The 72089-nt window shown below is 34.2% G+C and overlaps 1 protein-coding gene across 1 annotated transcript; it reads right to left on the bottom strand.

Moving 5' to 3' along the window:
• Nucleotides 1-25058: 25058 nt before the first annotated feature.
• LOC138700965 (uncharacterized) lies at nucleotides 25059-44716 on the bottom strand. The gene is made up of 10 exons (XM_069827418.1): nucleotides 44587-44716; nucleotides 41508-41560; nucleotides 37905-37932; nucleotides 34513-34538; nucleotides 32815-32854; nucleotides 31304-31359; nucleotides 28218-28260; nucleotides 26678-26712; nucleotides 25348-25385; nucleotides 25059-25256 (listed from the first exon to the last, which is right to left on the bottom strand). Exons 1-9 carry the CDS (start codon nucleotides 44642-44644, stop codon nucleotides 25371-25373), a joined length of 354 nt encoding a protein of 117 aa, XP_069683519.1. The 5' UTR covers nucleotides 44645-44716; the 3' UTR covers nucleotides 25059-25256; nucleotides 25348-25370.
• Between the last annotated feature and the right edge of the window lie 27373 nt (nucleotides 44717-72089).

Here is a 72089-nt window from a genome sequence, read left to right as displayed (position 1 = left end):
TTTACTTAATTTTTGCAAATATCTAAAAACAATAATTAACATTGCAATTTAGGTGAAATTGCAGTGGTAAGTTTCCAATTTATAATCATTACTATGTTAAACGTCTCTAAAAATAATATGTTAAAAGCCTAAAGCAGTAAAATGAATGTCGCGCTTAAGCGGTAAGAAGAGGGAAATTGCTATGTGTGTTAGGTTGGGAATACTGAATGTGGTATTTCACACTTACCGCGTATTGGTTCTGTGCGGAAAACAAGCAAATACGCACGATCTCGCACAAACATATATTACTTCTTTCTGCGAGGCGCGTGAAATGTATATTATTATTATTATTATTATTATTATTATTATTATTATTATTATTATTATTATTATTATTATTATTATCTTCTTTTTCTGCCTGACAAGTGTTAGGTCACAAGCCCTGTTACGGTCTCACATAAAATTTTCATGCCGTCTCTTAGCAGGACGACCCACAGATCTTTCGGCATGTGGTACATAATCATAAATTACCTTTGGAAGTCTACTATTACTCATTCTTTCCAAATGATGTTTCCAATTAGACCGATATTGAACAATGTAATCTAAAGCTGTTTGAGTTTTTAGTTCCTTTAACATTTCACAATTTCTTTTCAGATCCCATTTAGTATAGCCCGCTGTTCTTCGCATTTCACAGCCGTTATTCTGCTTTTATCTGCTTTCCTCAGTGTCCATGCTTCGATGCCATAGCTGAGCATCGGTCGTGCCAAAGTGTTGTAGAGACGTATGCGGGCATGTTTCTGAACCAAGGATGGTTTCATCACACTATTTATAATGCCCATAGCTCTTGTGTATTTATTAATTTTCTGTGATATGTCCAATTCTTCAAAAATAGAAAGATTGTAACCTAAATATGGGAAACTATTACATATTTCTAATATTTTATTATCCAGACAAATTTTACTTTGTATTGGGTATTTCCCAGAGAATGCCATAATTTTTGTTTTGTATGTGGCTGCTACTTGCTGCAAATTATATATTGACCATTGAAGGTCGTCTTCTGAAAGTGCTAATAATAGCAAATTGTCTGCAAAGAGAATTTAATCCAATTTAAGGTGCCTGTTAATTTGTATATATCCATGGCGAGTTTGCTTCCACTCTTTAATTATTCGGTTCATATAACTAATAAAGAGAATGGGTGATAATCCACATCCTTGCCTTACACCAGTATTGATGGGTGTCCAAGATGGTAGCTTACCATCTTGTTTAATTGCTATTTTATTTTGGTTCTATATGTTACGAATATTGTGCATAAACTGTTGTGGAACATTGTCGTCTACTAAAATTTGTAATAACCTTGATCTGTCTACTTTATCAAAGGCCTTCTTGAAATCCACAAAAGCCATATATTTGTCAATATTAAATTATTATTATTATTATTATTATTATTATTATTATTATTATTATTAAGGTGAACCTTACCCTTTAAATCAGAATATTGGGCGTGACACGTGGTTTTGAAAAGCCACGCACAACCTTGGGGGGGGGGGAAATGAGGAATTTAATATTTCTTTCATACTCAGAAAATAAAATTTCTCCACCCTTGCGAGTGGAAATTTCTATTGTTCACAACTGACTCGGAATAACACTATTTCGATACAGACATTGCGAAGGTAAAGCCGCCACTGATACTATCGTTCTTCTGTCATGCTGCTGGTAGTGGAAGGGGATGAGGGAAGCAATATTGCATCTTACAGAGTTCGAGGCTCGCAACTGAGGTTTGCATTAAAAGTCACTAAATGGACACGCCTGGTATAAAGTACAGGGACATCATTTTATTTTTACTAACATTTTTAATATTAACCTGGCTATATCTTTGGATTAAAGGTCTGGAATCGGAAACACCGCTTGCTCCCCGTTCCAAGGCTGGAGTTCGATGATACTGGCATAAAATACAAATCACTTTACTAGGTATAGGAGGGAAGAAAAGTAGTTCATCCATTTATGTAAACTAGGAAATATCGCAATTTGAGTTTGATAATTTTCATTAGGATTTTGTTTAATAAAAATACAGTACTGTATTAATACTTAGTGGTTTTACTCACAAATTGAGCTATCCATTCGGACGTATTTATTATGCAGTGTATATTGTATACTGTGTACAGCACATTAGCGTACAGTATAGAGAATGAAGTTAAATTGAAAAATAATCATAATATGGATATTTAAATACATTTTTGAAAATGGTGGCCGTTCATTTCGATACAGGCTGCAGTTCTTTTGTGCATATTATCGCACTATAGACTATTGTACCTAATTCCAATTACCAGTTTCGTCTTTCGTACTAGTAACTCATGTTCAAGTAATTCTGAACCTACTCCATAAAAGAGTACCTTACATACTGTAAATTCAGTCTTCACTTCTGCCCGATCCGAAAAGATACTGTCCGTCCAAGTGGTTAATAGCAGGGTCGTAGAAAGAGGGGAAATGAAGTGGCAGTTAATTACTTAACGAGGCCCTTTTATTTAAGTTATTTTAAACAGTTGTATAATATTACGTAAACATCCAATTCCTAACAGAAATTAATGTTTTCGGAAAAGAGCTGAGACAGCCTAGCCACTAGCCTTTACAGAGAAGCGAGCAGAAGCGGGTGGAGGAAACCGGGATGCCACGTAAGCAAACGGACGACAGTACCTGTGCGAGAATATGATTCAATATTGAAAGCTCTTTCGTCACTGGAAAACGCGAATATATTTCTGGAACGCACTCTACTCACTAATTCAGTACTGCATACGCGGTCTCGGTTCTGTGTGGAGGACGATTGGAGTTTACTAGTAGAGGGGTGGGAGTGAAGTACATTCAAAAACTCAGGTACAATAAAAATTCAAGTAAAAATAAAATGATGTCCCTGTATATCCACCGCATTTGCAACCCGGTCAACACCGGGACTCGAACCAGACCTAGCAGTAAGCCACTGGAGAGTATAGGCTTTTCGCTGTTTATCTCAGATGTTTTGACACATTGTTCGCAAATCATATAAACAGACTTGAAACAAAGAGATTATAACCCGGTACACAGACCTACTGCAACGGTGGAACGTGATAGCGTGCCGGGTGGTCGGTTGTGTCATAGCCGTAAGCAACGGTCATAGCCCTCTTTAGTCATGGCCGGCCCTGGTAAATGTGGCAACGCCGCAGCCCGGCCTATCAGCTCAGCTCTCATTGTAAGGCGCTCACCTCGCTTGAGAATTTGCGCCTATATCTCCATTGCTATCATGTCTGTGATAACATAAACTTTTAAGAACCTTGACAGACACATGTAGTGGTCTGTTATAGTTCCGAGCCGCTTAAGTGACTACGATAAGAAAATAAAAGCAGAAGGATAAATTGTAATCAGTTTCTGGTTTCCTACAGATCCCAAACTGCGCAGTAAAAGTATTCGTTGGGTTCCATGGGCGGACTGGTCACCAACCAACAGATCTGTGGTATGAAAGGAACATTTTCAGGAAAAGTAACTTGAGCTTTGTTGATAAATACACCGACAAGGACGAAAAGACGAATTTTCGTAAACGGGATCATCCAATTCCGAATGTTTTTCCAAATTTTCCTCCACATCTAAGCGGTGTCAGTGGCACCAAATAGAAAACTCCGTAACAGAGGAGAGAAGAAATTGACATTCGCCTTAAAACCGAAAGGAGAGAGGCAGACAAAGAAAACCGTGTGTAGTATTTTCGTATTTATTTGGAAAATGTATGAAAGAAACTATCTAAAAAAGACGGGTCACTATTTAAAAACGAATCTTGTTGAACAGTGTATGAACAAGGCGCAACTAATGCTCTTAAAATGACTCTTAGTATTAGAATAAACAGGGACTTTAGTGTGGAAATGCATATGAATGCTGGACGTCTACCGAATGAAGTTTTTATATGGACAGCCTCTAACTTGCTAATAGCTGTAGAAATTCTTTGCTCGCAGAATGAAGTCAGCTTCCATCTCTAATAGATTTTTGCGATTGTTGCGTTTCACCAGATACCAATAACAAAAGCACTCTTGTATCTGAAATTACTGCCTCGCTAAAAACGATGAGAACTGTGACGAAAGCAGCTTAAAAAGTTTCATGTGTTATGTATTGAGTTTGATCTAATATTTACGAAAAACCTAAGTACGATATAAATTAAATTATGTTTTACTAGCCGTACCCGTGCGCTCCGCTGCACCTGTTAGAAATAAATATAAAGTAATTACATAATTAAAATAGGACGTTTGATCCAGGGAACAACTTTTACAACAGCGCAAGATAATCTGCTTCGCTCATTACCCAATTCTTTTTGCGTTGCATTTATTGCATATATATTTTATGTATTTTAACACGATTCAATTGAGCATAGTTAAAATTTGAATTATAAAATAATGGATTGCTAAGCTAACGTACTATTACTGCATACTAAATCAATACACTCTCGTTGTTCGTTAATTCTCTGAGATTAAAATGGGTGTATATAAATATTATTTTAAGATATACTGAAAACGAATATACAGAATAGCCTATCAAGTTTTCTGTGCATAGGAAGCTATTTTAATCTTACCTGTCCTCGATTTACTCAGACGTTGCTGTAATAACTTTACAGCATTATGTCCATCTAGAGAAACTACACTTTCCAATGGTGAAATAATAATTAATTATACAAATCGGTTAATTTAGCTTCTGATATTACTTCATACAAACACAGAAACATTGTCTGTAGGCTATGTTTAATAGCTTTCGATTGTTGATGTCCAAGGCCCCTGTTTCGATCGTTGTTGTCCAAGGCCCCTTATAGACGAAGTCATTTGTTCTTAATTCATTGCACCGTCTTAGATGGCGTTATTTTAATTTTAAAACTCATTTATCTCATTAAATATCAGTCCTATCAAAATTTTGTAAAGAATAAAACTTATCGGAAATCATTTTTAAAGAAACTTTTGTTATCTAACATTTTTCACAAAAATCAATAATAAGCGAGATATTTCGATTTATTTAATTCAGGCCCCCTTATAACACCCTTTTAAATAAAGTATTTTGAATGCCATATAGCCTAAAATCTAAGTTACAACGAACTTAATTTATATTCCAATTTTCATATAAATCGGTTCAGCCATTATCGCGTGAAAAGATAACAAACATACAGACAGACATACAAACAAAAATTTCAAAAATGCGATTTTCGGTTTCAGGATGGTTAATTATATATGTTAGGACCAATTATATTTGGAAAATCGAAAATTACCAGAAAAATTTCGGCTACAGATTTATTATTAGTATAGATTTAACGACGCTCGCAACTGCCGAGGTTATATCAGCGTCACCAATGTGCCAAAATTTTGCCCCGCAGGAGTTCTTTTACATGCCAGTAAGTCTAGTGACATGAGCCTGTCGAGTACTTAAATGCCATCGACCTGGGCCGGGATCGATCTCGCAACCTCGGGCATAGAAGGCCAGCGCTATACCGACTGCGCCACTCAGGGCGACAGTACGCTGTATCCTCAATAATTATAAACTTTTTTTAAAATTTATATCCAGAATGCCAAGTGTTAGGATATGATTTGACTGAACTTCATCTTGTCATTCCCGCACCCTCGATAGCCTTTCCTCGTTGTTGAAAGTGTCCCCTTCTTCAATATCTGAGAATAGACATGTTCTTGAAACATGTTAGGCAGTATTCAGAGAGTGAACATATTGTGAAGATTCTCAAATTCAAGTAAAAGGAACTGTAGACTACAAAAATGGACGATTGTTTGGGATTGCTGCAAATAAAACACATTATCTCGCGAAAAGTGTTGTACCGGGAACTTTTTTAATTAGTGCCGCATTTTGGTAATTTTAAAAAGGTGAAAAGTAATAAGACTTGCTGCAGTTAAACAACTTACAGAGCCAGGTTCGGCAGAAATAGGCCTATGTAAAGATATCTTACAACAAATACAGGGACATCATTTTATTTTTACTTCAATTTTTATTGTACCTGAGTTTTTAAATGTACTTGACTCCCACTCCTTTCACTAATGTCCTTGCTAACGCCAGTCACACAAACTTTCGGCCGCTGTTGCTAGCAGTAAAGTAAACAGTAGAAAGTACAGTGTGTTTCAGAAATATGTTACGTTTTCCATAGAAGAAAGAGCTTATATTATTGAAGTTTATTTTCACACAGGTATGGTGTGTAGCATAACTGAATTTATCTGTGTGGACTGGGCACAAGTGAAGATTAGAGTTACCGAAAGTACGGCACCCTATAATATGATGCGGTACTTTACAGAATTATTTAAACAAGAGTTTTGTTTTACTATTTGTAGGTATGAGGGACGATGATGGAAACTGGAATTACAATATAACCGAATGTGAACAACAGTTTTTCTTTTTTTTTTTTTTTCACAATTTCCTGATTATATCATTACGGAATATTTTCGTTGAAATGTCATTAATCTGGTAGATAAATTTAGAGCAACAGAGTGTACAGAAAGGAAGAAAAGTGTAAGATGGCCAACAAAGGTGACAGAAGATGTTGTAGAAGATGCTAGAGAAAGGATGCAGCGAGGTCCTAATAAGTCGGTCAAGAAGTTAGCTGTAGAAATTGGGGTTTCTTATGGAAGTGCTCACAAAATTCTCAGGAATAAATTAGGTTAGTAATACGCTGAATAAAGTAGACATTACATAATGTATATAACCGCCTGAAGACTTGAGTTTGTGAAAAAAAAAATTATTACTATTGTACTGTTTTTTGATAAAATGCTATAAAAGTAATGATCAAACTGAAAATCGTAATAATGTATTTCCCTGTAACATAAATGGATACACTACTTTTCTCTCCTCCTATAGCTAGTAAAATGATTTGTTTACATATTGCACTAGCAACACCAAACTCCTGTAATGGAAGGGGGGGGGCAACAGTGTTTCCGAGTATAGCCAGGTTAATGTTAAAAATGTTAGTAAAAATAAAGTGATGTCCCTGTACATGAGCATCGTGTGTCGTAACTGATAATAATAGGGGTGACTCGCATAATGTTTAGTGAACTCACTAAAGATTCAGGAACTCATTACTTCTCCTTTGAAATAAAAAACGATGTAGCCTACTGCTTTTTTCGTATTTAACAGCTATGCAGCAGGATGGGACGGCAACTAACGTGTTGTCCGACGTTGCCACGTAGTGTGGGCCGGGCCATGACTAGAGAGGGCTATGAATTTAGTCATATGTATGTATGTATTCACACTGCAGTGGGTATATACCCGGTGGCATGGTAACTAATTACACTCAATAATGACAATAATAAACTTATTATTAAAAATACAATTAATAATAATACTAATAATTAATACTAAAAATAATTAATAATAATAATAATAACAATAGGGAATATACTAAATTAAATGAAACGATCACTTAAAATAACATTTGAAATAAATCTAATTTTTATCTTAAAACTAAGATCGAACTAAAACCCACGAGTATGATATATTCATATCTGCACAAGTAGCTTTCAAATTACACTCATTTCGCTGTCAACTCACTCACTGCAAAGGAACTACGACACATTTCACTGATTCTATCCTGATTTCACTAACACTTCAAAAACATTTCACTGTTCAAATACTATGCACTGCCACTATAAACTATAAAGCTTCACTGACAGGAACACGTTTCACTTACACAGCACACTTCACTGACACGACATACTTCTTCACTGATACAACACACTTCACTGACACAACATAATTCTTCACTGATACAACACTTCAATAACAACATATCATTTACACCCTTTAAATACTGTGTATAATTACCGTCTATTAGTAAGGTCCTTAAGCCTATTTTTAAATACATTTTTGGTTGTTGGTAAAGCCTTTAGTAAGTCTGCAGGTAAAGCATTCCAGTCCCTGATAGTACTATTGAGAAAAGAAAACTTTCCAGTGTCCGTCCTCTGCCTTCTTTCCCTCAATTATATGAGTGGTCGTTCCTTGAAGAGTAATTTGGCGGCTGCAACCTATTTTTTATTTCTCTCCAGGCAGGCTCATCTCTGTCATACGTATCGTAAAAAAAAAACAACAACGTCGAAGCCAATTTCACACCGAAAATAAGGATCGAAATTTGCTCTGAAGGTGGGGGCCGGCGGAGAGGTGCGGGAATCTGACTGGTTAGGTTAGTTGAGGCTTTTCTTATGCCTTGCAACGGTGGAACGTGATTGCGTGCCGGGTGGGTGCACGGCGCTCTCATTGTGATCCTTTTATCTGTAGTCAATCAACGTCTGTGTGGCTTGTTAGAGTGGCTGCTATCAGTAACCTGTAACAGAGAATCAAATTAATATCAATGGTCTAAGATATTATCCGTGTATAGCTCCTATAACCGTCTGCGGATGATCCCAGCTTGGAACAGGAACACATACGATGCTCAACTGTTATCTGAGCCACTGCTACATGCTTGTTACAGAACATACAGAAACATTTCTAAAATTTTCAGTGTAAGAGTGTGTTCAAAAGAACGCAAAATTTAATCTATACTAATAATAAATCTGTAGCCATAATTTTTCTGGTAATTTTCGATTTTCCAAAAATAATTGGTGTTAACATGCACAGGGACATCATTTTATTTTTACTAACATTTTTAATATTAACCTGGCTATACCTTTAGAGAACCGGAAAACCCGTTCGCTACCCCCTTCCACAACTGGAGCTCGATGATACTGGCGTAAAACACAAACAAATCACTTTACTAGGTATAGGAGGGAAGAAACGTACTTCATTTACGTAAACTAGGAAATATCGCGATTTTGAGTTCGATAATTTTCATTAGGATTTTTATTTAATCAAAATGCAGTACTGTATTAAGAATAAGTGTTTTTACTCACGAATTGAGCTATCCATGCGAACGTATTCATTATGCACTGTATATTATATTGTCTACAGCACATTAGCGTACAATATAGAGAATAATGAAGTTCAATTGAAAAATAATAATAAAATGGATATTTAAACACATTTTTGAAGATGGTAGCCATTCATTTCGATAGCCTACAGGCCTCAGTTCTTTTGTGCATATTATCGCACTATAGACTATTGCATCTAATTCCAATTACCAGTTTCGTCCTTCGTACTAGTAACTCATGTTGAAATAATTCTGTACCTACTCTATAAAAGAGTACCTTATGTAATGTAAATTCAATCTTCACTTCTGCCCGACCCGCACAGATAAAATTACTCAGACATGCTATCTACTATCCGTCCAAGTGGTTATGCCGCAGGATCGTAGAAAGGAGGGAAATCACGTGACAGTTAATTACTTAACGAGGCCCTTTTATTTAAGTTATTTTAAACAGTTGTATAATATTACGTAAACGTCCAGTTCCTAACAGAAATTAATGTTTTAAGAAAAGAGTTAAGACAGCCCTGCTTTTACAGAGGGCCGTGCAGAAGCAGGTGGGGGAAATCGGGATGCGACGTAGGCAAACGGACAGTACCTGTGTGATAATATGATTCAATATTAAAAGTTCTTTCGTCACTGGAAAACGCGAACATATTTCTGGAACGTACTATACTCAGTAACTCAGTGCTGTTTACTATAAGCGGCCTCGATTCTGTCTGGAAAACAATTGGAACTTCATTAGTAGAAGGGGTGGGAGTTAAGTACATTAAAAAACTCAGGTACAATAAATATTGAAGTAAAAATAAAATGATGTCCCTGTATAATTATTCATCCTGAGACTGAAAATCGCCTTTTTGAAAGTTTTGTTTGTATGTCTGTCTGTCTGGATGTTTGTTACCTCTTCACGCGATAATAGCTGAACGAATTTCGATGAAAATTGGAATATAAATTAAGTTTATTGTACCTTAGATTTTAGGCTATATGGCATTCAAAATACTTTATTCAAGAAGGGGGTTATAAGGGGGCCTGAATTAAATAAACCGAAATATCTCGCTTATTATTGATTTTTGTGAAAAATATTACCTAACAAACGTTTCTTTAAAAATGATTTTCGATAAGTTTTCTTTGAAAAATTTTGACTGATATTTAATGAGATAAATGAGTTTTAAAATTAAAATACAATGCTATCTAAGGCGGTGTAATGAAATGAAAACAAATGACTACGTATGTATATAAGGAGCCTTGGACAGCAACAATCGAAAGCTATGAAAGATAGCCTACAGAGAATGTTTCTGTGTTTTATGAAGTAATATCGGAAGCTAAATTAACCGATTTCTATAATTAATTATTATTTCACCATTGGAAAGTGTAGTTTCTCTAGATGGACATAATGCTATAATATTATTACAGTAAAATATGATATGATATAATATAGTATAATATAATGTAATGTAATATAATATAATATAATATAATATAATTTAAGTTATTTGAAGGGTTCACAACCATAGTGGGCCAAGCGCCATTTACTGAATACGTAGAAAACAATGGTTAAAATTGTTATTACCATAATTCAATGGAAACCTATAACAAGTAAAATAAAATATACACATTAAATCTAAATGATGTCAATTTCCACTAAACTATGGTTGCATATAATAAAAATTAAGAAACAGGTTAAAGGAATTGTCATTGCACCAAATGAGTGTCTCTGGAGCAAAATGATTGCATTTTAATTATTTGGATGCAATTTAAATTAAGTAACATATTGAACGATTTATCCTTCTATCAAACACGAATGTTCCCTGGATCAAATGTCCTATTTTAATTATATAATTACTTTATATTTATTTTAAACGGGTGCAGCGGAGCGCACGGGTACGGCTAGTTGTTAAATAAATATATAAATGAACAAACAAATAAGCAAATAAATAAATAAACGAATAAATAAGTAAACATACAGATAAACAAGTAAGTAAACAAAAAACAAACAAATAAACAAATTAAGAAACAAAAGCAAATAAATAAATGGGGGAATAAATAAGTGACTGAATAAGTAGAAGACTGACTGAATGAATTAAGAAAAACTGCAGGAAGTATATTCTTTGCTGCATATATTTGAATTTTTAGGACATATTTAAACAGTTTTTACTGCATAGTTGCATGCATATTTTGAGGGTTTTTTAGTGCATAAAGTTCCGTGATCTAGTTATTATAATAATCCACTTCTTTATTACACTACACTGTTAATTTTTACTTAGCTACATTTATTGCGACATCTGTTATTCAATAGAGTTACTATTCTGTAACATCCTTGCCTTTCCCCAATACAGCCTTGGTAACCATACTTCGGCACAGTTCCATACATTTCTGGCTGCGATTCGAACTCGTGTATACACTGCTCCGTCGCAGAGCAGGTCCCCTGCAATCGGTAAGCATTGTGTTTAGTTAGCAGGGATGTCGAACCGCGCTCTCAAGCTGTGAAACGATTAGGTACTGCTTACTACCTGAGCTGGAGCGGTGAGGTCAGTCTACCCTTACTGTAGCAGTGTTCTGTAAGCAGTGTGTTTATCAACTCTGGCGGCTGGTATGGATATGGAACGATGTTTCAATAGTGAGTGGATAGATAAATATTTCTTTATCTTAAAGGGCGGAAAGGCGCATTGTTTAATATGTAGAAATAAACATTGATACATGAGCCATAATAATATTAAAAGACATTTTAATTTAATGCATGCTGAAGCTTATGGAACGGAAAAATTATCCGGTTCCGCTCGTGAAAAGGCAAAAGAGATATGTCTGGAATGTTTTTAAATCTCTAAGTTTGTCCCGTAATATTGTTGCTGATCGCATGTCAGAAATGGGAGATAACTTGGACGGACAACTGATAGAAAGAATGAAAACTTTTGCTTGTTATGCACTAGCTCTTGATGGAAGTACCGACCGCAAAGATACGGCGCAGCTAGCTATATTAAGGGATGTCGATTCAGATTTCAATGTTCATGAAGAACTTGTAGATGTCATTTTGCTAAGGGATCGAACTCGAGGAGAAGATATTTTGAATCTGTAACAAAAACTATGAACAAGTTTCAAGTCATAGCAAGATTAATTGCTGTTATACATCAAAACAGTTTAAGTTTTTCAACTTGCACTGCTACAACACATACACATAAAGTTGATATTTTAAACATGAATTAGCAACATTATTATGATGATTTATTTCTGCCACTAACGAACAACATTCATGAATGATCGAGTAGATAAAACGATATTATCATCATCATCATCATCCATCCATCCATCCATCCATCCATCCATCCATCCATCCATCCATCCATCCATCCATCCTCATGTAAACCTACATTCTTCCCTTCATCAAAGTTTTCAAGTGCAAATCTAAAATGAGCTCCTAAAAATTAGTAAGGTGTATAAAATTATCTAAGTACCAGCCGCCACATTAGCAGTTTCGCTTTTGTATGTATGCATGCATGTATTTATTTACACTGCAATTGGGCAAGCACCCGGTGGCAGTGGTATATACAATATTAACAATACACAATAAAATTTACAATACACAATACAATTTTACAACACATATACAATTTCATACACAATACAATAAGAATACGCAATAGAATTTAACACAATAATAATAAAACATAAAATAAAATACCTAATTTTACGATACAACCTACATAATTATGTATAGGTCCTACATAACTTTCAATAGTCTTTCACTTTACTCTCATCTCATTCCCTGTAGTGGCACTATGACGCATTTCACTGACACTTTAGCACACACTTCACTGACACTCTGTAACACATTTCACTGACACTATAGAACACATTTCATTGACGCTACAAATTATCACTGATCGGAACTGTTCACTGCACTGTAAAACCATAACTTCACTGACTCACCTCGCTTCACTGATACAACAGTTCAAATAAGTCAAATAATTACACCCTTATGCATACTTATAAACAGAACTACATTTAAACTAAACATTTCTAGTCTAAGGCCCTCTTACACGCTAGTTTTAAATAATTTACAATTCAAACCATGGAAGTAATTCGTCAGGCTAGATAAATACATGTCACCTTAAAAAATTAAATGTTGAATGTCACCTTAATTTTAATTATTATTATTATTATTATTATTATTATTATTATTATTATTATTATTATTATTATTATCATTATTTCTATCAATCTTTACGATCCTTCGCCCGGTCTGCTTGCTACCTGTGTTGAAACGTTGCACGGTAAGGGAGCAGTGAAGGCTCTTCAGTTCACAGCTCGAGAGCGCTGTTCGACATCCCTGAGTTAGAGAATGAGAGTCGAGGATATTATACCCGTGCGGTGACTGAGTGGCTGTCACGTAGATGGCCGAGTTCGAATCCCCGTCAGGTCTGGAAATTTTCTTTGAAAGGTCCATAGTGACACTTGTGGTGGACTAGGTCGTAGTCGGGATTTTTCTCGGAATTCTCCCGTTTTTCCTCATCTATATAATTCCGTCACCATTTCTCTATTTCGTCATCATTCCACAGCAATTCCCGATCGCCGGCTGGCGACGTACGGAGGGGGCTGGTCTAGGGACGAAGGGGGTTGGGAATGCGCCTAGCTTAAGGGCTAGCGCAATAGGTGTAACAGGTCGCAGTGCTGGGCCATAGTGCCCCTTCCCGTAAATTCTTTTCTGTTTAATTCGATGGAATATTAAGACATATGGAAGGAATATGGCGAGTCCTCGGCATCAACCCATTTGATTTGATTACCTTGTTGGGTTTTTCCGAGGTTTTCCCCTACCAAAAGGCAAATGCCGGGTTATATTTTGGTGAATCCTCGGACCTCACCTCATCTCACTACATCTCGCCAAAATATTGTAAAAAATTGCACAAAATTGTAAAAATTGTAGAAAATTACTAAATTGTAGAACTGTAAAAATTTGTAAAAATTGTAATTGTAATATTGTAAAATTTTGACTTGTTCTACATCTTAAAGCTTCATTGCTCATGTAAGATCTATGGAATAAAATAAATGAATGAATGAGTGAATGAGTGAATGAATGAATAAATGAATGAGTAAAAAATCGATAATAGGGGAATGGATATTTAAGAGGTGTTAATTCATTATAAAAAGTGAATCTGATACAATGATAATACAAATTAATTTTATTTCCAACAATATATCTATTAAATGAAGAAATATAAAGTGGATAAATAAATGAATGAATAAGTAGGTAAATAAATAAATAAATAATATTTTTATTTATTTATTTATTATATTAAACTATCCACCTTACTTACTTACTTACTAATGGCTTTTAAGGAACCCGAAGGTTCATTGCCGCCCTCACATAAGCCCGCCATTGGTCCCTATCCTGAGCAAGATTAATCCAGTCTCTATCATCATATCCCACCTCCCTCAAATCCATTTTAATATTATCCTCCCACCTACGTCTCGGCCTCCCCAAAGGTCTTTTTCCCTCCGGTCTCCCAACTAACACTCTATATGCATTTCTGGATTCGCCCATACGTGCTACATGCCCTGCACATCTCAAACGTCTGGATTTAATGTTCCTAATCATGTCAGGTGAAGAATACAATGCGTGCAGTTCTGCGTTGTGTAACTTTCTCCATTCTCCTGTAACTTCATCCCTCTTAGCCCCAAATATTTTCCTAAGCACCTTATTCTCAAACACCCTTAACCTATGTTCCTCTCTCAGAGTGAGAGTCCAAGTTTCACAACCATACAGAACAACCGGTAATTTAACTGTTTTATAAATTCTAACTTTCAGATTTTTGACATTAAACTCTCCACCATTATCCTTAATATTTCCAAGTTTTCGAGACGTTGTAGAATATTGTATTTTCTTTGTGAGAAATATTCAGACGTGAACGTGTTTGTGACAAGACGTAAAGAACTGCTTCGGCAACATCGCGGGCTTCCAAATAAGGATCGTTGCTGTATAAGCTTTCTGGAATGATGGACCTCATCTTGGAGGCAGTGACTATTTCCGTCTTTACGTTTCCAGGACTTACACTCTGTAAAAATGAATCGAAATTGACCATTCCGAAAGAAGACTTGTCAATTGTGGTGATGATCTAAATGAGGGGTTGGAAAGCAATGGTGGATCTTTAATGTTTAGGTGAGGGGTGTGGACTTTTTCCATTGCTGGTTGTCACAATCAAAAAATTAAGACACAACGTTTTGAAGGGTGGTTCTCCCTTCGTCTTCAGGTGGAAAGAAGGAGAGAAAGGAAAAAACCTACTGTTGGGATCGTTACGTACAGCTATTCTGTATGACTGATCTGTACATATAGTGATCTTAACTTAATATAACAAGTGTATCACAGACCAACCTAAGTTAAGTTAGAGCAGTTCACACTAACATGATCCGAAAACCATCAAATAGTTCCATACCATAAGGCAAGGTTTTCAACATAAATGTTCATTAATACTCTACATCTGAAGATGATACAAATGTATCGAAAATGTTAATGTGAATTATTAACTTTTAAGATAAGCAAAGGTGGCACAGTAAATAAATAATTATAGTCAAATATTATTTACGTAAGCTTTTGAGTGATTATTTATTATTCCGTATTAATTCTCAGATATAACTGCAGATTTTCAAAACGATATTTCTTTACTTCACTGATTTAACAGTTCATAATATGAACATATACATATATATACACTATCTACCAAAAAGTAATTGGGCACTGTTTTTGCCCCTTTAGAACCTCGTGGTACCATCTCTTGTTGCTATAACAACAGCCACCCCGTCAGGCATGCTCTCCACTAGTTTGTGTAGGATATCCACTGGAATGCGTCGCCATTCCTCTTGCAATATGGCACTCAGTTGGACGATGAAAGTTGGCCGAATTTCCCGAAACCTCAATCGCCGGTCCAATTCGTCTCAAAGGTGCTCAATGGGATTGAGATCAGGACTCCGTGCAGGCCAGGCCAACCGGTGAACATTATTGTCTGCATACCAGTGCATAGTAGCCACCGAAACATGGCATCTAGCACGTAAAATCCTGGGTGCGCAATTACTTTTTGGTAGATAGTGTATATATATATATATATATATATATATATATATATATATACATATATACACACGAGTATTATGTAATTATCACTAATGACGTGTGAGAATATGTTTAATATTAACGCTTAAGGCCTATTATTGTATTCAGCATCACAATCATGTTCATTTTCTATTGATCTACTTGATTCTGGATAATTAAAAGAATCTTCGCACCCATATCATGAACTGAGAGGTCCACACCTGTGGAGTAACGGTCAGCGCGTTTGGCTGCGAAACCAGGTGGCTCGGGTTCGAATCCCTGTCGGGGCAAGTTACCTGGTTGAGGTTTTTTCAGGGGTTTTCCCTCAACCCAAAACGAGCAAATGCTGGTTAACTTTCGGTGCTGGACCCCGAACTCATTTCACCGGCATTATCACCTTCATATTATTCAGATTCTAAATAACCTAGATGTTGTATGTATGTATTTATTTACACTGCAAGTGGGCAAGCACCCGGTGGCAGTGGTATACACAATAAAATGATAAGCAATACACAATAAAATTTACAGTACACAATACAATTTTGCAATACATATACAGTTTCATACACAATACAATAAGAATACACAATACAATTTAACACAATAATAATAAAACATCTAATTTTACAATACAACCTGCATAATTATGTATAGGCCCTACATAAGTTTCAATGGTCTTTCACTTTACTCTCATCTCACTCTCTGTAGTGGTACTATGACGCATTTCACTGACACTTTAGCATACATTTCACTGACACTCTATAACACATTTCACTGACACTATAGGACACATTTCATTGACGCTATAAATTATCACTGATCGGAACTATTCACTGCACTGTAAAACCATAACTTCACTGACGCATCTCGCTTCACTGATACAACAGTTCAAATAAGTCAAATAATTACACCCTTATGCATACTTATAAACAGAACTACATTTAAACTAAACATTTCTAGTCTAAGGCCCTCTTACACGCTATTTTTAAATAATTTACAATTCAAACCAAGGAAGTAACTCGTCAGGCTAAATAAATACATGTCACCTTAAAAAATTAAATGTTAAATGTCACCTTAAATTATAATTTGCACTTTATGCACAACTTTTTAAGTTAATTTTTAATCTCCTTAAGGAAGGACAGCCCTCAGCTTCGTAAAATCACGCAATAAAATCAACTGAGAGTGAAAGTAGTCTACCACCGCCAGTTTTCAGACGTTTCTCTGTATCTTGTGCATGACCCCTCTTAGCATTTCTCTTAATATTTTCATAATAGTACATTATGCAACGAGCCTTTAATGAAGGTAATTAAGAAGCGAGTATGGATATTTATGAAATGAGCGCAAGCGAGTTTCATAATTTTCATACGAGCTTCTTAATTACCATTATAGGCGAGTTTCATACGACTTTTTATGCTCGACCATATTTCTAACTTGTTATTATTAATTTTATTGTATCTGACCTGGAGCAATGTCCCGTATGTTGTGAGATGTGCGCAGACGCGAAAGTATTGATTTTTTCCGAGGAACAGATGTCCACATTGACCTTGCTAGGCCATAAGAACCTACAGAGATAACATTGAAATTAAATTAGACATTGAAAAACGAGATGACAAATTGAATTTATTTGAATATTATTTACAGTTAACGTTAATTATTATAGTAACAGAACATAACCTTCTGCGACAGTATTGGATTTCCAGCCTCCGTGACTTTTCGCTAATTCTCTTTCGATTGCATATCCGAGAATAATCGATACTTGCGGTTTTATAACGGTAGAAAGCTGGCCTGTCATTGACTAAACAGTTGTAACCTGTGTCGTCATTGGCTGAAAGACCTGACCTTTAATGAGTAGGTGTACTTTAATGACATGCATTAAAGGTCTGCTACCAGGTATATAATTACTACATTTCGGCATGGTCGAGCATAAAATTGGTTTGTTTCATAGTTCGCGTCTTCACATCCAAATGGCGATTGAAATCTTGGGTTGAAGAAACCCATGCTTATTCCTTTTTCCCAGCGAAAGTTCCATCACTACGTTTGTCTTTAATTACATTTTATAATTAATTACTAGATCTACTAAAACAATTATGTTTCTCATATGAGGTAACATTACTGCTCCTTATGCGTTTCCTTTTATCGATTTCCGTTATAATTATGCTATTCTCTAATACTTGCATAATGTAAAAAATACAATTTTCCGCTAAAACAAATGACTACACCAACTAAAGGCACATTCAGTAAACTTTCATACAATCACTGCTTCTTTGATTCCTGTTACACTGCTCTTAACATTATGTTACCTAACCAAAGTATCTGAAATGGTTGGTGAAACACTATTACACTAACAGGATGTTTAATTGTTATCAACACGTTAGTTAACATGCTGTTAGCGTTATTTTAACGAAGCTTGGTGAAACTGGGCCTGAATATTCTAAGCGCATGACTAAATTCGATAAAATAGTAGATACTGAAAACTATACTGTACTTCGTAGTTAACATCGTAAACTAAAGAAAATGTGAAAATTATTTCTAATTAGTTACTTGTAAAATGACTAAACTTAAAACAGTCTGAGTTCGAGTTACAACCGCAAATTTTATGCAGAAAGTGACGCCAACAAATTTAATGTTGGCGACTTTTTATGCGCTTTTAATGTTTTATCCTATTTGATTATGTAATGTGAATTTTACATCATTAATAAAAATGTAAACATTCATTACCCAACTAGTTAGGTTATGATACTTCCGTTACGTAATTAGGTAATGCTACTGCTGTTACCTAACTGGTAGAGTAATGTGAATCACACATTAAATTAAATAAAATCGAATTTATTTTATTATTTTATTATAAATATTAACAACAATATGTTGACACAATTTCTATAACTTTTTTATATTCCACTTCATATCTTACGCGGGATTTCGATGATGCTAAACGTTCAATTGCAGAATTTGCAGCATTTTCAATATCTGAATCCTAGTTTGAACTCTTTTTAATAATGCTTGTTTATTTCTTCGAGTACTTCTGTTGTTCTTCTGTAACAGACAGAAATCTGTCGTGTTCGAAACTAATGAAACAAACATAAACGAATCGCGTCTCGCGGAAAGAAACTAATAATAATAATAATAATAATAATAATAATAATAATAATAATAATAATAATACAATCGTCTCTCCACAAAAGACATGTTCAAAACTAATAAACATAATACAATTACTGTGCTTGTATTAAAAATTAATTTTTTATCAAAGTGGATAAAACGTTGTACGACATAATGTAACTTCATATTACAATATCGTAGTCGACTGGTTACTATCAAACTCGTATTGTAATATGAATCGTTACGGTATTCCCAATGAACCCTCCTCTGCTTCCTCCTTCCGTTTTCGGTAGTTTTCTTGTTTTTGTGTGGCATTTAGCTGAAGCTGTAAGATAAAATTTAATGAAATATTTTTTCGGTAATTAGGTTTTATATTTCTTTACGATTTTTAGTGTGAAATGTTGTTAGGCATCGTTAGAGCTTTCCAAAGAATATCTGAGGAGCTTATTTTCAAAACAACACTTGTCCATTCCCATGATTTTGTTGGAAATCACGAAAAGCGTTTTTAGTTCTAAAATTTCATACCAAACCAAAGAGGTTGATCAAATTTAGAATCAAATGGGAGCATGAGACTCTTTGATTCCAAAGCTGGAACTAATATTTTGTCGCAAGTTTGTTGTGGACACGAGTCAGTTTGATTCCAACAGTCACTTTAACGCAATATTTTAGTGGTTTAGAGGGCGATCTGATGCCAAATCATGGGAGATGTGTTATTTGAAGATTGCATGGACACAGGAAGCTCATTTTCGTTATCATGTGGACAAGAGACGTTTTGAAAATGAGCTCCTCTGTTTGCTAGCCTGTTATTTTGAGTGATTCACTAAATATTAAATGTTTTAGTTGCCAAGAGCGTAAAAATCAGATGATTTTAACCTGGCCGCCATTTTGACAGTTTTTAAGATTTTTCGATATTTCTTATTTTAGCGTGTGCATATATTTCTTACCTCTCAGGTTGCTCTAGTCGAGCGATGGGCGTTTGAGTGCATCTGCCCTCCTTGCGCACGGGTTATTCCAAGTGCAGCGCTGCAGCGGGCTGTAGTGTGCCAGCAGCTATAACAGATCTTACAGCTTTTAAATGAGCTACATTTAGGACTTCAGGGAAGAGAAATTCTACAGAATTTCCAGATAGAATTGCAGCTTTTAAGGAGGAATTGCTGTTATGGATACGTCAAATGCAAATATATCATTTCCCATCCTTATCTAAGCGCATACAATTTTGAATAATGAAAATTTCGAAATGTACGCATGTATTCTATCCAGTCTATTAGAGGAATTTATATCAAGGTTCCACGATTTAGATTGCCTGGAAATGGATTTGTGTTTATTTGCTACATGTTCTGATTCCAGCTAATTATTGATAACGTTCCCCCTTCATTATAGTGTGAATTGATTGACCTGCGATGTGGTCGAGAGATGCGAGCGAAATATGATTCAAGGTCGAGTCTTATGCAGTTTTATGACGGATTCCCAAGAGGACGCTTTCCCAATTTGCATAAGCTGTGTGAGAAAGTTTTGTGTTTATTTGGTTCCACTTATAGATGTGAACAGTTATTTTCTATTACGAAAATAAACAAATCTCAAACAAGAAATGATGGGCTTTTAACGGCAGTTCTGCGCATAGCTTGTGCTAATACAGTTTCTCCAAATCTTGAGAAATTGAGTAATATGGATTAATGTGCAACAGACATATTTTGTTTTGTGTTTAAGGAAGTGTTTCATTACTTTTGTTCTTATTTAGTTTGGTAGAATAATATTTTCTTTTGAAACATACAGTACGTACCACAACCGGTTTTCGTGCACTCTATAAGCAAACTTCTCTCGTACTACACCGTGCAAGCACAGAGTGCTTAATTATGTCCAAACCCTGCTCTAGTCGATGTAGGCGCGGAGAGAAATGAACAAACGGGGGTAAGGAGAAAGCACAGTCTAGTATATACAGTCGCGAAGCTCAATACGTAGTAAATATGCAAACATTAGATAGTTGCTCACCACTAGGATCGCTAATATCGCCTCATTACAGGCAATGCAAAATAGAACCGTCACAGTCTATTGTTTCTAGCACCCTCAAAACTCAAGCTTCATGACTGTATATAGTAGACTGTGGAGAAAGTCTGACACAGCGAGCACCGAATTTACTCCTCTATGTGTACCGATATTTGAGAAATATTTTACTTAAAAAATACCACTTGCAAACAGAGGACGCCATTTGGGCATCGCCGATATTGATGGATCAATTCAGGTGAGAGTTAGTTATGTAAAACGAAGTACAGTAAAGTCGAATTATAACTCACAACGATCAAAGGTTGTATTTCGTAATTTTGTTATGACTGTGATGTGTTCTTTGTAACGTGCTTGAAATGATCTGCCTGTCCATGTACGGGTTGTAATTTAATTCTTGAATGAGGTTGCAATCTCGGGTGTTTTTATTTTCGTATGTTAGTGTGATGTATTTTTTGTGTTCTTGTGTTTGTGTTGTATTCTTATATTTTTTTGTGATTATGTTTTGTCTTTCGTATTATGTTGGGGTTGTATCCGTTTTCTTGTGCTATGTATTTGATTGTGTTTAGTTCTTCGTTGTAATCCTGTTGGTTCATCGGTATGTTGAGTAGTCTCTGTACCATTGTTCGGAATGCAGCTTGTTTGTGTTGTGTTGGGTGGTTGGCTGTGTTGTGTATGTGCGTTGTTGTTGTTGGTTTTCTGTAGACTTTGAATGTGTGTTTGTTTTCGACTTTTGTTGTTGTGATGTCTAGAAAATTTATGGATTTGTTGTTTTCAATTTCTAATGTGTAGTGTAGCTTTGGGTGTATTTTGTTTATGTGTAATGCAACACAATTCACTCTTTTAGCTTAAAGAATGATAACAAGTGTGTACTTACTGATGTCCACGTTTTTCTTCAATGAGATCGTACACCGCAGCATAGGATAATGAGTCCATAGAGAACTAAATTTCTCCTTTTCACTTTTCATTGAAAAATATGCCAACATAACCTTTTCAGAAACATTCTCTACCTTTTTTTCTTTCACCGCTGTTCAAACTTCTCGTGTTGGTCTTCATATTTCTGTTGCGGTTTTGTTGGAATTAATAAATCAATAGCAGCATTTGCTGTTAATTCAGTATCATTAACACTCATATTTGTAATATTTATATTGACTAGTCATGGTAAAAATACCGGCAATAATTACATTCTTCAAATGTTTCTTGTACAAGACCCTCTACATGAATCGATCAACTACAAAACCAAATGTACAGTATGTAGCTGGACATAAAAATTTTACATTTAGGCAATATTCAATTTCACATTAATTTTTTTTTTTTGTGAAAGCATCTAAAACTTCGTGCGAGATCGTGCGTATTTGCTTGGTTTCCGCACAAAACCAATCCGCGGAAAGTCTAAAATTCCACATTCAGTATTCTGAACCTAACACACATAACAATTTCCCTCTTCTTACCGCTTAAGTAACATATTGATTTTACTGCTTTAGGCTTTTAACATATTATTTTTAGAGACGTTCAATATAGTAATAATTATAAATTGGAAACTTACCACTGCAATTTCACCTAAATTGCAGTGTTAATTATTGTTTTTAAATATTTGCAAAAATTAAGTAAACTCTACAACTCCACTAAAGTTACTGCATTCGTGATGCAAGTAACATTAAGGAAGTCGTGAAAAAATCAACAAGATTCCATAGACTGGTGGTAAAAAAAGACAGACGTATATCACGGCCTGCTGGAGTGTAGTAAACACAGAAAAAATTTTAAAGCAACAATGTTGAAGATAGATATTTTTGTTTTCCAAATTTGCCGTCATTGAACAGCAACCAAGATGGAGATTTCATTGCAACTAATTAGAAATTCGTCTTTCAGGTATGTAATAAACGATCTTCGCACAAAATAATGTACGATACACGAGCGGTATGCTTTCTTTCAATTCTCGGAAATTAAAAAAAGCTCAACTACGTTTCGTTTTTTCAAACTTTTCCTCGAACATGAAAACTTCAACATACCGCTCTTGTAACGCATATTACTATTGTATGATACACATGTCTTAACTTCATATTACAATACTCCTGCGGGCTCGTTTGACAAAAATCCAATCTCGTATTGTAAGATGAAGCGTTACGACATTAGTATCGTAAATAACTATTAAAGTGTTACATTTGTTCGGATCAAATTTCTGCAGATTTAAAGGACAAAACTGAAATTCTTTCGATGAATTATTATCATAACACACTCAAACTGACCAAGCATTTTGGTAATCAATTCAGAAGCTTTCCCAAAACACACTGTGAAAGGATAACCTGTTGAAATTAATGGTACTCTGGTTCACCCTGCATAATTCTTTGATATGGACAGTTTCCTCCCTGGTATTTTTTTTTATTGTGAACGTTGTACCAAGGAATAGGGATTATAAAGAAAGGACACTGAGCAAATTTTCCTGTGTTTTGTTTCTCTGTGCGCCGGCGTTTAGTTCCATTTTCAAGCGCTAGAGGTTAGTGTAATCGAACATACGCTAAGATAATAATTGAGTATAGAATTGAGACACAGGATCCAAACATCGCCTACCTTATTGCATAATCCAGTAACGCTTTGCTTCAAATAAATTCAAGTTAACAGCTTTTTCTTATTTCTCAGTGACAAACTGGTTGTAATAATAATTTTATGCTCAACCATGCCGAAATGTAGTAATTATACACCTGGTAGCAGTCCTTTAATGCATGTCATTAAATTACACCTACTCATTAAAGTACAGGTGTTTTCAGCCAATGACAACTCAGCTTACAGGAGTTCAGCCAATGACAAGTCAGCTTTGTACCGTTATAAAACCGCAAGTATCGATTATTCTCGGATATGCAATCGAAAGAGATTTAGCGAAAAGTCACGGAGGCTGGAAATCCAATAATATCGCAGAAGGTTATGTTCTGTTACTATAATAATTAGGGTTAATTGTAAATAATATTCAAATAAATTCAATTTGTCATCTCGTTTTTCAATGTCGAATTCAATAAACAAAGTTATACCAAGTTAAACGGGATTACACAAGGTCAATGACATTAATGTTCCTCGGAAAAAATCAATATTTTCGCGTCTGCGCACATCTCACAATTCACGACCTAGAACAAGGTCACTTCCGATCTTGTCAGATACAAATAAAATGTATACATCTGAATAATTTCAAGTTGGAAATATGGTCGAGCATAAAAAGTCGTATGAAACTCGCCTATAATGGTAATTAAGAACCTCGTATGAAAATTATGAAACTCGCTTGCGCTCGTTTCATAAACATCCATACTCGCTTTTTAATTACTATCATTATAGGCTCGTTGCATAATGGACTACTTTATATTTCAGATATAATAAATTATATTATAAAATAGTATAGGCCTAATACATTATAAAATTAAGTATCAAATTCGTTTAATATTTGTATATAATATAATATAATATAGATATATGGTTTTACTTCTCATAAGTGTTTTGTTTTTCCATTTTCAATGCTATCATCAAATCATTACATATTTTAATTGTTGTTGGGGTCAACGTCTCAACTCTCATTATAAAGGAACTCTAGAGTCTAGACATTACAGTTAATGACGGATTTATTATTTTATGGATCCAACTTATTTTATTTGAGTACATAATGTACTTAGATGTATTAATTATATGTGTTATATTTCCGCCGTGTCGACTGCTAGCCGGTGTGATGTCAGCGCCAACTCTAGGGAGAAAGCAAATCTCACGCTCTAGCTGGCTTGAAGGTCATTGAAATCAGTCCGGCTACATCAAAGGTACCGACGCGAAGTGTCCATACTTAATTACCTATACGCTGGTTGTACGGTGAAATTTTAACTGGAGGACAACATACACCTGAGATAGTGTTGTCGTGCGAAAATGTGATAGTTTTACATCTTCGAATACAGGCATTAATTACGTGTCGAAATAGCCAATATTTTAACAGTTTAAATATCAAAATTGTTATGGATCATTCTGGGAATGGGTGTAAGATAATGATGCGTGTAATGAAGAATATATCTATATATTTTATCTCATTGCATGGATACTACAGGTGAAGTGTGCTTCTTGATTATAGCGTGCTGAGTTATTGAAGCATTTAGAAACTAAATAAGACAAGCCATGTGCAGAAAACTGGAACAAGACGTCCTCAACACGTGTCTCTGTTGCATTGGGTCCTTTTCAAGGCATGGTCGTTGCAATGTCCTATAAAAATATAAAACGTAACCTGCCGTTAGTCTTCCGCAACAGATATTGGATAGCATTTGATTGACTTCAGGTTGTCTTTGTAACTCACCATCACGGCAGCTATGCTTCCCCTTAGAGGTTGGCCGCCTAAATAAGAGAAACACTTTAGTTTAGACATCGATTAAATTCAAGAATGATATCGAGTGCTTACCAAGTTTATTGAAATTGTAAATTAAATTAAAGTTAAGGGAATAGTATAACCTGAAGCTAATTTCCTCACACAGATTGGTTTTGAGTTAAAAAAAATGATAGTGCGCTTATTGTCCTTGAATGAATGAATAAATAAATAAGTAAGTAAATAAATAAGTAAATAAATAAATAAATAAGTTGAATGAATGAAAGAAATAAAGAAATGAATTTGTAAATAAGTAATTGAATAAGTGATTAAATGAATGAATGAATGAATAAATAAATAAGTAAATAAATAAATAAATAAATAAATAAGTCGAATGAATGAAAGAAATAAAGAAAGGATAAATGAATAAATGAAGAAAACAATTTTTAAATAAGTAGTTGAATAAGTGATTAAATAAATAAATAAATAAATAATTCGAATGAATGAAAGAAATAAAGAAATGGATAAATGAATAAATGAAGAAAACAATTTGTAAATATGTAGTTGAATAAGTGAATAAATAAATAAATATATTTATAAATAAACAGATATATAGATAAATAAATAAATATATAAATAAATAGATATATAGATAAATAAATAAATAAATGAATAAATATATAAATAAGTCGATTAAATGGATGTATGAATGAAATAAATAAACACATGGGTAAATAAATAAATAAATAAATACATAAATAAGACGAATGACTGAATGAAAGAAATGAAGAAATAAATAAACAAATATTTAAATTAATAAAATAAATAAATAATTGGTTGGAGAATAGTCAAGTAATGATAAATTAGTGAACAATAAGTGACTGAAAAATAAATAAATGAATAGATAAATAAATTTAAACCTAATTAACTAATTAATAAGTGAATGAATGAGTGATTGGATAAAATTGAACGAATGAACTAATAAATCGATTAATTAGTAAACCAGTGAATGAATGAACAAATATAGCCTACATAAAATAATGAATGAATTCGTTAAAGAATGAATAACTAAGTAAATGAGCAAATGAGTGAATAAATAAATAAACTAATATATAAATAAATGAGTGAGTAAAATAAGGTTGACTGTATTAATTAATAAATTATTTATTTAATGAATAAATCTATCGTCTAATAAACACAGCGTCTTTCTTTCCGAAAAGCTACCAGATTTTTTAAATACTCTGTATATAAAAAAATGCAATTGAACACATTCTTCCCTACAGTCTTGTTTTTCGTACACTAAGAGTTTTTTACTGTATCTTACCCTTTTCAGTCTGTCCAGAGCGCTCTGCAGGCGATCTGCAATCAGTTACAATGTTCATGACACTCGTATACAAACTTAAAATTCTGTAATTGTGTCATGACCAGGGAAAGGGATTTGGAGTATTATAAAGAATGGTGAAACGTAGTATAGATATTTGTAGCTCAGTGACAGTCAAGCGAGCTGCGTCACGGCGCATGGAAGAGTACAGTCCACTTCATACAAACTTACACGCAACGTCTGTAAATATATTTCAGAATAAACCAATGGAATAGTTTAATGACATGTAGTGACCTACATACATAATCTGCATTTCTTTTTGAACTACATGTGGTTTTCTTCGCAACGGACAAGACACCAATAAACAACATTACAAATATACATAATTAAATATCAACCTCTGTATCCTAGCGTGTCAGTGGACATATTGATGCCTGATAGACAGTTGTCTTCTGTATGGAACTCGCCTCTGAATATGTAGATTCAAACGAAATGGCATTTTCAATTAATGCTATGCCTTGTTATAATAAATTGTAAATATTATTTTCAAATTTTCAAAATACAACTTTGCTCCGTTGCAAGGAAGGAAATTTTGTAACATGGAAAAACTCCGCTCTCCATCTCCAGAGACAATTAGAGAGTACTTGAAACAAGATAGGCCTACGTCAATTAAATTCACGTGTTGAATGACGTCATTGGGACACGTCTTTGTTAGTACATCTGAAATCCGACTAAGAATATCGTATCCATCATTTTTAATCAAATCTTTGTTCATTTTTTCACCAACACGTTTTCCTATTTCACCTTCTACTACACTCAGTTTATTTACAATAGTCCTCATAATATTTATTTGCTAAATTAGTTCTACTCCTGGCTTCCCTAATTGAATAATGGCATCCGGTAAATATCCAAAATTTGACTTAATATCCGTGACTTCTTTCTCGATTGTTTCATCATTTAGCAGTTCCTGGCGTATTTGAATCGCAGCCGCGTCATCGGTATCGAAAGACTGGACCGCTTTCTTCACAGATTGGAGGTGACGTGCGTAATAATTGCAAGCTTCTAACCATGACCCCCATCTCGTAGGAACTGGACATGGGGGAAGCGACAATTTAGGGAGTTGTTTCCTGAATTTTGATACTTGATTTGGAGGTTTTACAAATATAGTCTTTCAATACTGTATTGTTAGTTGGTTTCACTTTCGGCATTGTACCCGCACTTCACTACTCTGAACTGCAAACCTGCACGTTGAAGTTCTTATGCGACAACTGTCCTGTTCACCTGTCGTTGACGTGTAGAGAGCTGCGAGTATGTCATGGAGGGGAGGACTTGGTATAAAGGGTTGTAAACAAATGACTGTGTAGATGCCAATACTAGCTTTTACTACTCCAAATTCCGTTCCCTAGTCATTAGTTTTGTCTAAAATAGTTACAAGTTTCAAATGACAGAAACATGTTTCAAATTTTGTATCGTTTTAAAATATGAATTGTTCTAATATTTATAACGAGACGAATTATTTGAGTGATAGGCCTACAATCCTTACCTTTGTTTTCACCTTTAGCAGCGTCCAGCATGGGCTTTAGTTTCTGCAAGATATGAAATGGTGCATCTATTACAAATCTGTCAGTTGAATTGGATTATGGTCAGTATTGGCCTTTGTTTGAATCATAAGGCCAACCCTTGCAAGATGATTTCTATGATTCCCTTCGTAGGAACAGTATATTGGAAAAATTGAACACTCGTACAGGGTGCCACATGAAATCAATGAAATGAATTGAATGTTGTTTCATATGGCATACAACTGTATTTTTTAAATGTTTCATTTTCATAATATTCGAATAAATTATCAATAAGTTATCGAATATAGGTTCCTTATGCTGTACTGTGCGTACATACATACATCATCAGCAGGCTTCGAGACTTGGGACCCGATACAATAAGTTTACTGTGTATGTACTATAGGTTGTTGACTCGCTGCAGGTAGTGAAAGGCAGAGATGTGTTGAGGTAACAACGTTGCTATTTAGAGTAGAGTACGGTAGTATGGGGAAACGCACACAAATGGACATTCTGAAAGTAAATATACATTACACAATGACAATGTCAAAAGAATGTGAAAAGCATTTATTCTCCTGATTCTTATAAGCATTTGTGTTTAATTATACACAGTGTTAATGGTGGAAATAAACATGTAGCAATTTTAATTTCTTCATTTATCCTATTGGTCGTCTTTAGGGAGTGCAGTTACAGTACCGAATTGCAATGTACTACAAGATACATTTTCAGTGTCTCAAACATAAATCTTTTTCGGTTATCTGTCAAAAACAGTTTGTACTGTGAAAAGCTGGGCTCTACATCGCAAGACGTGATAGGAGCAAAACGAAAAAACCTAACGTCATTGCAGTCTCTAAGAGACAGTCCTTTATTCTCGGGTGACCCTATGTCCACTAATTTGGTTTATGTTACACAAAGTTCCATATCCGTTATTTTTACAAAAAATTGATTTTCACTTCTGTTTTACACGTTCAGTAACCGGTGTACTTGGTGTCTCATTAATTCTCTGTGTCATTTTCTAAATTAATTTGAGGGCTTCCGGCATCTCTTGCTCTGACTTTTCGAACCGTGTAATAGTTTCAGACACAGTTTGAAAATGGGTTTGTATAAAAACCAAGTTATTCGTCAGAACCTTCAAATCCACAGCGTTTTCCTTTGCGTATTTGTTGGCATTCATTCTACAGTACCCCCACCCACTGTACGCTTTACCACTATACTCAGTACGCCGTTATGCGGATTTGCCACTGAACTGCTCTATCGGGTCCGAAGTCTCGAAGCCTAATCATCAGTAATATCTCTGGAAGTGTATGATTCAAGAGCTTCAACACTATTTCCGCTCCACAGGAAACGTGCGCTGGATTTTGTTCATGCTTTTGTGGTGCAGCAGTATATAATAATTATTGTTTAGTTTCTCCATGTGTTATGTTTTGTTTAACGACGCTCGCAACTGCAGAGGTTATATCAGCGTCGCGTTTCTCCATGGATATGATATATGTAATACAGCCCGTACACTTTCGTGGGCCAAAAAATGTGCTTGTTTACGTATACTTATATTTATTTAACTGGCAACAACTTAAATTCAGCTTGTTTGGCCTTAATAACTGCCGAAGGAATTTCGGTTTCAACAGATCCAGACATCATTTCCAACATAACGGAACATTGTTTATTAAATTCAGAGACTGGTAACTTAACAATAAAGAAATAATAAATGCCATACAAGTGTGGCACTTAAACCTGGTGCTGATTTCGGCCCAAGACTTTATAATAAAATTACAAACCATTTTCCAAATTTCAAATATTTTGAAATTGAAGCTTTTAAAAAAAATATAAAATTATTCAATATATATAATACTAACAAATGTGTGCATTTTTTAGCTTTTTATTTCTGTCGCCTGTAGGCTATTCATGTTTTTATTGGAGTCTGATTGTCAGTATATACATTAAATGTGTTTTTTCTCTCTTTTTCTCTTTCTTCTTTTTAGTTCTTGTGTGTTATTTATCGGTTAGAATTAAGTTAATTACTGTATTTAGTAAACTGTTCTTGTAAATTTTATGTTACATTATTGGCTAAGACCACACCGTACACGAGCCTGGCTCTTACGGTAGTGGCTAGAAACATTTTTGTTTTATAAATTTAATTTGTACTCACTTTGCTAAATAAATAAATACATAAATAAATAAATAAATAAATAAATAAATAAATAAATAAATAAAAGTAAGTAAGTAAATAAATAAATATATTAAGTTTATAATCAATTAACAAAAATGTGTAATGACTATCGACAATATCGATTATAACTATCGGTAGATCGGTAGTACGAACAACAGCCGATAGTTCTATCGATACTATTGTGAGAGAATACCACGCATCTCTACTTAGAAATATAACATTAGGAAGTAGAGTGCTACCTTAGGAATAGCACATTATAAAATTGAGTGCTATCTTAAGGAATAGTGAGCTACCATAACACACTAGAATTTTGAGTGCTACAAATAGCGAATTAGGGAAGTGGGTGCTATTGTAGGAAGTTATGATCTACTATAAGAATAACACATTAGATTATTAAATGGTACTTTAGCAATAGTGGGTTAGGAAATACGACTTTGGATTGGATTAAATAGTATGTCTATACTTATAATTAGCATAATCAACATCATAAATGTAAAGTATACTACGAGTTCATCATATTTTAATTTTCCGATGCGTAACTATTCAAATTAATTTAACGGAAACGTAGGTATATAGGGTGTATCAAAACTCCATAGCAAAACTTCAGGAATTGATTCCTAACATAGAGAGAAGAAAAAAGTGTATTACGACATGGGTCCGGATATGCATACTTACAGATTTATCAGAATTACCGGTTGGAGCGCTCTGTTCACATATCAGATGGAATGTTCAAAGTGACCTCCTCCTGCCCGAATACAGGCCTCCGCATTGAGTGCCGAATACGATACAAATGCCTGGTAAAGTACTGCTTCAATGCTTGAACGGAGTTAGTTTTGATACACCCTGTATCACGCTAATAAAAGTGAGTATTTAAGTACAGGCACAAAGGAATATAAGAATACATACTTTTTCAAGTTTTCTGAAGGCGGCTTCAAGAGCGATTGGGTCTTCCATATATTCAGCTGCGAAGGAGAAGATGATATAAAGGATTAATAATGCAGCATAAACTAGACGTTGTGTAATGAGAACACAGAAGACGATTTATTGAAGAAACCACATGTTATAACTTGGTAGTGATGTAAGATCAAGAATCCACAACATTGAAAGAAAAACCAAGAGATGGAATTATGTTCATAACGTTTATACAAAATACAGGATGGTGCAATGTTTGTTCAAAGAGCAAAGAAGAGTTAGAATTCATTGATGGCATGAAAAATTGTCGAATAGTCTGCAATTTCAGGTAGCGAGTTTTGGGGTAGATCATATCGCGTAAGACTGCTCTAAAACTTTTGTAGTGACTGAGCTCTTCGATAAGGATGAAGATGGGAAGCTTTAAAAATGGAGACGGGGAACATAATATGGAGAAGGGGAACTTGGAAATGGAGAAGGAGGACTTGAAGATGGAGTCGGGGATCTTGAAGATGGAGACGGGAGACTTGAAGATGGAGTTGGGGGACTTGAAGATGGAGACGGGAGACTTGAAGATGGAGTTGGGGGACTTGAAGATGGAGACGGGAGACTTGAAGATGGAGTTGGGGGACTTGAAGATGGAGACGGGAGATTTGAAGATGGAGTTGGGGGACTTGAAGATGGAGACGGGAGACTTGAAGATGAAGTTGGGGGACTTGAATATGGAGACGGGAGACTTGACGATGGAGTTGGGGGATTGAAGATGGAGACGGGAGACTTGAAGATGGAGTTGGGGGACTTGAATATGGAGACGGGAGACTTGACGATGGAGTTGGGGGATTGAAGATGGAGACGGGAGACTTGAAGATGGAGTTGGGGGACTTGAAGATGGAGACGGGAGACTTTAAGATGGAGTTGGGGGTCTTGAAGATGGAGACGGGGGCCTTGAAGATAAAGTTAGGGGAATTGAAGATGCAGACGGGAGACTTGAAGATGGAGTTGAGGGAGTTGAAGATGGAGACGGAGAACATGAAGATGGAGACGGGAGACTTGAAGATGGAGACGGGGTCTTGGAGATGGAGAAGTGATTTTGGAGATAAGTTGAAAGTGATAATGTCGATAATTAGATACATGATGATGAACATTAAAGGAGAAAAATACAAATTCTGAAAGAATAGTGGTGGATGAGGAGGCCAGAGCTGGCATGTGAGCTGTGTTAGAGGGGAGGGACTGAGCTATCAGAAAGAGAGTTTGTTTTATGAAGGTTAATATATACGAATTTACAGACTCGGCAGTTCATCTCAGACTAAAACCTATCTTCTCTCTCCATGCCCATTGGTGATATAACCACGGCACATGATAAGGTTACAGGACAGGTCTTGCTTCGTGTACTGTGGCAGATGTCGATGATGATGGTGATGATGAAAAATTTGAAGAAGAAATAACATCTTTCTTTATTTAGTAAGTTTGTCGGATTATTTAGAACTGATCACGGTGTCATCACTTACCTTCCACTGCCTTCAAACTAGAGTGGACTTTTCTCGTTTCCTGAAAGTAGGAGAAATATCAGTATTAGTATCACCTGCACTGGTGAGCAAGCGCGTTGTCGTGATTTAAAATACCTCTGAAATTCTCTTACTTTATAATGAATACTTAATATTTCATCCCTCACTGAACCCAGAAACGGGTGAAAGTTAATGTCAACTCTTAACAATTAAGAAAGCTGTAGAATAATAACGAAATTAGTTCAACGACATTGATGAAATATCTTCCAAAGGAGATTTTTTTTTTTCACTCTATGAAGAATGCTGTTGATTTGATGATCAGAGCAGCGCGCTTTTCAAATTGTTCCTGAGAACAATGAGAGAAAAAACTCAAATACCACAAAAAATATAATAGAAAGAAGATCATTTTCATTAGTTTTAATAATTTAACAAAAATATTGGTCTTGTAAACCAAAAATAAGCAACACCTTTTAAAACTTCAGAAAAAAAGATTACATCTTTTCATTAATTCCCAAGCTTAAACCAGTGTAGTTAATGTGTTGGTGAAGTCAGCTTTTTTCTATACGTATTGGGTTCTGTAAATTAGTTTACAATTCGGTTTGTATGGCATGTTGACAGTTTTCTGCATTCCCGCCTGGACCGCCGCCACCGGGGTATATGACAAAAATAATTAAAAATCGCTAGAGCTGTTTTTGTGTAAAACGGAGTCTTATTATATTTTTGATAAAGTGTCATTATTGTTTGACTGAATTGATTTTTTATTTTTTATTTTATTGGGTTATTTTACGACGCTGTATCAACATCTAGGTTATTTAGCGTCTCAATGAAATGAAGGTGATAATGCCGGTGAAATGACTCCGGGATCCAGCACCGAAAGTTACCCAGCATTTGCTCGTATTAGGTTGAGGGAAAACCCCAGAAAAAACCTCAACCAGGTAATACCTGGTTTCGCGGCCAGACGTGCTGACCGTTACTCCACAGATGTGGGACTGAATTGATTACATTTCATGTAAATCACTTCCGGTTGAATTGAATTGTAAATACTGAATATGAACAAAATGTTAATATAGAAAAAAATCATTGAACACATCCTGGTCGACAGACTGAAAGGCGAGATATTGAAATCCATTATTTCGGTGGCAAAGAAAACGATGTTATTGTGTGAAAATGTGGAAAATAGCTTAGCGTTGTACTGCGTGTAGTAAATATGTTAAAGCGATTCTTATGTTTGGAGTGTCCACTTATTGAGAAAGGGTTGTCGAATGTGGGGAAGAATTTAAAAAAAAATTATTACAATTAAAATTAAGACTTATATGGAATATACTGTATAACGCTCTGTGCATACTTAATTATTGCACCTTGCCATTTTTATAATGCCATAAATACTCGTTCTTTCAATAACATAAGTTCGCAATTTCCACACTAGATAGCACAGTCCTTAAGATTGACGGTAAACTGAGTTGGATTTTTAATATCTTCTTATATTACTTTAAAGTAAAAGCCTTATTTATATATAAGGCTGAAACTTATGTACAAATCAACATCACGACAATAAAAAAAACTGAGTTTTCTATTTCTTGCGTATAGATGGCAGTTACTGCACACATGAAGACAAGCGAAGCAAGCTTACGTGCTCTTGTTCGCTTGATTGTCATAGTAATTAAATCTCTGGATCAATTGACATAGTTATGGAACTCTCACCTGGTACTGCTTGTCGTGTGACCACTCTGTAAAGAAATAAGAAAAAATTGTTTAGCGTTAATCTTAGGTCTACATTTTCAGTTTTGAATTTAATGTAAAAGGATGAATAATGTCCAGGATCAAATTATTGGATGAAGGAGATCTTTGCGATTCTTTCCTTGATGTAACAGTATGGAGTCCAAATTTATTGGATAGAATGTTTGTAATAGGGGATATAGTCGCTTGGGTACAAACATTTAGTCTGTTTTTTTTTTCAATGCAAAATATGCACTGATATCTTTCGGAGGGAAATTTAGAATATTCTCATCAGATATAACCAGTTTTCCGATATGCATTAGGCCTAAGCCTATATTTTCTGATTGAAATGGAAATAGATTGTGAAAAGGACATTTTAACATTTCACGTAAATCATGCTACTCATTGATGTAACTTGATCACTCATGAACGACAACGGCTATTCCTGAACAAGGCTGAATTTTACATCTATTCCATCTGAAAAGATTTACAGGAAGAGATCATGCGTCTAGAACTCTAGTGTTGTGCCTATCCCTGTGAAAAATCACACGCCACGTGTCACCTATGCCAAGGATACATTTTTCACTGGAATGCACTTGCGACTCTCTTGATTTCTATAAGAATTCGTCGCATAATTTTCTTCACTAGCTCTGCTTATAAAATTATAAGAAAGTTTTATAGTTGCATTATATTATAACAAGATATAATCACAAAAATTAGTATGAAAGTCTCTTTTATACATGAAATTGAAATGAATTAAAATAATTATTAATATATGTTTTCAACTAAAACTTATAGTAATTGCAAAGATAAGTAATACAAATATTTAATTTAATTCATTCATTGAGGGACGCATTGATATCTCAGGTTGTGTGTCGAATTATCTTTCCAAACTTCTGATGTACTTCACATTTCTAAGAATATCTCGGCTCGGGGTAAGGGAAGATTCTGATAGTGTATGTAAATAAATGATTAAATAAATGAATAAATAAATATATATATATAAATAAATAAACAAATAGATAAATAGTAAATAAATAAATAAATCGAATGAACGCATGAAGTAAATAAACACATCGGTAAATAAATAAATAAATAAATAAATAAATAAATAAATAAATAAATATGTATATATGTGAGTGAATAAATAAATAAGTCGAATGAATCCATGAAGTAAGTAAACACATCGGTAAATAAATAAATAAATATGTACATATGTGAGTGAAAAATAAATAAGTCGAATGAATACATGAAGTAAATAAACACATCGGTAAATAAATAAATAAATATGTACATATGTGAGTGAATAAATAAATAAATCGAATGAATGCATAAAGTAAATAAACACATCGGTAAATAAATAAATAAATAAATAAATATGTACATATGTGAGTGAATAAATAAATAAGTCGAATGAATGCATGAAGTAAATAAACACATCGGTAAATAAATAAATAAATAAATATGTACATATGTGAGTGAATAAATAAATAAGTCGAATGAATGCATGAAGTAAATAAACACATCGGTAAATAAATAAATAAATAAATATGTACATATATGAGTGAATAAATGAATAAGTCGAATGAATGCATGAAGTAAATGAACACATCGGTATATAAATAAATAAATAAATATGTAAGGATGTGAGTGAATAAGTAAGTCGAATGAATACATGAAGTAAATAAACACATGGGTAAATAAATAAATAAATATGTAAATATGTGAGTGAATAAGTAAGTCGAATGAATGCATGAAGTAAATAAACACATCGGTAAATAAATAAATAAATATGTATATATGTGAGTGAATAAATAAATAAGTCGAATGAATGCATGAAGTAAATAAACACATCAGTAAATAAATAAATAAATATGTACATATGTGAGTGAAAAATAAATCAGTCGAATGAATACATGAAGTAAATAAACACATCGGTAAATAAATAAATAAATAAATAAATGTGTAAAGATGTGAGTGAATAAGTAAGTCGAATGAATACATGAAGTAAATAAACACATGGATAAATAAATAAATAAATATGTATATATGTGAGTGAATAAGTAAGTAAGTCGAATGAATACATGAAGTAAATAAACACATCGGTAAATAAATAAATAAATAAATATGTATATATGTGAGTGAATAAGTAAATAAGTCGAATGAATGCATGAAGTAAATAAACACATCGGTAAATAAATAAATAAATAAATAAATAAATAAATAAATAAATAAATAAATAAATATGTATATATGTGAGTGAATAAGTAAATAAGTCGAATGAATGCATGAAGTAAATAAACACATGGGTAAATAAATAAATAAATATGTACATATGTGAGTGAATAAGTAAATAAGTCGAATGAATGCATGAAGTAAATAAACACATCGGTAAATAAATAAATAAATAAATAAATAAATATGTATATATGTGAGTGAATAAGTAAATAAGTCGAATGAATGCATGAAGTAAATAAATAAATAAATAAATATGTATATATGTGAGTGAATATGTAAATAAGTCGAATGAATGCATGAAGTAAATAAACACATCGGTAATTAAATAAATAAATAAAAGTGTAAATATGTGAGTGAATAAGTAAATAAGTCGAATGAATGCATGAAGTAAATAAACACATCGGTAAATAAATAAATAAATATGTATATATGTGAGTGAATAAGTAAATAAGTCGAATGAATGCATGAAGTAAATAAACACATCGGTAAATAAATAAATAAATAAATAAATAAATAAATAAATATGTAAATATGTGAGTGAATAAGTAAGTCGAATGAATGCATGAAGTAAATAAACGCATCGGTAAATAAATAAATAAATATGTATATATGTGAGTGAATAAGTGATTAAATAAGTAAATAAATAAATGATTAAATGAATGAATGAATAAATAAATAGATAAATAAATCAATAAATGAATAGATAAATAAGTAGGCTAAATAAATAAATAAAGGAAATAAATTTAAAGAATTCAGTAAAAAGGTAGAATCATTTTAAATAATCCATTGGTTAGATAATATTTTTATGGTCGTCTTTCATTATTTTGACCTATTTTATTCCCCTCAAACCAACTTGGCTTTGAACCTCAGGACTCAAACGAAATTTTTGAAAACTTATCGATCGGTATTGATACACATACATGTCAAAGATGTATTTATTTCGAAGATGTCCATTGCTTATTTAACCAGTTGTTAACTTGTGGGAGACTTTTGTAGAATGCCCTAAAAATGTAATATTTGCATTGTTAGCTATTTTTATTGTTTTCACTTTGCCCCTGGTAGTCTCTGCCTTGTATGGCAACCTGCAGCGGCGGAAAGACTATGAAAGTGATAAAAATAAAACACTGCAGTATACTTACCCTCAATCGTTTTCGAAACTTCAGAAACCTGAAAATTTAAAATAGTAGTGCATTACTTACCAAGAAACGGATGTCTATGTAAACATGTATCTATTTATGAAGCTAAAATAAATTATTATATTTATTGTTAATTTTATGTATCACGATGCATAGAGTTTAAAAATGCTATTCTCATCATATTTTTCTATATTTTAGATTAGGATTTAGCACATAGCCTACTGTAAAATTTTCAATGTATCTTACTTATTTTAAGACATTAAAATATTATAGTCCATATTAAGGTTAATTAAATATTGTGATATTCCATTAAACGCAAACATAAGAAATAGAATAGATCTAAACAAGAGAGTTTGAATCATTTACAGGAATTCCTTTAAAATATATTTGTTTCTGTTGTTATATAAAAATTAACAACACTATCAGCAATAGGAAAGAATAATATTATTATATCTATCCGCGTTAGTTTGATCGTCATATCACCATGGTAACGGCATTCATTACCGCACTGAGTCTTACGTCTCGTTCTTGCAAAACACTAGAGATGAACAACGATCGAGAAAGCAAGACTAACAGCGCCCGCAAAGCCGAAAACCCGCACGACAATGTTCTAGACGCCGAGATTGATCACTCCCGAAGTCCCGAACGTCAAGCAGCCTTGAATCGCCACAGTTGTTTATATCTGACTGAACTTTTATTTAATTTGGCAACTGTTATGTATAAACAATCAAGTAGCCTATTTGAAACATCATCTCTACCTTTCAGTGTATAATAATCCGTTCCCCAGTCTTTATTTAATTACTAGGCCCTTATTAAAAGGCTAGGAATTTTCTTTTCATAAGTTTCAAATCAAGTGTGCAATCTCAAGTAAAAAGATATTAACGTAATGTTTTATGTTTCTTAGAAATGCAAATTTATTTGAGAATTGTACCAGTACCGGTACCAGGCGGTACCAGTTAAAGTAGCGAAATCAACCAGTACAAAGTAAGAAATCACGTTTCTGAATTTGAGGATGAAAGGTTTGTCAGTCAAACAAAAATTCTGGCTCTATCTCAGAAATAGCTGGCGTGAATTATTATTATTATTATTATTATTATTATTATTATTATTATTATTATTATTATTATTACTAGCCGTACCCGTTAGAAATAAATATAAAGTAATTACATAATTAAAATAGGACATTTGATCCAGGGAACATTCGTGTTTGATAGAAGGATAAATCGTTTAATATGTTACTTAATTTAAATTGTATTTAAAATATTAAAATGCGATAATTTTTATTCAGAGACCACTCATTTGGTGCAATGACAATTCCTTTAACATGTTTTTTAATTGTTATTACGACTTATTTTTGGAAAAGCGAAAATTAACAGAAAAATTTTGGCTACAGATTTATTATTATGTTTATATTATATTATATTATATTATATTATATTATATTATATTATATTATATTATATTATATTATATTATATTATGTAAAAAGTGTGTTCATAACGGATGCACTGGAATTAGAAAGTTTTTTATTTGTTTGAGAGCTCTTGAATCTCAGGAGGAACAGCTTTTACAACAGCGCAACATACTGTAATCTGCTTGGCTCATTACCCAATTTTTTGCATTGCATTTATTGCATATATATTTTATGTATTTTAACATGATTCAATTGAGCATAGTTAAAATTTGAATTATAAAATAATGGCTTGCTAAGCTAACGTACTATTACTGCATACTAAATCAATACACTCTCGTTGTTCGTTAATTCTCTGAGATAAAAATGAATATGTTCATAAACATTATTTTCAGAAATACAAGAAATGAATATACAGAATAACGTATCAAGTTTTCTGTGCATAAGAAGCTATTTTAATCTTACCTGTCCTCAATTCACTCACAAGTTACTGTAATAACATTATAGCATTATGTCCATCCAGAGAAACTACACTTTCCAATGATGAAATAATAATTAGGCCTAATTATACAAATCGGTTAATTTAGCTTCCGATATTACTTCATACAAGCACAGAAACATTGTCTGTAGGCTATGTTTCATAGCTTTCGATTGTTGTGTCCAAGGCCCCTTATAGACGAAGTCATTTGTTTTTTATTTCAATACACCGCCTTAGATGGCAGTTATTTTAATTTTAAAACTCATTTATCTCATTAAATATCAGTCCTATCAAAATTTTTTAAAGAATAAAACTTATCAGAAATCATTTTTAAGGAAACGTTTGTTATGTAACATTTTTCACACAAATCAATAATAAGCGAGATATTTCGATTTATTTAATTCAGGCCCCCTTATAACCCCCCTCTTAAATAATGTATTTTGAATGCCATATAGCCTAAAATCTAAGTTACAACGAACTTAATTTATATTCCAATTTTCATCGAAATCCGTTCAGCCATTATCGCGTGAAAAGGTAAGAAACATACAGACAGACAGACAGACATACAAACAAAAATTTCAAAAAAGCTATTTTCGGTTTCAGAGTGGTTAATTATATATGTTAGGACCATATATTTTTGGAAAATCAAAAATTACCAGAAAAATTTCGGCTACAGATTTATTATTAGTATAGATTATTATTTTGGTAGACGGATAGGGTTTATCATCCCCTTTAAGATGATGTGCCTAAAGATAGGGGTGCGATTTGAAATTCAAAAGTAATGATGGAGGTGAAGGTGTGGAACAGAAAGTCCATTCATCATTGGTTTCGAACGTCCTCTCGAAAACTAAATAGATGTATTTTTCCTCAAATGCTACATACATTTTACAAAGAAAATTATATAAAATAAAACTGAACACAGCCGAAAAACTATACAGGTTGTAAACGATATAAACTGCCAAAATTATACACACTGGATATCTAGGTCTACTAAACATGTGTAGTATTTTTTTTTCTATTTTTTCTAATTCCTAAAATATCATGTTTTTAGGATTGATAGTAGTCTAATAATTAATGTTCGAATTAATGTAAACTTCATTGCCAATGATCTTCCGTCCAACACACACTAACACCACCACAATAGAGAAACTGCAGAGTGTCCTGATTTGTAAACAAGGACATCACCACAGTTGCTATGTACGTGGCGGACCGAAGTAAATAATGACTGTCTACTATCATTTCCAAAAAAGTTAGACTCACAAATAGTTTTTTTTTCTAGGGAAGCCACGAAAGTTATAGAAACATTTTATTAGACTTTTTTGTTCAGTACTTTATACACTATCACCAGTATTGTTTTGATAGTTTATTTCGTTTACACCCTGTATAATTATGAAATAAATAATTGTTCGAACACAATGTTTACCTCTCTTATGCGATAAATGGAAGAATTGAACCTAAAGTAGATTTACTACTTGCGGGAAACGGAGAGAATACTATTGTTCGATTGTAAATTTCTTGACATTCATTAATACTCAATTATATAAGGACAAACAACGAAATTATCTATGTTGAGGTTGTTCATTACACTTTTTCTCTCTCTCACAGGAAATTTTATTTAATAAAAATAAATATGACAGTAAATGAAAGAATCAAGAGTTTAAAATATTCAACATGCGATGAAATTTCTTTATGTATTTTTTTTTCTCCGAAGACTTACAATGATCCTGAAAGCTATTTCAGCTGCTTGGAAATCCTCGTTGCACAGGATGCCTGAAAAGGAAGATAATCAGATATAAGGACGGTGTTCCCCTTGTGCGATAATGGAACCCACTGCCAGACTTACAAAATAATTCACGAAGATGAAGCATAGGTCTACTTTCTCATAGTTTAATACGTTTGGAAGAATTTATATTGTGTTGAAATTGATATTACTGTTCATATAAAATAAAATTATGTTTCGTTTTACGGTTTGCATGCGAAATTCTTCCTTTATGATAATAAAAAGGTATGATATTAAAACTTTTTACACATTGTAAATTTAAGTATACAAAATTTAAGAGGTGATTATACATGTTAAATACAGTATAACAAAACTTTTATTACAGTTTTCCTTCGATGGACCGCCCTTAAGCAGGAAGAAAAAAAAATAGTCTTTGCCCATTGTTTGCAGCGCTCTTTTGGGGTAGCGGCCCGACAGAAACGGCTGATTGCTATAAACGCAGATAGGTAAAAATAACCTGAACAGTTAGTGCCTTGAATTTTTTTTTTTTGCAAATTAAACCGTTTAGCCATGAATTTAAATTAAGTGTAATTTGCGAAAATCGTTAAAATCGATATTGCAACGCAGCGCATTGTAGCGTGACTCCGACGGAGTACAGCAGAGGGGGAGAGAAAGGTAAGAAGTGCAGGCCGCCCTTGCTAGAGTTATATTTATTTTAGGATTATAATATACACAGAGCCACCGACGTAGCTCAGTCGGCTAAGGCGCGCCGTTCAGGAGTTGCGCTCCGATTCCCACTTGGGCTGACTACTTGGTTGGGTTTTCTCCGAGGTTTTCCTCAACCGTAAGGCAAATGTCAGGTGGTCTATGGCGAACACCCGGTCTCAACTCGCTAAATATTGCGCTATCACTAATTCCATCAACACTAAATAATCTCGTAGTTGATACAGCGTCGTTAAATAACCAAGTAAAAACACTCGCCGCCACAAAAAGCGAGAACATTACATTTTTCCTTGTTTGTTTAAGGTATTCATACAAAAGACTGTTTGATGAGTTTGTAATTGAACTAAATGCCGGTTATATTGTTGTGATAAACAACATATTTCAGTTTGGTATGGTTATCTGTAGCATTAAGTTATGTCTTATAATAAAAAGTAAGAAATTGTGCCGGTCATTATATTTAGTCTTTATTTTTCGTTTAATTAGTTGTTTACAATTAAATTTTCCGTTATGTGTGCACTTACAGGTATATCATTAAATGCACCTCGCTGTTGGAAGTATGAATTTATTATTTTGTTCATGAAAGTAATATTTTATGGTCTTACACTTTGGACAGATTTGTACAAAACATCGAAGAATGCCTAAACAGAATAGTGTACTTTGTAAATTATACAACATAAATAAATATAATAAAATTGAATTGCAAAACATGACCTGGATTCAGATGTGTCTGAAAATATTGAATAAAAGAAATTCAAACTTCAACGAGAGGATAACGAAATACATGTCCTTGAAAGGAAGCAAGCGATGGTGAGCATATGGGACACATTGTGACAAGAGATTTGAAACTTCAGCAACAAAATAATCAAATACATGGAATGATAGGATACTAGCAGATGAATGAAATATGTTCAACAAGGAGAGTTAAAACTTCAGTAGCAAAATAATAACATACAAATGTCCATGAAACTGTTCAGTGATGAGATACTAAAATGAGCACGTAAGCATTGTCGAATAACAATGAAACCGTGCAGTTATGAGATACTAACAGGTGAATGAAATATATTGCACAAGGAGAGTTAAAACTTTAGGTAATTAAATAGTAAAATACATCTCCATGTAACTGTTCAGTGATGAGATACTAAAATGAGCACGTAAGCATTGTTGAATAACAATGAAACCATGCAGTTATGAGATACTAACAGGTGAATGAAATATATTGCACAAGGAGAGTTAAAACTTTAGTAATTAAATAATGAAATACATCTCCATTAAACTCTTCAGTGATGAGATACTAAAATGAGCACGTAAGCATTGTTGAATAACAATGAAACCATGCAGTTATGAGATACTAACAGGTGAATGAAATATATTGCACAAGGAGAGTTAAAACTTTAGTAATTAAATAATAAAATACATCTCCATGAAACTGTTCAGTGATGAGATACTAAAATGAGCATGTAAGCATTGTCAAATAACAATGAAAGCATGAATTTATGAGATACTAGAAGGTGAATAAAAATATTGAACAAGGAGAGTTAATATGTCAGTAAAAAAACAATAAAGTACATGTCCATGAAACTGTTCACTGATGAGATATTAAGCATGAAACCATGAATTTATGAGACAGGAGATTTAAAAGTTCAGTAACAAAATAATAAAATACATGTCCATGAAACTGTTCAGTAATGAGATATCAAGCATGAAACCATGAGTTTATGAGATAGGAGGTTTAAAACTTCAGTAACAAATAATAAAATACATGTCCATGAAATTGTTCAGTGATGAAATACTAAGCATGCAAGCATTGTCGAATAACCATGAAACCATGAATTTATGAGACAGGAGATTTAAAACTTCAGTAACAAAAGAATAAAATGCATGTTCATGAAACTGTTCACTGATGAGATACTAGTCAGCACGTAAAACATATTGAACAATGGAATTAAAACGTCAGTAAGAAGATAATGAAATGAAATACAACCATGCAGTGATGAGATACTGTATATGTCCATAATTACATTTTAGTCTTGTAGATTCTTCATGATTCCCCCGTAGTTATGAGACGCGTAGGGAATAAATTTAACATATGTAGGCCTACACCAATCGAATGTAATTTTATACACTCGAATTCTTTTTTTATTGTTGCTTGGACAAGTCTGAACGAGTGCCATGAGAAGTGATAGTGTTCGCTGGAAACTTCAAGGAGTGCCAGTATTGAAGTTATTACGGAGAATTAGCGGAATGACTGCAGGGGGAAACGGGAGTGAAAAGTTGGAAAAATTACTTCATAATCGTCTTCGTTACTTAAACTTTCACAGGTCTTTAAAAAGCCCTGCAGGCTTGGTATACTCACCTGAAACTGCTGCGAAAGCAATCGCTGCGAAGAGAAGGAACTTTACTTTGCAGATCATCTTGACGTCTTGGGGAGCTGACGAATGACTGTGTCTTTAAATACCCGTCGCCACGTCACATTTTAAACAATATCTGAATTTCGAAAAAGGAAGGTCATTCGGAACCTGTAATTTATGTGTTGCTGATTGTGTCAGACAAGGCGGACAAGTCTGTATTGTACCACACGTGATAAAAATGTATTGTCCGACCGTCCCGCGAGTTTGCCCTTATCACTTTTTCTTCTTTTTTTATTTGAAATTAATAATGAACTAGCGTGTATTGGGGAAGATGTCTTATCTTCAAGGCAAACCGGAAACAATAGGCTACGCTAGTATTTAGTGTTGACACAATATGATTACGTTCAGGTCATAAAAATTAGTCGATATCGTAGTTATTATACAGGGTTAGTTAAAAGTCCCGCAGCACCTACATAACTTTTGAAGCATGTGGTTCAGTGACATGAAACTTGGTATGTGGGGATAACCATATACTAAGAACTCAATAATGCTATTACCGAGTTTTTCTACATTTTGCGCTATGATATGCACGCATGAACCCCCATAGCGCAGCCACGACCGGCGCCTGGGCAATGCTACGCACGGTGGATGCGCTATCACTTTGCGGAATGAACTTTTTAAACCCGCGCCGAAGTCCGCAACACGACGGCCCGGTTGCACCAACCCTTGTTAAATATTTAACATCACGTTAAGGCAGTTTAACAGTAAACTTAACGGAAGTGATGTTTCATCAACTGTTGTTACTGCTATCATGTTAAACCCACTGTTAAATTAACATAGCATACTCCCGCAGTTAAATCCTTAACTTCCTGCTACAGCGTGAATCATGGCTGCCAGGGAACATATGTTACACACCGCATTGTTATATCGAGATATATTTGCAGTGAAAACAATTAGCTGCAATCACTACTTCAGCATTTTTGTTTATTCAGAATAGATATGTTCATAAATGCTAAAATTATTCATATTAATATTAGCACTGCATCCACAGTAAAGAGAAGATATGTGCTTATTGACGTAAGCATTTCTTGTGATTATTATTTCGTGTTAATACTCAGATATAATTACAGATTTTCAAAACGATATTTCTTTATTTCACTGATTTAAGAGTTCACATGTAATTATGAGTAATAACGTGTGAAGATATGTTAGATATATAAGGTATGAAAATAATGTTAACGCTTATTCAGCATCAGAGTTATTTTAATTTTCTATTAGTTCTATTTCATCCTGGATAATTGAAAGAATCTTCGTACAAATATCAACTTTGAGAGTGAAAGTACCACCGTCAGTTTTCAGATGTTCCACTATATCTTATGCATGGCCCGTCTTAGCATTTCTTTTAATATTTTCATAACATTGATTTGTTTCATAGTTTGCGTTTTCACATCCAAATGGCTATTGAAAATCTTGGGTTAGAGAGACCCATGCTTGTTCCTTTTTCCTAATGAAAGTTCCATCACTACGTTTGAGTTCAATTACATTCATATAATTGCTAGATCTACTAAAATAATTATATTTCTCATATGAGGTAAAATTACTGCTCCTTACACTTTCTTTTTCTCGATTTCCGTTGTAATTATGTTAGTCTCCAATACTTCCATAATGTAAAAAATACAATTTCCCCTAATACAAATGACTACACCAACTAAAGGCACATTCAGTAAACTTTCATACAATCACTGCTTCTTCGATTCCTGTTACATTGCTCTTAACATCATGTTACCTAACCAAACTACCTCAAATGGTTGGTGAAACACTATTACACTAACAGAATGTTTAATTTTTAATAACACGTTAGTTAACATGCTGTTAGCGTTATTGTAACGAAGTTTGGTAAAACTGGGCCCTAACCTACCAGCGTCCGCCAGTTCAGGTACTCCTACTTTCAATCATGGACGTAGTTGCAGCAGCCTATATTTACTTGCATTTTGCGTGCAAAAAGAAACGGAAACGGAGGCAATGGTGGCAAACATAGTTACATATCATATATACAAGTAGAAATAAATGTGGTGATTCAAATTTTGTGGCTGGCTTGAAGTTCAGAACACTTGGTGGACGTTATAAAAATTTTACCAGAATGTCACCTACAGATTTTAAATATTTGCTGGCGCCTAATGTTGCAAAGAAGGATACCACATTCAGTTCAAGAAAGAGTGGCAGTGACGATGCGATTTCTGGCAACCGTACAATAATATGCAATAACATTGCTGAATCAATACACAAGACTAAAATTAGGTTAAGAATCATAAATGAAGAATCTTTAAAGGGCTTTGAAGCTAAATTAAAAAATGAAACCTGGAAATCAGTATATGTCAATGAAGATATGAATAGTAAATTCAATGCGTTTCATAATACATTCTTAAATATCTTTGAACTAAGTTTTCTTGTCAAGCACAAAAATTCTCAAACATCTAAAAATAATTGGATTACACAAGATATAATAATCTCATGCAAAACAATGAGAACTCAATATATTTAAAGTAAAATAGTAAAGATAAGGTAAAGATATCCCCGTAACATGCCATGAAGGCACTTGGGGGGCATGGAGGTAGAGCCCCATGCTTTCCATGACCTCGGCACTAGAATGAGGTGGGTAGAAATAGTAATGACCGCAAATTAATATGTCTAATTTCTAAAGTACAATTTTATGATTAATACAAACGAAGGCTGTGGAGAGATCACAGAATACCCCTCCTACTTGTAATTTTTTATTAATTGCTTCCAGAATTTTATCAGTTAAATGAAACACAAAGTAATCTTAAAAGCCAAATAACTTTACTTTAACAATTTATTCTAAACTTGACTAATAAAATCAAACCATTATTTACTTACTTACTGGCTTTTAAGGAACCCGGAGGTTCATTGCCGCTCTCACATAAGCCCACCATTGGTCCCTATCCTGAGCAAGATTAATCCAGTCTCTACCATCATATCCCACCTCCCTCAAATCCATTTTAATATTATCTGTGTATCTAATGCTTACTCACTTCACTTGCGTGATTCGCGTTCCGCATACTGCACATAGATGGGAGGACTGTGGCCCACTTTCAAATTGCACACCACTTCGGCAGGCCACGTTATGCATGATGTGTATCTATGAAGAATTATGTCATGTATGCTACTAGGGTGAGTGTATGTGTAAGTGTAGTGTAGGGAATGGGTGAGGATGATGGTGGTGAGGAAGGAAGAAGGGGAAACTCCGTGCCTGCACGTAGCCTTCTCTGCCGAGTAGCACCAAGAGGGCCGCCATGCTTAACGTCCCCACCCGACGGACGAATCACTATCACTATTTACATGAAAATTTCTGACCCCGCCGGGAATCGAACCCGGACCGGCTACTCTGGATGTAGAACTTGCTACCACAGAACTAACTCGGTGGGTAAAATTTGTATGCATTCAAACATAACATTTAATGGAGAATCGGAATATGTAAATTTTAATATAGAGTATCATTAAAAAAATAACTTTACTGTCACACCCTTTATGTCTGAAATCTCACTTTTTTTCGAACACTGGTATCATATTGTATGGTTTATCTCCAACAGCTTTTTGTATAAAACTTTTTTTTTGTAAAATTTAAGAAGTTATTAGCAATATTCCATACTTATTGTTCACTCTGTTTATAAAAGAGTACCGTATATCAACATCTTAATTGCTGCAAAATTCTCATTTCAGAACAATAATGTGGATTCAGAAAGAATACATCAAGTGAGCAAGCTTCGTTTAATTTAACTGATAAAATTCTGGAAGCAATTAATAGGAAATTACAAATAGGAGGGATATTTTGTGATCTCTCCAAAGCTTTCGATTGTATTAATCATAAAATTCTACTTTAAAAATTAGAATACTATGTTATTAAAGGCATAGCATAACAGTGGTTTGAATCATATCTCCATTTCAGAAAACAAAAGTGTAATAAACGCATGCAGTGACACCTTTAAACCTACTTCAACATGGGGAAATGTTCATACAGGGGTCACGCAAAGATCTCTATTAGGACATCTTCTTTTTCTAATTTTTATAAATGATCTTGGCCCCTTAATAAAAGGAACAGATTATCCTATACTATTTACAGGTGACACAAGTATCATAATTGCAGACAGTAACTTTGCCACATTCAAATATAAAACAGAAACACTTTTCCTTAAAATTTATGACTGATTTACAACCGATAAACTAGCTTTAAACATTAATAAAACTAACATAATTCAATTTAAAACCTCTTCAAATTTAATCTCTGAAACATGAGACACAACTATCTGTAGTAATGTCACGAGAGGTCTGAGATCTGCCAATAAATCTCAGACCTCCCGAGTGACATTTATTAGGACTATTTCGTGAATAAAATAAAAATTTAAATAATATATCCCTAAAATTCGATCACAAAATGTTAATAATTGTATATTAACGAATATTTAACCTATTCAGACATTGTGAAGTTCAAATACTCGTAGATGAATATCGGTTATTGCAATAAAGAAATTCGATGTTATTATTCAGTAAAAGCCAATTGCGAAAATCGAAATACAGGTTTAACATTGTTAATTACATGTACTGCACTTTTCTCTTATTATTATAACAAATACATTTTCATTATCTGCTGAAATCATAATTTAATTTAACAGTAACAGTGGGGACAGCTATATACCAATGCTTATGTATTCACAGTGAGACATGTTGCAACACAGTGAAGCCATCTCTGTATAGATAGGCCTAATTAAAACACGAATTTTATTACGCCACACGAAAGGCAGTTTGATCAAAGACATTATTACTATGCAAGTTCTTTGAGTTTGATATGCGATGATGTTACATAAATTTGAACGTCTATTAATTGTTTAATTTCAATACAAATGTTATAGGCTACAATTTTATAGATTACGTTAGGCCTACCTGTGGAAGCAGGACCAATGTCAGCTGTGCCTTGTTTCGACCGTTACAATGAGTGCTACACGAAAGCATTTTTTATAGCTCGACAAACGGATTCTCTCTGTAGTAACGGAACTAAAGCTGCAGCTACACAGTTCAATATTCCAATCGCGTATGCGTGCAATCTGGGAAGAACAGAATCGAGTTTAAAAGGAACGTTCAAATAAGATGCATAAGGATTTTGTGTCTATGTGGTGAGCCGTTTTGAACGTGGTCTTCACTGCGTAAATATATTAATTAATATTAAATATCAATCTTGCATTCATTGCTTTAAAGTTGAAAGAAAAGTTTAACCACAGTCTACTATATACAGTCGCGAAGCTTGAGGTGATTTTTTGCAAATCTCGTGATAAAGCGCTCCAAGCGGTTAGCAACTAGAAACAATAGACTGTCCACGGTCGACTTTGGACTGTGTCGTATTTCCATCGAGTGTTAGCTCGTTGCGTATTTCACATTGATGCTTGTGAAATGTTCGTTATTGGTTGTAATGAAAATGTTAATGGCTAAAATAAAATAATTGGAATAATATTTTACTAGAGACGTAGAAAAATTAAGTTTGTTTTAATGGAATTTATTTATCACGTTTTATTTTCAATTCTGGTGGGATTATTATTGCTTAGGCCTACTTTTTTTTTAAAGGATATGTTTTTAATTATAGCTGTTAATTTTGTTGTTATTTTTATATGTTACTTTACTAGAGACGTAGAGAAAGTCTGTTACAATAAAATTTATTGATCACGTTTTATTTCCAATTCTGGTGTGATTATTATTGCTTAACCTCACCCCACTTTGTTAACTACGTAAGCCTACACTACAAGTACCGGTACACGTAAGTTACTCCATTAATTCATATTTCCATTATTTTTGTTGTGAAGGGAAATGCAAATTAATATTTATTGGTTTCATAGTTAATTATCGCTATAATCTTGAATGAGTGAAGCGATTATAGTAAATTTCAGTTCGTTTTGCACAAACAAAAATAATATTAACCTATTTCTTGCAGGTATATTCGAGTTTATGGTGAAATTTAATATACTTAATTAAAATAATAAATTAACTTTATGCCTTTAATATTTCAATAATGGAAGGAAGGTGTTAATTTTTCCAAAAGAACACGGCAACGAAAGTGTAACATATTTTTACGTCTGCTAGGAGAGAGATCTGCGATGATGAGGCGATAGTAGCGATCCTAGTGGTGGGCAACTACCCATGTTTGCATTTTTACTACATATTGAGCTTCGCGACTGTATATAGTAGACTGTGGTTTAACCGTGTAGTTGCATCTTAATGTATTCATGATCATCAATTTACGGGGAAACAGTTGGCGACAACGACTAAACAAAAGAACGACCATGCGATAAATTGATAGCGATAAATCTAGCTACAGAAATTATGGGAAAGTGTGACTGTGATTGGTTGGAATTCAAAATTTCATTACACTTCATTGGTCGAAAATGGAATGACGTCATATAAACGAAATAGTCAACAATATACCTCTACTAGAAACATCAACAACCAAATGTATTGGTTTGCATATTAATAATAGATCTACATCAATCTGCAAGCATCATATTAATGAAATAATCCCTAAACGTAGCTCAGAATGCTTCGCAATCAGGTCGTTACAGCAATTCGTAAATAGGAGTATCTTAAAGACAATATATTTGCCTATATTTATTTCATTATGTTCTACAAAATAATATTTTGGAGACAGTAAAAATATATTATTAAAAAAGAGAAATTAGAATAATAGTTGCAGCAAAGGCTATAGAATCGTGTAGACCAATTTTTTTTTTAATTAGAGATTCTGACTTTAACAAATGAGTACATTAAACTCTTCAATTAATTTCCTCTAATGTAATAAAGAAATTTTCCAACTAATTTAGCCATACATGTATAAATACCTGCAGAAAGAATGATTTTCAAACGCCATCATCAAACTTATCATGCTATCAAAGGGAGTACCTTGCATGACAATAAACATTTTTAGTAGTCTTCAAGACATTGAGTCATAATCAAAATCCTGCATTATTTAAAGTAGAACTAAAAATTACCGTACTTAATATCTCACACTTTCTATTCTGTAGATGAATTCTTGACATTTCACATATTGGTAGTGTGAATATTTTAATACTATGAAATGGTAAATATATTCTATTGTATAATATGTTGTTGTCATTAATTCTGTATATATTTCATATTTGAATTTTTATATTTTAAACGAAAGAATTTGACATGTTCTTTATTCTATACTCTAAAACAACTGTAAGATATTAAGGAACGAATAAATATGTCTGTCTGTCCGTCCATCCATCTATCAATTTTAATAATTGTTACATTACATCTGTTGATAATATTAGGTTTCTTTAATTTTTTGTCGACAACACTTTACAATGGTAGGCCTATATTGATTTTATTTAAAAAAAGCTAAATACCGTAAATTTTGCTATTTTTACAGTTTAGGTCTACTTTTAATGTACATTCTTTGTTATCTATATATTATTCTCATTTTAATCATGGTACCTTTTAATGAGAAATGCTGTAAATATTAGCAGAGTCTATATTGCTCAGAAACGAGTTATTAGAAAGATTTTGTTATTTAAAGTACGAAACCTTGTATTTTTTTTGTCTTTTTTAGGAATAAAGAATCTTGGTATTTCTTTGTATAGCCTATACTTCTATTTATAAATGTTTAATGCTGTTTACGCATGACGAAACTGAATATAACAAAATATTACGAGTAAATTGTCATGATTTTAATACACGCAATGCAGAACTGTAAGAATAGAAAGTCACAGACAGAAGTATGATATGCCTAATTATTGTAGTACTTTATTGTTTAATAAGTTAAAATCTAGGGAGTTGACCACCGTAATTGGCGGTATTTAAACTCATTTCGTATCGGTGTATTGAATTATGTTCAATTAACAATTGAGAAATTGAGAGTAACTTCAATTTTGTGTTCCTTTAGTGTTAATTACTTTTTAGTGTTTGCGTGTATTTAATTTTTAATAAGTAATTCATTATGGCGTGTGTTTGAGAAAAGTGTAGACATCAGCAGTATGTATACAAATAATAATTATTATTTATACTTGCTAGTATAATAATATATTATTGATATATTTTTACATGCCAATAACTTCATACTTGCTGATTATTCGTATTATTGACAGTAATATTTTGTACATGGACAGTGATTTTGGTTTCCGAATGTGAATTAACATAGATGTTACAATTTTGGATCTCATTGAATACTACAATATATCAGGAAATAATCAGAGTCAATAAAATAGTCATATGAATATAAATGATGATAATGATGATGCTAATAATAATAATAATAATAAGAATAATAATAATAATGTTGAACATAAAATAAACATAAATAAGTATAAGCATGAACATGGTACTGGTGCAGCATGGTTTGCAGAATTTAATAATAATTCGGAAACAATAAAATTCAAATTGCAATCATTAACATCCCAGTGTGACGTCAGCATGCGCAGACCAACGTATTTGTGTCAGTGTTAACACATCAACTGTAGAGCTCTGGATCCTTCGATTTTTAAGCAGAAGAACCGTCAAGCTGTGGATCGCTGCGCGCCTCGGTCCGCAACGCTCGGTCAAAACATGAAGGTCACCAGCTGCTCCCAAGCTTCGTTCCTTAAACTTTTGTTAAAATTCCTTGTGTGTGACATTTCACAAAATTTCCTTACTTCCGTGCAACGTGTTTTGCTCGGTCCAGTCCATGTTCACTGCCCACACAGACAGACGAATGGGTGTTGATTCATTGGTTGATTGACTGATTGATTGATTGACTAATTGATTGACGTTAATCCTACGCTGACAGGTGGGCTATCCTTCCTTGGCCCTGCAGGTAAGGTTCCATCATCTACTGAGGAGCCCGAATAGAACCTGGAGCGTCAAGCCCTTAGAACCTAGATTAACATCGGAAACCCGTACTTGTCATAAGTATAGGGGTTGAATCATTTTGCAACGCAACTTATTTGCGTACATATTGCGAGTTAAAAGGTTTCATGGATTAGATGAGGGGATAGCTAAGCGACATAAGGCCGAGGGATGCGACAAGTTGGAGTGGATTAGATGAGGGGATAAATAATGTGAGAGGAGACATTTTATTGTATTTGTATTGCATAATTGTATTGTGTATTGTAATTTTATTGGCGGCCGGGTAGCTCAGTTGGTAGAGCAGCTGGCTGCGGACTGGAAGGTCCGGGGTTCAATCTCAGGTGGTGACAGGATTTTTTCTCATTGCCAAACTTTCAGAACGGCCCCGAGGTTCACTCAGCCTCCTATAAAATTGAGTACCGGGTCTTTCCCGGGGGTAAAAGGCGGTCAGAGCGTGGAGCCGACCACACCACCTCATTCTAGTGCCGAGGTCATGGAAAGCATGGGGCTCTACCTCCATGCCCCCCCAAATGCCTTCATGGCATGTTACGGGGATACCTTTACCTTTTTTTTTTATTGTAATTTTATTGTGTATTGCTTATATTGTGCATACCACTGCCACCGGGTGATTGCCCATTTGCAGTGTAAATAAATACATATATACTACGTACAAACTAAAACCCCGCTCGAATTTCTGTTGCTTCAATATGGTCGAATGTGCTTTTCGCTTGGCTAGTGATGTATTTTTTGTAGTGGGTGATTTCACGACATTTTATCAACATCTAGGTTATTTAGCGTCTGAATGAAATGAAGGTGATAATGCCGGTGAAATGAGTCCGGGGTCCAGCACTGAAAGTTAAACAGCATTTGCTCATATTGGTTGAGGGAAAACCCGGACTAAACCTCAACCAGGTAACTTGTCCCGACCGGGATTCGAACCCGGGCCACCTGGTTTCGCGGCCAGACGTTCAACATCTATGGTTATCTATCGTCTGAATGCTATGAAGGTGATAATGACAGCGAAATGAGTCCAGGGTCCAGTGCTGAAAGTTACCAAGCAATTACTCTTAATGGGTTGACGTAAACTCCCGAAAAAAACCTCAACCAGGATTTGAACCCGTGCCCTCTCGTTTCACGGTCAGGCAAGCTAACCGTTACTCCACATCGGTGGACGCTAGTGATGTTTCTAGTCGCCAATGGTTCTGATGATAATTTTTTCGTAAAATTGATAAGCAATGTTATGAAAGCAATAATTAATTTTATGGGAGCTGAACGTTTCTTTCGTAAAGACGAGCTATTTTCTGTGAACCAAAAAATACAACGCCAATGCGGTAATAATTACGTAGCCTAGCGAGCGCTTGACGACGATTGCCACGAAATTTGATTTCATGATTTCAGTGATATTTCCTAAAGCACATCATATTTCTCCTTCATTTCTCTGTAATAACCTGATATAATATCTTACTAAATCTGTATTTTCTTCTATTGCATTCAAAAGACCGCCGTTATACTACGTAAACCTTGCATTTGAAATAATGCTTAAAGAATATAGTCGCGAATTTACTAGCGAAATCTCGATTGTCTTACAGTAGAACCCCGTTTATCCGCCACCCCATTAACCGATTGGCGGATTATCCGATTACCTTTCTCTCGCTCGTTTTTTTTTTTCGCCTGAGAAACGTATGAAGTTGATACTGTTGTACGCTATATTAATATACGTATTTTTTTCTAGAGTGTTATTACAAACATTTACACTTAGGCCTACACAGTTTTGGTCTACTGTTCGAGTTGCTGTACTCTATTACTTCTATATAAAATGTTTTCCATGAGTTAAAAAAAAAACGTGTTGTGCTAAGTGTCGAATAAAATCCAAATAATTAAGTGTTTGGGGAAAGAGAAATTGTGAGTCATCTCGCAGCACGATACGAGACTGATGTTACAGATATGAGCGATTTAATAAAAATCAGGGATAAATGGTATACAGTATGTAAATCTACAACATGAGACCTTTACTATTCCTATCTTTCCGCTGACAGCCATTAAAAGGAGTTTCTTTTACCTCTTAAAAACACGTCTTTGACAACCGAACTTAAATTAATGAACTTCTGATTCACTACCTAGCGTGTTAAACACAAGACCACGGAGAAAATATCCAGTGTTATTCACTTAATTTACGAAAATATTTTATGGTACGGATTATCCGATTTTTCGATTAACCGTTCAGTCAACCCCCTTCATTACCGCGGATAATGGGGGTTCTACTGTATTTCGGTACGGCCAGGTCACAAGTGGCGAGCATAGTCGGCGCTGCTGGGCGGTCCGCCTTATCCAGTTGTTCCGAGAAATGAAATGAAGGAGAAGTGAAGTGTTGGAATGAAAGAGGGAAATAGAGTACCCCGAGAAAACCCTTATGCAACGTCTATTTTACCATCATACATTCCACGCAGACCGAACCCGGACCGTCTTCATGGAAGGCCAGTGCACTAGCACTGTAGCCACACATGCGGCACGAATAGGTGTTACACGTCCAGCTTCCATGCACGTCCAGCTCCCATGCACGTCCAGCTCCCATGCACGTCCAGCTATGCACGTCCAGCTCCCATGCACGTCCACACTTACTGCAACTTCAGCGCTCTGAGGCCTGTGTGACTATGTTTACAATCTTTGTAAATTGTAAACTTTGCTTGTAAATTGTAAACTTCTGTTTCACAATCTTTGTTTGTAATGTTGAACTTTACAAAGGAAATCAAATCTTTACAAATTAAATTTTGCTCACTTTACAAGTATTCTGTTTCACAATGAAGAGTAATTTTACAAACATGTAAATTTTACTTGTAAAATTAGCACATTTTCTACAATACCTCTGAGATGTGTAAAGTTTGATATTGCAACAAATTATGAATAAATACAATAAAGAAATACTTATTAAATTAATTTTTGAGTAACTGGATAATACTAAGAATTAAACTAAAGCAGTTTTGATGTTATTAAGGAGTTCTAGTGACTCAGACGAAGATATTGAATTTAGGCCTAATCAAACGATGACGTATACGTAAAATTCTCCGGCCAAGAATTAATAGCACGTTCGTATCATTGTATAAATTTAATGAAAGGTTTCGAATGAGTCCCGCGCTATACTTCAGAATACCGCGTAATTATTTATATACGAAGACTGTATTTAAGAACAACTCGCTCTTAAGGGAAGAGGGTAGTAATTTTTAAAACTTTTTTCCTATTTGGTGTAAAATATTAATTTTTTGTATGTAGAGAGCTCATGGCTATAGCAACTCAACCAAATATAAATATTTTGAATAAATTATTTGGGAGCCAGATTTGAAGAAAAAATGTACCCAATGCAGGATTTTACTAAACTCGATATATCTAAGCCATTTTTAAAGATAAATTCAAACCGTTTGTTACAATTTATTTGTAAAAGCACGCTCTACAAACTGTCTGTAACAGAATTTTGATATTAGTTCCTAGATTTGTAAAATAAACAATTAAAATTTAATAACATTTTTTTTATTTTCTTTCTTGCAAACAGAGAGACTTATTTTTAAAATGAAATCAATTAGGGAAATTCTGTTACAGAGAAAAGTATCCTAGTAGTCTAGAGAATGTGTATTCTAAATTTCATTCATATATCTTTAATAGTTCAAAAATTATATCGATTTTTGTCTGGCAATGTAGCAAAAAAAAAAATATAAAGTTCCAGAAACGGCAATCAAAGGGGGTGTGATTTAATAATCCAGAGCGCAGGAACTTTAAAAATGGCGTCTCAACATCCAATAAGGGCACAGATACCCACAAAATGTTATACAATGTATTCCACACACATCACAGAGTATTTTAAAGAAAAATTTGGTTTTGAAAAAAAAATGAAGTTCCGGAAACAACAAACAAAGGGCGGTGTGATTTAAAAATCCAGAGCGCAGGAAGTTTAAACATGGCGTCTCAACAACCGATAAGGGCACAAATACCCACAAAATATTATACAATGTATTCTACACATATCACAGAGTATTTTAAGGAGAAAAAGTTTTTTTTTTAAATTTACTCATTTTTCACCAAAAAATACCATCCTCTTCCCTTAATAAAGAAGTTCCCTGCACCAAAAATAAATAATTCAATAATGCAATAGCGACACTACTTACGCGGTATTCTGAAGTCTTTTCGAGTCCCGTTTCTCTGGAATCTCTCCTACAAGATATGGGACATCATATCCAACATCCAAAAGAGAAAAGTGATGCCCTAACCTCAAAGCGAGAACTGTATTGTTTTGCATTGGATGCAGTCAGATCCGTGGGTTAGCAGATAAGCACGTAATTTCTAAGATATCAGTCTGCAAAAGTGCCCACAGGGTAGTTGATGTTGTTAAAAGAGTTAAATTCGGGGCAGGGTTTTGATCACCAAAATGTTATTTACTATAGCACAGAGTTTTTATGCTGCTGATGGGTTCACTAATGTTTGTGAGGTTAGGAATGAAACATTAATAAATACTGATGGATCAACACAAAAAATTAACCTGATTTTGTGTTTAGACATCGTTATTATTTTTTTTATCAATTGCATATTTGTACGTGGACCAAATCTGTTATTTACTTATTTGACTGAATTTTGTGCTAACTTTGGTCATTTAAGTAATAGACGTATTGGTATACTCGACCAATCACATCACATGAAACTCCATTGTCGCCAATATATAAAAATCTAAATACTTTTAATTTTTTAAAACAATATTTTATATTTTCTGTTGGTGAAATAAGAATCAGCAAGCTTAGAATAATCTATTTTAGTACAAAATATAAACATATGTATCGATAGTAATAAAAATACAGCGACTTTAGCTCTGTTCCGTAGTGATTTTTGTAAACTTTCGTTGGCGATATTGTGTAACCAATAATGCGTATTTGTAAATTTCTTTAGCTGATTTTGTAAAGTTCGTCAGACTTTACAAACTAATAAAATAGCATTGTGAAACACAATTTACAAGCATTTGTAATCTTTTACTTGTTATTTGTAAATTGTTAATTTGTAATTTGTAAGGCGTGTGAAACGGGTCCTTGGATCCTTTGATTTTTCCTTGGAATAAACGACAAGTGGTGCAACTCAGCGCGTCTAGGTCCGTAACGCTCAGGTTGCGGGCTCACGCTACGCGCCGATGTAGAGAAGTATCGTTCGCTGTCCAGATAGGATCGCAGCGGTTGCGCTACGAAGTTCTGTTGCAAGTCTGGACGCACCTTTACATTTATGCTTAAGTCAATAAATAAAATACGGCTTCGTAAGGCACATATTTGTTTTATGTTACTTCATGCAATATGAAAACAGAAAATCATTTTGTTTTCGTTTTAATGGTCTTCTTTCTTTCTTTCTTTCTTTCTTTCTTTCTTTCTTTCTTTCTTTCTTTCTTTCTTTCTTTCTTTCTCTCCTTTTTTCTTTTTCTTTCTTTCTTTGTTTCTTTTCTACCTTCCTTTTTTTCCTTTTTTCCCCTCTATTTCTTTTTATTTTATCCCTTTTCATTTTTTCTTTCTTTCTTCTTTCCTTTTCCTTTCTCTTTCTTTTCTACCTTTCTTTTTCTTTCATTCCTTTTCATTTTCTTTCTTTCTTTTTTCTTTCTTTGTTTTCTACCTTTTTCTTCCTTTTCTACCTTTTTCTTCCTTTCTTTGCCTTCCTTTATTTCTTTTCCTTTCTTCCTTTTTCATTTTCTTTCTTTCTTTCTTTCTTTCTTTCATTTTTCTTTTTTTTTCTTTCTTTTCTACCTCTCTTTTTCTTCCCTTTTTCTTTGTTTTGCTTTCTTTTTTCTTTCTTTCATTTTCTTCCTTTGTATCTTTTTCTTGCTTTTTTCTTTCTTTTTCTTGTTTTGTGTCTTTCTTTTTTCCTTTGTTTCTTTTTCTTATTTTCTTTCTTCTTTTTTTCTTTTTCTTTATTCATTTCTTTTTTTTTGCTTTCCTTGTTACTTTCTTTTTCTTTCTTTCTTTTCATTCCTTTCACTTCCTTTTTCTTTCTACTTCTTTTTATCTTCCTTCATTTCTTTCTTTCTCTCCTCCTTTCCTTTTCTTATTTCGACGTCCCAGTTCAAAAGGAGAACAACTCAAAATTTGAAGTTTTGAGCAACCTGAAATTTAAAGCTTCATGTTGCTGTGATAAACCCAATTAACACACTCTAATTTGAAACTTATAGCATGTATAAAACATCGTTAGCAGAATTTGGAGTATATAACTTGAATTTCATTATGCACGGGAAAAAAATCGAACCTTGTGTACACCGCTGTCCGGAAGAAATCGATTCGAAAAGGCGCCCGTTTTGAAAAAATTCTGTACCGTGTGAACGGGCCCTTGGATGTATGGATCGCGTGCGGAGACGATGAGGAAGGTGGTAAAGGATAAAGATTGGAGAATGCTAGGTTTGCAGTGAAGGACCTCCTTGTGGACAGAAACATATGAATGAATGAATGAATGAATGAATGAATGCTTAAAATGCCATTTTTGCGAAATGGTACGATGAAGTCACTTGAAATTTAGAACAGGGACGGGATGGAGAACGCGGTATTTTATTACTCAAACATCGTTATCTCAGGGGCTTTGAATAAGAAGTCATTTAATAAGGAACTTAAGTCACATTTAATTCCCCACATCATGTCTTTTAGTACCCGTGTTCGATGTCCGTTTGTGCAAGTTGGATATCACAGCGTCCCCAGATAGCATCAAACGCTTTTTAAATTTTTGTTTTGCATGGGCGCGATTCCTATCGTCGTTTAGGGTTTGCTGTAGGTAAAAGTTCCCACGCTATCGGACATGTAGAGTCTGCCTGCCTGTCTGCCGCTTGTTTGATTCGATTCGATCACGCAACAACTTTGGCTATTCGATCAAATCGTCACTGAACTGAGTCAAGTCTGCATGTTGAATAGATCTGGACGATTCGCTTCTCGCTCTTTTCTTTAAGTTGATCCCAGAAAGAGCGAAAGGCCAGGGATGAAGGGGAGAGAAATATAGTGACGTTACAGATCTGAGAGAGAAATTAATCTGACGCTTGTCCGATGTTTTTATTCAAAATCGTGACCGAAACGAGTGAATTTGTAGAAAATACGTAAATGAGTGATTTTCATTTACTGGTTTACTGTTTTTGAAAGCGCTTCAGATGAATTCAAGATATGCACTGCAGTTTAATGAAAAGTTGGTTTACGTGAAAATTCACGTATTCTGAAGTGAATTCTTTTTCAACGTGTGGATCAAGACTACAAAGAAACGAAAAATATCATGCATCTAGGAAATAAATAAGCAACAGTGAGTTCAAAACAACAGACGAATTCAAGAGAACTTGTTGCGGTTATTCTAGGGTTACTGGCCACCAAGATAATGTGTTGTTGCCAATTCGCTTTGACCATGCCTCTTTTTTGTATCTCTATGTGCGCAAAACGAATTGCAGATGATAATGTTTCGCTGGCGCCATTAATTATGCCTAGATGTTTTGAAGCAGACGGTTCAGATCCCTTTTGCTTATGATTAGGGAGCCCCGGAGTAGTGTCTACCTTGAAATTAGAATAAGAGAAAATATAAAACCCTGTTCTTTTACTATAGCATAGAAAGTTTTATACAAATGATCAAATAACAGATTTATAGCAGACTATTGTAAGGCGTCCTAACTGCTTTAGTCACTGTTTTTAATGTTATATAATAATAATAATAATAATAATAATAATAATAATAATAGTAATAATAATAATAATAATAATAATAATAATAATAATAATAATAATAATAATAATTCTTTATTTATACTGGCAGAGCTAAGGCCATAGGGCCTTCTCTTACACTCTACCAGGCCACAAAGTATACAAGCAGTTAAAATTTAACGAAAAGTTAAAAAACAGAATACTAACATAATACAAATACAAATAATAATAATAATAATAATAATAATAATAATAATAATAATAATAATAGCATAATAAAATCGACACTAAACAACATGAAAATTATACAATACTAGGAAAAAAGAAAGTAAAATACATTGGAATATAGTAAAAGCAACTCATTTTGTACAAATGGTTAATATGGAAAACTTAAGGTAGAATATAACAAAATGGACTGTAATAAAATAATAATAAAAAAGAAAAGAAATACGAATATTAAATAAAATTCACAACAAAAAGGCTATGATAATAAATTCATCGGCTGATAAAGAGACCAAAAATGGGAAAGGAAGGAAAGAAATATATAGCCTATATTTTTACAAAACTGTCGCAGAGAAAAGGGCTTATAACTGAAAGGAATCTAATTCAAAAAGCGCAATTTTAATTTATTTTTGAAACTAGACAATGTTCGACAGTCTCTGACATGTTGTGGTAGAGAGTTCCTGATATGAGCTGCAGAGACCGTGAAAGATGAAGAGTAGAAGGATGTTTTGTGTTTAGGAATGGAGAGTGTGATATGGTGTTGTGAGCGAATATCAATTTCGTGATATGAGGACAAATGTTGAAAACGAAAAGCTAAGTAGCTAGGGTTAGAGGTTTGTAGAATATTGAAGAGTAAAGTGAGAGAGTGAATAGTTCTTCGCTCTTTGAGACGGACCAAGGAGAGCATATTTAGTGAAGGTGTGATACGGTCAAATCTACGGACGTTGCAAATAAATCGAACACATGCATTATGAACACGCTGTAGTCTGTCTGTCAGTCTCATGTTAAGGTCAGTGTAGAGCAGCCGTGGCGAGAACGTGACTCGCGAGACATTGTGGCTCGCAGTGATAGCTCTTGCTTCTAACCTCCGCCAACCCCCACCCTCTCACTCACCGGAGTCAAACTCCGTTCCATTTGTATTTGTTTCTGACCTGCGAGTGGCGTATGTCTCTCTCGAAACCATGTACGAAAGTTCCAAGTTGGATGGGAGGACGCATTTTTTGCTGTCAATATGATGAGAATATTAAATGTATGATTTGTTCACAAGTATTACGAGGAAAACGGTTGTATAACATAAAATGGCATTAACTACATGTTACTGATGAAACATTAAAAGATTAAGTGTTATTGTCATCATCATCATCATCATCATCATCATCATCATCATCATCATCATCTTCATCATCATGATCTCTGTATGTCGACCCTTTTTCAGCAGATGTACGAATAATGCGGTTAGCTCTTCAATTTGAACTCACTGATTTACTATGTGATGTCAAATGAAAGCTAGATGTAAGGACTTGACAAATGTTGAACTTTCAAATCTTTGCCAAAAAATAAATATCCGAAGCTTCGTTCTTTCGCTTGCTCTGTTGAAGCCATGTTCGCTACAACTTACGTTTGTGAAAAATTATTTTCAACAATTAAAATAGTGAAAACCAAATTTAGATCACGACTGACAGACAAATACCTTCGTGATCAACTACGACTGTCAGTAAGTGACATCATTCCTGATTTTGAAACTTTTTCGCAGAGACATTCTGAAAGCAGTTAATTTTAGGTTGTGATATTGTTCATTTATTGTTCATTTCTTTCTTCGTTACACGTACTAAACATTAGTTTGTAGCCCTGTACTGTATAAAATTATATTAAGTGCTTGACGTAAGGAAAATGAAAATCCGTCAATAAGTCAGACAGTTGCTTCACTTCCCCTTCGGATGTCCGCCTCCCTCCATAGGTGCTATACACGTTGCAGGTTACACAGTGGCTCGGCGCACGATTACATTTTCGCCACCGCTGGTGTAGAGAGTGTCACAGTAATCAAAATGAGGCATCAAGAGCGAGTGCACTAAATTCTTCTTGAGAAGCAACGGAAGGAAATTTCGAATTCTTTTTATATAGACGAAAAGATAAATTTATTATAACTGTGAATTTATGTGGAGTTCATATTTGATAGAAAACTGATTAATCTTTAGATTTGAAATACGAGTACCGTCATCTATTTCTTAAGTTAGGAGTGTCTTGTGCGTAGAAAAATATCTGATATACAGTAGAACAGGCATGCCAAACTCAGTTGAAGGGAAAGTATGTCAACCTCACTGCAAAACTTTTAGACAAGATTGACGTCCTCGCATCGCTCTCAATCAAACACTTGATTCAGTGGCGGATAGTACATAAACTTGTGTTGTAAACCAATCACCACTCAAAACGTAAATTATGTTGAGATTGATAAGTCCACACACAAACTATTGAACATGAATCTATTTAGTGATTAACTTATCGCAGGCACCTCTTTTTTCCACTAATATATCAGTATTCGGCTGGATTGTGTTAGAACATAGATGTAGAGCAAGGAGAAATGAAAATCATTTAACCTTGTGCGTGCAGCTGATTGGGGTTATGGGTTCATCAAAAAAATACTGTTGGCAAAAATATGTCGACACAGACATTGCAATTATACGAACAGCAACATTTTTCATGTTAAGATACATTTCTATTGCCAATGACCAGTAGGTATATAAATCTCGACCACTTTTCCATAATGTTTTTATGAAACTGTTGGCAACACATCGTTTAACCATTTTGTAATTTATGAAATTACAGAATCCCAAGTAAAAAACAAAACTCGATAAAATAAGCAATACAACAACAATTTTACATAATTAGGTACCTGTAAGTTTGTTTTTCTCATAATCTTTACAATGGGTACATTGAAATAATAATAATAATAATAATAATAATAATAATAATAATAATAATAATAATGATAATAATAATAATGATTTATTTTAGCAGGCAGGGTTAAGGCCGTAAGGCCTTCTCTTCCACTCAACCAGCAAAAGGTATATATACATATGCATGAACTTACAAAGAATTCAACAACTTGATTTAAGTGAGAGTTACATGTATACAAGAGTTATTTACGAATTAAACAACAAAATACTATGAACTATTAATTAAACACTGAAATAAACTGTGTAGCAGAATTGAACTAAAATACATAGAATGTTAATATATTTCAAATAATGTTAGATAATAGAAAGAGATTATTATGAGACATTTTGAAAATACAGCACTATCAGGATGATGTCTAAAGAATGAAGTAACAATGTAGTCAGTGATAGTTTAAATCAGTGTGATTGGAGTGAAATGCTAATAAGGTTATCTTTTAAGATGTTTTTAAAGGTGTTTATTGTCTTGCAGCCCCTAATACTTTGTGGCAAGGAATTCCATTGACGCGAGGTGGATACTGTAAAAGATGATGAATAACAAGATGTTCTATGAAGAGGTATACTTAGCGTGCCACAGATAAGTGATCTGGTATTTACGTCGTGGTTAGAGTATAGATAGAAGAAACGAGACGAAAGGTAATTTGGTGTTGAGGTGTGCAGAATTCGAAAGAGTAAAGGCAAAGAGTGTAAAGTACTGCGTTCTTTAAGTCGGAGCCAGGAAAGACTTGCGAAGGACGTGATATGTGATCATATCGTTGGATGTTGCACACGTATCTGACGCACATATTCTGAGCTCGCTGTAACTTGACTGACATTTATTGTGCTCAGTGGTGGTAAGCTATTGACAAACTCAGAAGAACTGTTCTATAATGTTTTTATTATTTTGATTATTATGTGCTGCTACAACTCAAGTTGAAGTTTTTCAACGTAACAAGACTTGTAGGTTTCTGTCAATTTGTTCAGTGACTCTTAACCCTTCTCTTATTTCGGAAGTCTTAAACTTAAGATACAACAAAGAATTTTGATTAGATAAGTGAAGCTAGTCTTGAATACTCACAAACATGGAAGTTCCTTCAATTTCAAAGATGCCAGACATCTTTGATTACTTCTCGGCCACGAAGCCCATGTATTACTTGTCCAAAATTTTTGGACTGGCACCTTGTTCATACGTGAAACAAACGTATGGTTACAATCTGGTTCAAAACCCTGGGCTTACCAGCTACTTGTGGAGTTTTATATTAATCTCAGGAATCATAGTTTGTTGTATTTACCGCGCGTGCAGCTTTTCAGCAGACCGTGAATTTGAGACTAGTAACATTGTGGATTTATTTGAAGACATGCTCCTTGCCGTAGCCATTTTATCCTCACTCGTTCTGAGAATAACAATTCATATATGCAAATACATCGAGATGATGAAGGAAATTTCAAATATTGATGATAAGTTTTTGAAAACTAAACAGAAGAAGAGATATAAGACAGAATTCTGTTCTCTTGTCTTACAATTGGTATTAATCATTGGATATCGTCTAGCATTTTATTGCTATAACGTTAGTATAAACAGCAATGTTAAAAAATCTTTAACATTCTTCTGCTACGATATAGCTCTTTTCTTTACATTCCTTGTAGTTATTCAGTTCTTGTCAATATTACGATTCATAGGTTGGTGCTGTGAAGAAATTCAGAATGTACTGTCACAGAATTGTGATGACAATGTCTCTGCAGCTGGAAGTCATGTATACGTGGTAGAACAAAATTCGTGCATTGTTCACAAACTGCGGTGTATGTACTTGCAAGTCTTCGAGCTTCAAAAGCTCGTGGACGCCAACTACGGCTTCCCGATACTGGTGCAGACGGTGCACAACTTCGTCGCCGTGGTGAACAACCTGCACCACTTCCTGATCGTCCTCCGCGGTGACGACGTGCACCTGTCTGTGTTCCTGTTCTTCGGCTTCCTCACCTTCGCCGTGAACATGACGGCGTTCATGGTGACGAGTCAGCTGACGTGCAGCCGGTCCAGCGACATCCTGGTCACAATCCACAGGCTGCTGCTGAGTCCGGATCTCAGTCCGGAGGCCGAGAGGCAGCTGCGGTTGTTTGCCGTCCAGGTTTCTGACAACAGATTCCAGTTCACTGCCTGCGGCATCTTTCCGTTGGACATGACAACACTACACTCCATACTTGCAGCTACTACCACTTATATAATAATTCTGAATCAGTGGAGAAGCGGTTGATTTTCGCAAGCCTCTATTTTAGCTGAAAGCAGTCATAGTAATACCAAGCCTAGGGACTTCAGCAGTTTAAAAACAGGTTAATGATACACAAAGTATATATTGCTGGTTGTGTTTGTAAAGAAACTTCCTCCGCCTAGTCCCGAAAGACTGCCAATGCGACTTCATACTAGTGATCGGTTGTCTGATAGTTGATAGCTAGCATTCCAAGAGTACAGGCGAGTACAAGTCTACGTGCTCAATTACCATGCCGGAAGTTTCACTGAAAAAAAAGGGGATAAATTAAAGAAACTTGTGGAAGTATGCGAAAGTAAGTGTTTTTGTACAGATAGCATTAATATCATATGTAATGCGTGCACAGTGTAATAAAGAGCGAGAGCCCCAAATACATAGAACAGCATATCAAAACTCAGAGATATGAAGCTCATTTACAATTATTCATACGTAACGAGAAGGAAGCAAGCGCGCCTTCTGTTTCAAATTCTGATAGACACAATGATTTTTTTCCGGGATTTGTGTGAAATGATGTTGAGCTCCAACATTTCTTTTAACAAGTTGGAAAACCCCCACTTCAAGAATTTTATAGAGAAATATACGGGCAGAATTTACCAGTCTGCAACAATTTTACGTAAAGAATACTTAATGTCATGTTACTTTGACTGTTTGTAGTAGATAATCCATCAAAATGAAGATGAAAAAAGTGTGTTGGTGCAACAAAAGTTTAAAAACATTCTCAAGAAAAACGTTGGCTTTTCCAAACTTTGTGAAATTCGAAATAAAACAACAAATCGAATACACAAAGCTTTAAACAGTATTGACAGTGATTGTGATAGTGTGTGGTGCATGGTTTAAGTTTACTACCACCACATCATGTGATGTTGAAAGAACCTTTTCTCAGTTAAAAAATTGTTTGTCAGAAAATAGAAGAAGCTTTTCATTTGATAATTTAAGAATTTATGTTGTGGTTCATTGCAACAAATCATATGATTCGTGTTTGTGAACAAAATAGTATGAGGAATAACTACTGTAATTCCTAACATATGAATGTGTAAGATTTATTTTTGCAATTAATATTATATTTCTGTACTATTTTGCAGTTCACTTTGTCGAACGTAACGTAACCTTTTTATTATCACGCTAAAGTTTGGGCGAGAAGTTATTTTTGTCGTAGTCTCTACTGGAACACCCGTGTACGTATCGTATGCTCACTGTGTTTAAAGAGCGTCAGGGATCAATAAACCTCCTTTCATGCTTAACCTGTAAGCATTGTTTACCTGCTGAAGGCCCGGGCTTTGGTAATAACTTTCAGCATTCTTTCTCTCTTTCTCCACAAGAAATATATTTCCGGGTCCCTCAGTTTAATATTTTCCCAGTACAAGAACTCGTAGAATCGGTGCTGGTAACTGTGTTCTCTGGTTAAGGAGGCGATATACGTATTTCTGGATAGTTCATTTCTAAATACTATGGCACGGTAAAAAAAATAACAAAAAAAAAAAAAAAAAAAAGAAAGACAAGAAAATAATCTGTCTCATGGTTTTATAATAGTACATTATGCAACGAGCCTATAATGGTAGTAATTAAGACGCGAGTATGTTTATGAAACGAGCGCAAGCGAGTTTCATAATTTTCATATGGGCGTCTTAATTACCATTATAGGCAAGTTTCATACGACTTTTTATGCTCGACCATATTTCTAACTTGAAATTATTCATAAGTATTCATGTTATTCTTATCTGACTGACCTTGTGCAATATCTCGTAAATTGTGAGATGTGCGCAGACGCGAAAGTATTGATTTTTTCTGAGACACAAATGTCAATATACCTTGATATAATCTAGAGAGTAAAATAAACATTAATCTTGATATAACCTTGAAATTGATTTAGACAATGAAAAACGAGATGACAAATTGAATTTATTTGAATATTATTTACAATTAACGCTAATTATTATAGTAACAGAACATAACCTTCTGCGACAGTATTGGATTTCCAGCCTCCGTGACGTTTCGCTAGTTGTCTTTCGATTGCATATCCGAGAATAATCGATACTTACACTTTCATATTGCTGCAATAGTGTTTTCTGATTGGTGGAAAACCTAAACTTTAATGAATAGGTGTACTTTAATGAGGTCCATTAAAGGGCTGCTACCAGGTGTATAATTACTACATTTCGGCATGGTCGAGCATAAAAGAATATACATCTTGTCCGAAATTCTACAGTGGTTTTCAATCTTTGTACTTGTTTAACAACTCTTGACAGACATGTCTCAACAAGACGATAGCTAGTGAATAAAACTTACTAAATAAAAGAACTCAAGAATCTGAATAGCCTATATGTGTAAAGGTAGAAATGTTTCTGGAGATGAAGTGCTGAATTTATAAAGTTGTAGAATAGGAATTTTAAACCACAAAGTGATGCTGTTGCAAGTAGAGCAGTCAGTTGTGTCAGTGTGTAAGAGCGTAAATGATTTTTCCGGGGTTTTCCCTCAACCCAATATGAGCAAATGCTGGGTAACTTTCGGTGTTGGACCCCGGACTCATTTCACCGGCATTATCACTTCATTTCATTCAGACGCTAAATAACCTAGATGTTGATACAGCGTCGTAAAATAACCCAATAAAAAAGCATAAATGACGGACTTGCCATCGCATGTTTGACTCCTGGATATTTGCTAAGTGTTTTCATTAATTGATATTTAAATATTTTCGGCTTGATTTGAATGTTTTATTAGGTATGTTTTGTTAATGATATCATTTTTGTAGGCCAGTCGGTTAAGGCGCTTGCCTGCCGTTCTGAAGTTGCGTTCGGGCGCAGGTTCGATCCCCGCTTGGGCTGACTACATGGTTGGTTTTTTTCCGAGGTTTTTTCCCAACCGTAAGGTGAATGCCAGGTAATCTATGGCGAATCCTCGGCCTCATCTCGCCAGAATATCATCTCGCTATCATCAATCTCATCGACGCTAAATAACTTCGTAGTTGATGCAGCGTCGTTAAGTAACCAACTAAAAAAATAATTTGTGCGAGATCGTGCGTATTTGCTTGGTTTCCGCACAAAACCAATTCCACATTTAGTACTCCCAACCTAACACACATAACAATTTCCTCTTCTTACCGCTTAAGTGACATATTTATTTTACTGCTTTAGGCTTTTAACGTATTATTTTTAGAGACTTTCAATATAGTAATAATTATAAATTGGAAACTTACCATTGCAATTTCACCTAAAAATTGCGCTGTTAATTATTGTTTTTAAATATTTGCAAAAATTAAGTAAACTCTACAACTCCACTAAAGTTATGCAAGTAACATTAAGGAAGCCGTGAAAAAATCAACAAGATTTATAGACTGGGGGAAAAAAAAAGACAGACGTATATCACGGCCTGCTGGAATATAGTAAACATAGAAAAAATTTTAAAGCAACAGTGTTGAAGATAGATATTTTTTGCAAATTTGCCGTCATTGAACAGAAACCAAGATTGAGATTTCATTACAACTAATTAGAAATTCCTCTTTCAGGTATGTAATAAACGATCTTCGCACAAGATAATGTACGATACACGAACGGTATGTTTTCTTTCAATTCTCGGGAATTAAAAAGCTCAACTACGTTTCGCTTTTTCAAACTTTTCCTCGAACATGAAAACTTTAACATACCGCTCTTGTAACTCGTATTACTATTTTGTATTCTTGTAAAATATATTTCCCTGAATTTTAGGCAAAGCATTAAATATTTACTTTTTTATATTTTGTTGTGAATATGTCCTTTCTTCCACATTATTACGTACCGGTGTCTAATTCATTGATATCAATGCTTACTTTTAAAGACAATGTAAAAAAAATATATTTCATATTTAGAGTTAAAAAAATAACCTCTTAAATCTGACTGGGAGGAAACAATCAAGTAACATAATATGAAAAGCAGTTGGTAGCTTATTTCCATTGCACCAATAGTCGTTTATTTAGGTTTTTTTTTTGGTAGAGACAATGGAATTAAAATTTCTTACTACTACACTATCTACCAAAACGTAATTGGACCTCAGTTGCCGGTTCAATTGGACCCAAACGTGCTCAATGGGATTGAGATCAGGACTCTATGCAGGACAGTCCAACCGGTGAACATTATTGTCTGCAAAGTAGCCGCCGAAACATGGGGCTAACTTCCATTGTCCAACTGAGTGCCGTGTTGCAAGAGGAATGGCGACGCATTCCAGTGAATATCCTACAGTGGAGAGCATGCCTGACAAGGTGGCTGTTGTTATAGCAACAAGAGGTTCTAAAGTGACAAAAACGGTGCCCAATTACTTTTTGGTAGATAGTGTATATAAGTAAAAACTTAGAAATTAAACATTTAGTATTAAGGTTTCATTTATGCATTATGATCTTAAAAAGTATTTATTTCAATCTGTGAACTCGTCAGTGTCAAAAATTCATAGGTAAAATCGCTCCGAATGGAAAACTAACCTGTTTATTCATTCTCAAATGCCAAATTCATAACTTTGAACTTCATATTTTCTACTTTTTCTAACTCGACACTGTTCAAAAGCCATACGTAAACTCATTGCGTTCAAAATTCATACGTAAATTGGATAATTAGTCTGTTGATTCATATTAGTCACCGTTCAACGTTCATAAGCAAACTCGTTGCGTATGTAAGACTTATTCGTTTATTGATTTCGAAAACACATATTCATAATTTTAACATGTTTTTTAGATTTCGAACTCGTCACCGTTCAGTATTCGCAGAAATTAGCGTCAAACTTAGGGAATTACTCTCATCCATTATCATGAAACCTTCGTGGCTCTAACTTGCCATGTATTATTTTGGTGAACTTGTCCCAGTTGTAAATGCACAGGCAATGCAATGTTGATTTTATCACATTTAGTATTTTAGACATGTTCGTTTCTCAGGTTTAACTTGGGACTCTTGCTACTTGTGACATTCGAACAGCTTATCTGTCTTACTACCACCTGTGAGCCTCCATGTTTATCATGTCCTGATAGTATTCTATTTCGAAATATCATGTTTGCATGTCTGTTTTACATTTAAATGATATTCTGCCACATTGTGTAAGAAACTAATCGTAAGAGCCGTTGAAACAATGGGGAATACACGTTGCTGAGACAATGAGGGATGCGTGTACTGATGTAGGCCTACTCTATAATTATTTCTGTTTACGTAATCCTACGGTTCGTAATTTTATGGAAAACCTACATAGCTTAAGAAATAGTAATATACGTTACAAGAGCGGTATGTTTTTATGGTCGAGGAAAAGATTGAAAAAGCGAAACGTAGTTGAGCTTTTTTAATTTCCGAGAACATGAAAACAAACATACCGCTCGTGTATCGTACATAATTTTGTGCGAAGATCGTTTATTACATACCTGAAAGAGGAATTTCTAATTAGTTGCAATGAAATGTCCATGTTGGTTTCTGTTTAATGACGGCAACTTCGGAACACCAAAATATCTTTCTTCAACATTGTTGCTATAAAATGTTTTCTGCGTTTACTATACTCCAGCAGGCCGTGATATACGTCTGTCTTCCCCCCCCCCCAGTCTATAAATGCGAACTTAAAACAAACGGTAAGGTTATGTAATGATTTATTTTTCATTTTAATATTTTAACAATATTATTTATATAACATATTGCAGTAATAACATCCGCATCTGAAATCTTGTTGATTTTTTCACGGCTTCCTTAATGTTACTTGTATCAGGAATGCAATAAGTTTCGTGGGGTAGTAGATTTTA

This window comes from Periplaneta americana, chromosome 6 (assembly GCF_040183065.1).
Source record: "Periplaneta americana isolate PAMFEO1 chromosome 6, P.americana_PAMFEO1_priV1, whole genome shotgun sequence".
NCBI classification, from domain to species: Eukaryota; Metazoa; Arthropoda; class Insecta; order Blattodea; family Blattidae; genus Periplaneta; species Periplaneta americana.
The sequence above is the reverse complement of the archived record's forward strand: the minus strand, read 5'-3'. Positions and strand labels throughout refer to the sequence as shown.

What these genes read in the sequence shown, in the direction of transcription:
- LOC138700965 (XM_069827418.1), bottom strand. Translation starts at nt 44,644, where the DNA reads ATGATCTGCAAAGTAAAGTTCCTTCTCTTCGCAGCGATTGCTTTCGCA. An exon ending in CCTTCAGAAAACTTGAAAAA is followed by an intron (nt 28,261 to 31,303) that starts GTATGTATTCTT and finishes CATATCTTGCAG; the next exon opens with AAACTAAAGCCCATGCTGGA. An exon ending in TGCTAAAGGTGAAAACAAAG is followed by an intron (nt 26,713 to 28,217) that starts GTAAGGATTGTA and finishes AACTGATTGCAG; the next exon opens with ATCGCCTGCAGAGCGCTCTG.